This window comes from Paralichthys olivaceus, chromosome 1, assembly GCF_024713975.1.
Source record: "Paralichthys olivaceus isolate ysfri-2021 chromosome 1, ASM2471397v2, whole genome shotgun sequence".
Lineage (NCBI taxonomy): Eukaryota > Metazoa > Chordata > Actinopteri > Pleuronectiformes > Paralichthyidae > Paralichthys > Paralichthys olivaceus.
Genome location: NC_091093.1, coordinates 8,994,566 through 9,066,654, shown reverse-complemented (window position 1 = coordinate 9,066,654; position 72,089 = coordinate 8,994,566). Strand labels below are relative to the sequence as shown.

Here is a 72,089-nt window from a genome sequence, read left to right as displayed (position 1 = left end):
ACAAATAATATGTTTAATTTAAACAAGATAGTAGAAATAGGTCTTAGGTTGTTTTTTTAAAACTATCAACAGAACTAGCTGGTCTGATGTGTGGTGGGAGTTTGTTCAAAACCTTTGGTGAAAAGCCACAGAAAGCTGCTTCCCCAAACCCTTTGTAGTTCATTTGTTTGGGGATATTCAGCAAGTCCACGGTTGATGACCTTAGGGAACGGTTTGGAATATACTAATAACAATCAGAGATGTAGGATACAAAATCAGAATTACTGGTAACTCATAATTATTATGCATATATGTTGAAGAATCCATCAGCTAAACATTCACTCTATAAAATATCTGATCTTGCAGTATAACGTCCACCTGTAATGACATCAGCATCAAAGACTTCCTCTAAACCCCAGAGAGGACAAGAGAGAGAAAGGGAACCCTCTGATGAGGCAATCATACATTGTATTTCCACTAGCCACCCCCAACACCTCCTGGCATCTCTGCAGTGCTTAATCAATTAAAAAAATACATTTTATTGTGAAGATCCCTATACTCCAAAATAGATTATTGCAGACATGCACACAGGTCTGTTTATTCTATAGATGAATGCAAACGCTGACATGATAATAATAATTTTCAGTATTGTTTAATATTATGATGAATCATTTGGTCTATTAAATGTAGTTAAATATATTCTTTAATATATCCAAGATAACTTCAAACAGTCCAAAACCCAAAGATATTCCATTTTACATAAAACAGCTGAAAATGCTCAAGGCCTGAATGTGCTTCACTAATCCTTGCACCCCTGTTGCATTTTTCATGAGAGTTACATAATAAACTTCATTTGTACGACACTTTATTATAACTTCAAATGTACCACTTCAAGTTCCTCATTAATATCAGTGCAGTGTTCTGCTAAAAGCCCCTGCCTGGCTAGCCATGAATTATGATGCATGCTGACTCACGCCCTTCCCCCCAGGTGAGTAAGACTGCATGTCACTTACTGGAACACACTCTCTGGAAACACAATGGAGGCCTCACACAAAAACACACACACACACACATACCCATACCCATTTAAATCACACAGGCCCTCAGTAATGACTCAAAGAGTGTTTTTCCTCTCTACCTCCATATCGCCCTCTCTTGAAACCCAAAATAACCTCCTGTGTGCATGGGACCAGGTGCTCTTTAAACACAGTGAAAAGGATTAGAATAACACATGAACATTCATAGCCGAGTTTGTCATCGCCTTGATCAATGAGGTGGCTTTTGTGAACACAGACATAAGAGATGATGTCAGCTTTGCTACTATCCTTGGACACTGCAAAAAATATCACTCATTTCATCTTGATGGAATAAAGTCAGTCAAGACAAAAGAAACCACATCCTCACACCATCAGTTTCTTAAAGAGTTATAAACAAGTGAAACAGTATATATACAAGTGAAAAGTGAAAGAGTATATATATATATATATATATATATATATATATATATATATATATTATGACAATAAGATTAGATTTTATGCAAGCTCACTAAGACAAAAGTATGGAATCAAAATGCCCGGTGGCGATCCACTTACAAAAGCACACATTGTGCTTCGGAGAGAACAACATACAGTAAGGCCATTTCCTCTTATTGACGCTCTTGGCAAGTCTAATATTTACAGAAATGTTATGGCTTGACAACCCTCAATTAAACTTGTCATAACAGAGCCCATCCAAAAGAGAGACAGGAAGGAGGAGATGCTGGAATGATGTCAGCCTTGCGGAGGGGAGAGGACAGGGGGCACGGAGGCATGTAAACAGCTGTCCTCAGGTTGTCTGTGGTTCAGTGGGATATCAGAGCTAGCCGTGTGTGTGTCATGTTATCAGAATCACAGTGTTACTGAGCTCAGTGGGCACACAAGGAATCTGACCTAGTTTATTAGTGCCTCTCGTGTCAAAAAGACGATTACACAACAACTGGATTGACACACTGAAACATGCCCGCACTTAAAGAAGAGACATACTCTGTGATCGCAGACTAAACAAACACATTGTACACTCCTAGCGTAGTAGCATCAGGAGTTTTATCTTCCACCTCTTTGCTGCAAGCAACATGATGTCTAATGCTACATCCTCACTGCTTCATCAACTCTGCAAAGTATTTTGTGCTTTAGAGTCGCTAAAACTTAAAAGTCTTTAAAAGTTGCTGGCCTCATTTTAGTTTGAACACTCCGGGGCTGCATGTTAGTCTGAACGAGCAGAAACAGAGAAGTTTGAATACAATGATGTAGGCACTCACAACCAGGGATAGTATTTAAAATACATATTTGAAATAGGAAATAGTTTTTTATTATCTAATAGGTTTGATGAAAATTGATTAATTTTTTGTATCAGAATACTTTGGTGTTTTGTAGTTTAGAAATACTATAAAATACTTTCTGTGAGACGTCTATATGTTCACAGTTGCTGTTAGGTTCTGGTGCTCATTTTAGTATCCTAGGCTAAATAAATGTATGTATTGTTGTAGCAAACTATTAAACCTCAGAAATGTGAGCAGACCTCAAAGTTAATGTTCGCTTGTTCCTTAAGCCTATGTTTTGTCTGTTGTGCAGTGGTAAAACTATAAAGCGTTTCAGAGTAGTTCTATAACATTACTTTATAAGGCCACAAGATGGTTTAAGTTAGTAAATGTACACGCGTTTATGCGTTATTGTCATAAACAACGTTGTGCTGCAAAGCCATAAAACAGATTGTTATCTCATCCACCAATGGCATTTATTGTAGTCGTGCTGTTTTGTGTTTCGCAAGAATTGTTCTTGAATAACCCCGTGCCTTGAACAAGACTGCATTTGCAATTGAATGGTTGATTTATTAATACTTAGAAACTAGTTGCTTTGAATAATGTCATTGTCGTCAGTGTTGCCAGTGCAAGGTAGGCCCTTCATTACCAAACAGGTACTGTAGGTCAGACTATTTGAACTATCTGTTGACTGGTTGCATGTCAGATTTATTTATTGATTAGCTGTTACTCTGTAAAATGGTCCAGTTAATCAACTGAGTCGGTGAACTGCTGAAGGGATAGATCACAAAGGCTGGTTGATATATAACTTAAAGATTTACCTTTAACCTCAGTGTACCCTCAAGTTTGGCCTGTATCGTTGATTATGAGGCCAAAACACTTGATGACACTGAGGTGCACAACTGAAGATACGTCCCTATCCGCTGGTGGCAGCTAACACCTGCTAACATCTCTGGGAGATGATAACTTAAATTGTGCAGAGGACTTTCAAACATACAAGGGACATTCACATCATATTGTCCTGCATTCTACATACATTTGCAAATATATATATAAATATATAAATATATAAATACATATTTGTATATATGCATATAATAATACATATATGCAATACACATATACAGTATATGGTTTGCAATGTGATTTCATGCTCCCTTGGAAAAGTATTTTTTAGTATTTTTAAAGTACGATAGTTTATTTTGATACATGGCGTGGCTACTGTATTTTGTAGTTTATTTTGATACACTTAGAATTAGGGTATTCTGTATTTTATTTTGAAATACATATACATTTGGATGTATCTTTGCCCATCCCTGCTCACAACTGCTTGCTAATTAAGTATTTTTTATTACAACATAATTCATTTATCAGGCTTCTATCACATGATCCCCTTATGGAAAAAAGCAACCAGCCTTAGCCTTTGCCACCAGTGTCGAACCCAACATCAATAATAAGTCACAAATGTTGCTGACCCTGTTGTCTTTGCTAACAGCTGTTGTGTAATTAAATTTGCATTTTATAATGATAAAATTTCTTACATTCATAGAAGAAGAGCTATTATTCAAACAATTTGTGAACCGACACACGGTTGCCAAGTGTACGTGAGTGGCATGTTAGTATGGACAGGGATTCAAACTGATATGGAGCCAAAACGCTTGTGTGGACAGAGATTGTTTTAGTTGGAGAACTTAGTAGAATGTATGCAGCAAAAAAGAGTGGTTACGTGGCTTTATTATGTGTCATTGCAGCTTATAAAAAAAAAAGCATCTGAGTGAATGGATGAGAAATTCAATCTCTTATGAAATAACATTTGTCTTCAACTATCAATCTGTCCCCTTCACTGCTTTGAAGTTGATCCACTTTTGAAACAAAGCAGAGTTCACTGAAACAGAACGTGGGGGAGAGAGGGGCAGAGAGGGAAATCTCTTTGCAATACATGTCTGAATTATTACAGGGATCTAAGTATGTAACCTTAGCCAAAGATGTGGAGTGCTTTTGGAGTCTGTGTAAATGGATCTTGTCAGAGGTGAAGGGAAAACAAGTCTGACCCCGTGCACTGTGCACTGGGGAGGTCAGCCCGTCTGTTTGGTTTTCTGAGTCTGGACCATGTGCTCCATTTGAAAATGCTGATGTTGTAAATTACAAGGTAGGTATGGTTGGAGGAGTCTACCATATTGTGTGTGTGTGTGTGTGCGTGTGTGTGTGTGTGTGTGTGTGTGTGTGTGCGTTCACATATAAATCTACGTGGTGGCACATCTGATCCCTGTGACCTGGATCTGGACCTGGACCCACTGACTTCATCTTGTCCCTGACTACTGCTCTGACCTCCACGCCGTCCTCCCACACTCAGGCAAACAGAACAAGGTCCAACTCCAGCGCTGTCTGATTCACAAATATGATTCAACATGGAGATGACGGGGCCCCTTAAATGCCATTTACCGGGCCCTGGCATGGTGATAATTGAAAATGTCAGTAAAAGTGCTTAGGAGAAATTCCAGCAGGATTATCGCCCCAGTAACATCGACAGACAGAGGGCTTGTCTCTGGAGAGCACAAAAGAACTTGTCTCCATATCATAAAACCTGCACTGTTCCCCTGCTTTTTTTAAATGGAACTGCTGCTATGCCAATCCTGCAGGGAGGGGAATTAAAGTAACATCTTGTTTTTTTGATGGGAGTTGGTGATGGTGTGTGTATGTGAGTTGGAGGTGGTGGGAGGGGGGAATAGTTAGGGCAGTTCCCCTCCCCTCTCTTTTTCAAAAGCCAGTGTTGTCGGTGCATCATATAAAAGAAGATATACAAGCAATTCACATGCAAATGTTGAGGGTGATTTAGAAAAGAGGGGGAGAAAGGGGAAATGTGCTATTGAAAGCCAGTGGAGGGATGGGGGGAGAGAGAGAGGGGGGACATTAAGCGTTGGCGAGGGAGGTGTGAGGTGGCGGCGCTGTGAAACAGAGAGACATTTGTGTAATCTGGCTTTATGTATCACCACTTCTGAATAATAACATGAAAAAAGAGACTTACCTCATCTGCCTGGTTGAGCCAAGGCATAAATAAAAGGGCAGAACAATGGAATTACTATCAGCCCAGCCTTTGCGCCGAAGCTACATCACCAGTATTCTTTGGAGCCACTGGCAAGAAGATTAATGTTTTGTTAAATATCAGTGTGGGAGCATGTGAAGAGGGGAGAGGGGGGGTTCTTCTTACTGGGTCTTCTAAACTTAGTCAGCCCTGGCTCTCTTTGTAATTATGGTGTGTTGCTAAGGATGTGTCCCACACTCTCCCTTCCCAAGTGCTGGCCGAGCGTTGTTATGGTATCAGATGCATGTGTTTGTCGAGAGGATTATGGGTAATGTTCCGTGGCATCTGATTGGACATGTGCAGCTTGCTGCACTCTGTTTTCATGATGCATTCCTCGGCTCGCTGCCCTCGTGGCAAAGTGTTCAGTGTTGCTGACTGAACTCACTGAGACTGGCTCCTCTCGCTCAGTTGTCTCTTCTCATCATTGGCCTCATGATTTCAAATATGCCTGGTGAGATCCTATTGGGGAAATTGATGAATAAGGGACTGTAATATCATTTTCGTGTATGGGGGAGCGGGGCTAATGTTAGTTTCAGTTTAAAACTGCAAGACCCGCCCGGGGATCATAATTAAATATTTCATAAGAAATTATTAATAATATTATTATTTATTTTGGACCCCACATTAATACATACAAAAACTGCAATACCTCCTGACATGTGAAAAACAGTACTAAGTTGGTACTACTTTGTCAGCCATTAGTAAAAAGTGTAAGACATTAACAAGTAAGTATGGTGTACCCTAATTTAAACCCTATTATAACTAAATCCTTTTTTAATTGGCATATAAAGTTGAAGTACTTGAAGAATCTGTGACAACAGGTTGAGCTTGACTTAAAGGCCAAATTCATGTGAGATACTTATCTTTATTTAATTTATTTTATATATTGCATAAGAAAGTGAAGGAGGAAATGACTTTTGAAACAGGAAACAGGATTGTTGCATATGACAGAGTGTAGCTGTGTGCACACTGTGCACACTAGCCCTCTTTTATGATTATTTCATACTGTTTTATTTATTCCTGCAGGGGAATGCTGATTTATAAATTAGAGATGTTAAAAATCAGTTTAATTTTCTCTGCTCCCCAAACAACTTATACATACCCTGCCCTTGGTTCCAACAAAATATAATGTACATATGTACAGTACCTTAGTGTAGAGTATTTTTGGCATAACATTACCTTCTACAAATCTTTTGGAAAACTGCATTCAAACAACATGATAATTCGGACATAGATTGCCCCAAACCATCAAATCTTTCTTCTGTTTTGGTTGATCCGCGATTTCAAAGTATCTGGAATGTAAAAATGGTTTCAAAACATTTTGCTTTCATCTTTTCATTCTTACTCTTATTCATACAATTGTACAATTACAAAATGTGAAACCTTTAACTACTGAATAGCACTGCAGTGGTTTGGTTCCTTGTCCAATACCATCATCTCGTTAGAATTTGAACGGGCATGTATCTAGTCATTTACAGTCTTCTCTAATCTGTTAGCTTCTGAGGTCCCCCATTCGTTAAATATCATAAGAATACAGATTTTACATTGACCACAAAAGCCAACAGTCAACAAGAGAGACGGTTTGCATAACTAGGCTGAGGTGACATTGACATATCCCAGATATCATGTTGAAGTTTTTCATGATTAATCTGTGGTCTTAATTTTTTTTTTCCACCCAAGTTGCCATCAGCACAAGCCACAGAGCCCACTTCGTTGTTCTGACGCAAATGTGAGTAACACTTAGTCATGTAATTACTTTCTCCTCTTGTTAAACATAAACAATATACATATTAAATCACAAATACACACACACGCACAATCACACACTCAGTTAAGCGACAATTCTTCCTTTCCGAGAAAGAGGCCTCTGTAATTTTAATTTTAATGGCATTTGCATGTGTGTGTGTGTGTGTGTGTGTGTGTGTGTGTGACCGAACCAGACACCCTACCCCTGTGTTAGAAACAGGACAAACGCGGGGGTAGTGCACCCACAATATTACACCGCCTCATAAATCTATGGCCCCTGTAACGTTTATGTCGCTGGCCTGTGATCTAAGGTGATAGGCATGTCCGGACATGACTGCCCTCCCTCCTGTGCCTCGGCTCTTTTCTCTGTGGCGTGTATGAAAGAAACAAGAGGTCAGGGGTGAATCTGGTCGCATGACAACAGGCTGACAGACTCAGTTGCTAAGGGGATAGGTGACAGGGTGGCACGGACGCCGGGTGACAAGGTGATGGCATGAGGTGACAGAAAAGTTACCAGGTGAGCACGGGGGTGAGTGACGGCATCTGACCGACTCACCCGAACCCCGCTTTCTCTTTCTTCTTCTTTGTCTGTCTTTCTTACTGTCATCCTCTCTCCATCTGTCCAACTCTCACGTCTTCGTCTCACCAGCAATCCCACTCTGTCACACCTTTGAACTCTCTCCCTGCCTTTGACAGGACAAGAGTGTGCGTGGGCTTTTTTTGTTAGAGACACTGTACTTGTGTGTGAGTGTGCGCTTTAGTGCATGAGCTTGTGTGCAAACATGAAAGAGCTTGTGTACTTACACGTGTCATGTGCTCAGTTCTATGTATTTGTGGCTGCTTTTGCTCCACTTAGACCTTTGTTGTTTGACTTTTTCCCCCCTTCTCCATGAACTCTTTAAGGCCTCTTTGGGCCAGGTTCTATATGTATGTGTGAACTTGTGTGTCACACAGCGATTAACATCCTTCCTGTTTGCTCTCTTAGTTCTGAGTCACAGCAGTGACGTGCTGAAACATCCAAGTAGGGAGGCAAACACACTCCTGTGGCAGTTGAGGAGAACCGGGGGAGGATATGAAAGGTACTCCCCTCATTTCATACACCAGCAACCTCACACACTGACTCAGCAAGCAACCGGGTGGTGTGTGCGTGTGTGTTTCTTTGAGTGTTTGTGTGTTCGTGTTAGTGGCGAGTGAGAGCTTACATGTGTATGAATGCATTGGTCCACATATTAAGCCTTCTAAGAATAACTTTGCACGGTTACACAAATTGTTTGAGATCAGCGGTCATATTTGCACAATCTGCAGTGGAGCGGCATGTTCTCAGAGTATCAGGGAGACATTATTCAGCCCGGTACGGGGAAGCATTTGACCTGTCTGGCCCTTCACACACCCAGTGTCTTGTTCAGTGGAGCTCCTCCTTGCTGGGGAGGTGAGGGGAGACACAAAAGCAGCACTCATTGACCGGGTTAATAAGTATTCTGTCTTGTTCCCAGTCAGATGCTCTTTACCTTCTAATACACTGTCTGTGTGTTTCAGTCTTCAAAGCGGCACAGTGACCTCATGTCTGCCTCACACAGCTTTTGTAAACTAATGAATGACAGGGGCCAGGGATTCTGCTGCCTGCTCGAAACAGGGCAGAGCTGTGTGTGTGTATGACTGTGTGAAGGTTTGGGTGTTTGTGGATTTGCACATGTATAACTTCGTCCCTCTCAAACACCCCCAACTCATCTACCTTGTTGGTTGGTTGCCTCTTTCCCTGTTACATGGACCATGTCACTCCACACTGTTGTGGATTCTTACAGGAGCTGTTTTGGCAGAAACAGACTTTTGGGGTTAAAGTGGGTTAAAGTAACCAATCAGCTTCTCTAAATTCATCAGTATGAATCAGTGTAAATGCTTTTAAACAAAGAATAAAGGACAAAGAAGTCAATTTAATTAATGTACCTGTTTGTTTTGAATAATTAGAGACTGAAGATACTACAAAATAATGTCCAAATATAATCAGTTGAGACCTGCACTGTGAGGTACCTGATTAGTTTATTATTGCTTTTGTAATATGGCTGTCCCGCTCCACTGCCTCTCTCAGCCTTTGATCCAGAGGAGGATCAAGAAGAAGCCAATCTTGCCATGGATGAACTCATTATCCAGATGTTCACTTCCAACTTCTTCGCTCTCCATTCACCACTGCATTTATTCAGTATGTAAACCTTGTTTCCTTAGGTCCTTAATGTGCGGTTTACTGTTGTTTGGGTGATGGGGCTAAAATTACTCAAGAGTAATGGAGCTTTAAAGCCAACTTAAAAAAGCAACATGGAAACAATATCACTGTTGCCAATATCTTATAAAATAACACTGTAGCTCCATCTCACAATAATTATAACACAATTAACAGCTGTCTATGATAATACAAATAAAAAATAAATAAATAATCATCCTACATTTTATATATTTCTTAACTTCTCTAGCACTTATCTAAACAAGGTTACAGTGTGCTTAACATAATACACAGGAATAAAACAACTCAGAGCATTGCAAGACTAAACTGAATAAAAATATCATAAAAGGAAATATTAAAATCCAACAGCATCAATTAAAACCAATCAGAAATCAGACATTAAAAGCCTCTCTGTTGAATATATTTAAACAATGTGCTGGCAACTCTAATTTCTTCAGGTAAGGAGTTCCAGAGCCTCAGTGCCCTGAAGCCTGGTCACCCTTAGTCACCAGCATTGACTTAGGAACTACTAGATTAGAAGAGCTTACATTACAACTTGCAGATACTATCTGGGAGATAGTAGCTCCTATATCTGGGGGCCAAAGTTACTAAAATAATCTTAAAATAAATCCTAAATTTAACTGGCACTGAAGATTGACTGGTGCATGTACTGTTAACCAATGATTGTTTATCATTATATATTTCATTATCCTCTAATATGAAAATACAATGTCAGCAGTTTATGTGTGTTGAACCTGAAGAGTTTGATGCATATATTAAAGATAGCTGGGTTAGCCAGAAGTAGATCACTTGGCTGCAGTAGCAAATCCAGGGACTCATGTCTGTATTTAACTTTGGGTCTCACAGCTATACAGAGATAACATTAATCTTTTCATGTCACATATTCACATTCGTAAAATAAGTGCTAGATCCCAACTTTGTCTTGACATTACACTGAAACCCTGCATTACAGAGTTCTGCACACAGTTGTTTTAGTATTACGACCCACTGTTGTATCTACTGTTTAACAGAAGAAAAAAAAGTTATAGCCTGTAGCCATTTTTTCCTGCACTGTGGTTGAAAGGTGTTCCTTCCTGGCAGTATTTGACCTGACAACCATCAGGTGTGCTGGCTTGCCCAGCTGGTTCTCTCTTCAGAGCCAGAGGAGAGCACTAATGCATGAGGGACATAAGCCCTGTTAGGGGAGGGAGAGAGGAGCCGCTGCCATGTCCTGCCGCTGCAGCGTGTTGTTTGTTTACAGGAACGTGCCACTTGGCTGTGTGTGTTCGTCTGTGCGTGTTGCTAAGAGCCATGGGTCTGGATGGAGAGATAGGGCCTCCTTCATCCCTAATGACTATTGAGTGTGTCTCACAAGATGACAGCCTGCTGAGAGCACCTGGCTGGCACCCCACACCAGTTCTTGTTGACGTTGTAGGAAGCCAAAAGGAACAGTTTTATGTATGTGCAAGCTCCCACTGCATATCCATGAATCAAGAGGTCATGTGATCTGCTCTTTAATTGTCATGTTTAAGTCTCTTCTAAAGGAGAGATGGAAAATTCCAAGCCCTGGAGGTCATGCACTCAGGCCAGCAGACCTTTTTGTTTGCTCATGCAAGACTGAAAAAGGTAACAGTCTATGTTTGTATAATTTTATAGCTTTTATGTCAGGCACGAAGAAGAAAAACAACATGTGTCTCAGAGTTAGTCAGAGATTTATGTCATGTTTGTACAAGTATGAACAATCCATCTTTACACGGGGGCCTAATTTCCTTAAAAAATATCAGTATTATTCCTCACAGAGGAATGTGTCTAAATCTGAAATTTAGTGCATTGATTTAGCACATGAAAATATAATACACGTCTTTCACAAAACAATATGTAATATACTTCAAACATATGATGACAGATGTTTTTTTATATATAGTTGGAGTACACTAGCCACTGTGAAGAAAGTCAAGAGCATGTAAAATGTCATTTGTTTTTTTTTTTTATTTCATACAGCACCCCCCACTGAGGTTTGTTCCAGGCTTATTCCAGTAATCATACTTGTCAGAGCCCCTCCACTCTGCCAAAGTAGGGGTGAGACACCTCGCAATTACTTATCTGCATTTTGTTGAGACGTTTATAATTCCCACAACCTAATACAGGAGCATCGACTCAAATTACAGGCTTTGAGTTACACGGTGAGAACTTATTTATTGTGGCACCTTCTCTTTCTTTGCTGGTGTCAGTCGACTACAAAACCTAATTAGTACTTTCAGCTCAACACCCATTAGCGGAAACCCGATCCTTGGCTCGGTTGAGAAAAATAATTATGACATTCCTCTTATAAATCATTGGTTATGTCCTGTGCCCCTTCAATGGAAATATGATTTCCCACTACAAATTGTCCGACCTGTTTTATGTTCCCCAACATATAATTAAAGCCGTGGCGTGTGAGAGGAAGTAATTTTGTTCAAAGGCTTTTGGCAACAGCGACGCTATGTCTTTTCTGCTTGTTTAGAGAGCAGCTACTGGCAAACCTGGACATGTGAGCTGTGTAATGGATTAGGAACAACGGCAGCAACATGTGTGAATAACCTGCGTTTGTCAGTCAGCCAAGAGACATGGGAAGTGAAATACATCACTGAGTGGCAGGGGTGATCTGCGGGTCATCAGGTATATGGCGGGGGGCCACTGGCAACCGCTTTCTGACTTGGAGAAAATGTGTCCGCACATGAGAGCTGCTGGGTTTATTCTCAAGGGAGGTTGGCTTCAGACCACAAGTAGCCATGCATGACCTACTGTACAGAGCCCAGCGTCTCTAAAATGATTACTATAGAAGACAAAATCTTCCAGGTTCAACTTATATAAGTTTGACATGAGCTATGACAGCTGAAAGCTTTTTGACCAACAGGTTGTATGTTCCATTATTGTAATAGGTGGTGTGGGGGATTGCCTCTGTGGAAACTTTGTACAGACATAGAGGGTTTTGTTCCTCTAATAACTGGTCTACTTGCTTACCATATGTGATAATATTAAAAATACAAAATCTTGCGAACTAATCATCGAGTTGACTTCACAGTGGAGCATAAAATGTTTTCATCTCATGAAAAACATTGATGATAAAACACAGATCACTCAAGATAAACCAGGTAGGATGAAGGCAAAGATTTCTAACATCATAGACTGTTAACAAAAAGCTCTGCACACAACATCCAGTACATAAACAAAAAACAAGTGACAGTAAATTGTGTAGCTGTTTGATGAGGACAAACTAGTAAGGAATAATTCTGGAGTAGTTCCGGAGCATTAACACAGGACAAGAGAACAGTCCATTCAGGCTGGTGTAGAACTAGCTCTGGACTAGTATGGATAATCTTTGATTGAACAATTTGATTGAAAAGAGAATTAGAAAGAAAACAGAGTCGCAGCATCAATAACAAAACTGAACAAATAAACCATCCTGACATGTTTTTTTTATTAGATTTATTCAAATGAAACAACCATTCCACTCTGTCATCGTCATTGCACCAGAAGGTTTCTGGATTTTCTACAGACATTCCATGTAATTACATATTTGTAACTAACCGTAAAAGGGGAAATACAGAAGAAAGAAAATTCATTCTTAATCTCTCCTAATTCAAACAATGCACACAACCTGGTTTTACTCATTTTCTAGACCTCACACTTCCTGGCATTTGTGCTTCAATTCAAAAGCGGCTAGTAAATTCAAACCTCAAGAGTCATGTAAAAATCAAGATTTTTAAATAAATTATGTGATGGTGGTTGTTACACCAATATCTCCAGTCCTATGATCTTCAGCTAAGTCTCAGTATGGCCTATACCTCCAGTTTAATACTGGCGCATTAGGGTTGGCACTTGAGAATACTTGGGTTTAACCCAGCTTATTGTTGTAGTGGATGGGCTAATCACCTTCATACTTGTAATCCTCCCGAAGCAGGAACATTAAGTTATTGTGTCCTGTTTATCTATGTCCTTCCAGGCAGGGAAAGGTTACACCATTACAATGCCTGCGTGTGTGTGTGTCTGTCTGTCTGTTTTTGTGTTTGTGTGTGGACTTGTACAGATATCTTTGTGAGGACCATTTTGAGCCTGCAATCTACAGAGTGAAGACATTTCTGATCCACTTTTTAAAGAGCTGTTTTATGTCAAGACTTGGTTTTAGGGTTAGAATTAGGTTTAGGTTAGGGTAATGGTTAGGGTTAGGCATGTAGTTTTTAAGGTTAGATAGATAGATGGATAGATGGATTTTATTGTCTGTCCCAAGTGACAAAAATTCTCCTTTTGACAGGTTAACAAATAATTGACAATAGAGTAAGGGGCTAGGGAATGCTTTATTCCTATGGGTGTCCTCATTAAAATAGATGTACAAGTATGTGTGTAAACTCTGTGGGAGGAAGCGACAGCCTGTACCAACGTCAGCCAAATACATGGCTGTCTGAGTGCCTTCCAGAGGTCATAGGGCAAATCTTGTGGTAATCTGCTAATCCAATTGGCCTGCCGTATTCACATGATCTACTAGGCTGCAGGACAGCCATCTTCTGTTCAGACACACATGCACACATATATCTGTGCAAACACACACGCACACGCCCGACATCCGCAGCCTTCTCTCGCGACTTGACTGTATGACACCGGCCTGTTTGATTCCACTTAGGCTTGAAGCAGATTAGTGAAGGTGACTCCTCGAGGGGAATTCCGCTGCATAATTGGCAGAATTTATAAACCAATTAAAAGCACATTCTAAAGAGCAGTATTCTACAGCTATTATTAACTCTCTGTGATGGGATAAGCAGGGCCGCGCTGATGCATGCATGCACACTTGCTATCATACAAGTAACTGTACAAGTGCACCTCTGTGATATTTAAAGTTAATGTGATCTAAATCCAGTGGTTATCCAGTTCCTGTGTAGGAAAACTGACCCTGTTAATTCCTAAGTCACACATGTTGACAGAACCTGCATGTTGGACCATGAGAGAAAGTTACCTGCTTTTCATATCTTCCCATCAAGAAAGAATTGACCACATCATAGCAAGGAGACATTTTACTTTTCAGAAATAAACACACACATATAACTTGCTCAGGGAAACTTTATCATTACTCTTAGCCGAACGTAATCATTACAGGACAGTCTGTCTAATCCTTAGCCTGCGCTGCCACCCTGTCTGTGCTAACTAACCTGCCACATATGAAAGGAAAGCACTGGCTACATGTGGTTCCCATGCAAACATGAGATAACAACCACATCATGGCTGGCAGGCTGCACTGTGAGTGTGTCGTGCTCTGCAGCACCAAAGCCGAGGCTTAGGAGGGGACTGGATCCCATTTCCCAGGCTGGAGCAGGACCCGGGGGCAGAGTGTGGAAACTGAACTAATTGCAGGATATTGGTCCTCGGATGATTAGAGGAGGACATGGAATGCCTGGTCTGTGATGCAAGCAGACCAAGGTGAGACTAATGACGGATGCATTTTTGAATGTCTTCAGATAAGTCTATATCCTACAGTAGAGGCTTGCACCTCCTGTGGGCCTCCTATCTCTATTAAGAGGACAGTTGTGGTGCCTGGATTCTCATAACATGTACATTCCTACTAGAACACATCAACATTTCCTCTTAAACATACATTTCAAGTATGTTGTTGTGGGAGGGACCTCCATTGCATCGTAGCCTGACCATTTCAGATTTTTTTCCACATATATGCGTAAGTGATTTAAGTTTCCAGCTGCAATGAGGCTTGACACTGGCCTTTTTCATAAAGGCAAGCTTACACGCACCATCGTGCATTTGTCAAATTATTTAGGCAAACACTATATCCTCCATCTACTATTCTTTACTTGAAAGTCACCATGATGCATGTTGACAATGACCCATAATATTTACAAGTAAATTTGGGTTTACCTTGACTGTGACCTGACAGGCCTCGCAGAGAAAATGAAATGATTTGGTGAGATTTTTTTGTTCAGGCCAGAACATACTCGTATGGGCTACATATGTGCCAGACGCTAACCACCCCTCTCTTAAAAGACATTAACTATACCAGCTGCAATGATAAACAAAAAAGTCAGGAGAGCTCACTGCACTAAAACCTCCTTGAGCTTATCTAGTGAAATACTTTGAATATTCCAGATTGATATCAGAGTATCATCGCTCAAACCTCCTTTTTATGTCTTAAATTGTGACAGTGGTCTATATAAAGTTGATTTTGTTTAATAATCTTTTTTTTTTCTTCTTAAGTCCATAAGTCGATTTTTATAAAGTGTCTTGTGAAATTGTGTAATTTTAACTATCAGTGTTTTCTGAAGGTTACATGCTGTGGATATTTATTTTCATTTAGTGCTCATCTGAAACCTGTTCAGTGAAATCATAATTTAACAGTGGAACACCATGTGTAGCTGCAGTCTGAAACAGAACAGCAGCAGTTTTGTGTAATTCAGATAATAATACAGAAAACATCTTGGCTTTTATTACAGACGTCTCAAGTGGCATGCAACAAGTGGTTATTATTTTCCTTTTGTATGATACAGCTGGCCCACCTCTTCAGCTATGCTTTACTAAATTGTTTGTGTCCTGAAATGTTGGCCTCACTGTGCAGGAGGCAGTTTGGAACCAGTGAAGTGTTGCGGTGGCTCTGTGCAGACACCAACCCTTTGATTCTGTGTCTGCGTTTAGTAGCCCCCCTTTGTTTGCAGTGTTTGTTTGATGTTACTTTAGCCGAAAGAGACAGACACCATTGAGTAGTGGGAGTGCTGTTCTGCTGCGTGCCATTCACGCCTGCTGTAGAGCGCACAGAGTCAAACACAACAAGGGTAGGCCATTGTTTACCAGTGGAACTAATCGCCCTGATGGCACCTCCATAAATCCCCCTCCCTGTCGACAGTGATTGGAGTGTACCTATGTGTGACCATGGACAATACAAATGCGCCAAAGGCAAATAGAATGGGGGTGCATTGAGGCAATATTTAGCTTGGCCAGATGGCCGGTTGCATGGAGCAGGCTTCTTGGCCCTCCACATCTGCTCCTTGTGATGTGCCAGCAACCGGGCGAGTGTCTCAGCTCTACTTGTTAGAGCTTCCCTTTGCACCCAGGTTTGTCCCACTGCAGTGTGATTTCTCCCCACCTTCACCTGTCTGCTGCTCTACCTTTCCACTCCCTTCCCTCCTCAGTCTCCTGTTTTTATTATCTCTGTGACAGGATCCAAGTATTCTGAGGGAGACATCAGTGCTGGTCGCAGTCGCAACTTCTTCTCTCCTGATTTCTTTATTCCTTCGTCCTGGGAGATGATCAGATTCAGACTTGTGGTGTGGTCCTGTTGCGTCACCCCCTCTGCACACAGAAGCTTGCTTTTGCAGCTGTTTAATATAAATTCCCTTCAAATATCTTTGTCCAGATGGTTTATTTTTACAAACAATACACAGAGCAGCATTCCTACTGAGCCCCCGCCCCGTTACTGTCTAACTAGGCAGCTTCACTTCAGAGAAGCAGAAAGACAGGCGCTGTCACGTTGAGTATGCACAGATGGTCCAGTGACACTGCTGTCATACAAACAGGCCTCAATAAAAAAGATATATACACATGTATCAGTATGGATACATATGCCATTCATTTTTAAAGGAGGGGATGTGGATCCTTCATACACAGGGAGACAGATGTGCAGAGAAGTAGGGAAGAGGAAAAAAAGCACATTTATGGATTTTGGATTCCAATGTGTTTATTTTAATGGGGTACATACACATTTGTCATAGATCACTAGGTTTCTAAATGATTTCCAGATGACAAACCAGTGTTGTGTTCGTGTCACTGATATTCAGTGGTTAGGCGTGTCTGCCCTCGCTGCACACAAACGCACCACATAAGAGCCTACCGTGATTTATAAGCTTCATTTCTGGACACTAACCGCTGTGTAGGCACCAGCGTGCCACCTGTTGAAAAACAGCAAGACCCTGAATTCACATCCAAAAGAAAAATTAAATTAAATGTGTTTTTCTACATTTTATATCTTTAAAAAAATAAATAAAAAAGTATTTAAATTTTTTGGGGATGCTTTTCTTTTGGTTTTGGACTCTCTGTTGGACAATTAAAGGTTTTTGACAATTTATAAGCTAAGCTATTTATTTTTTTTATCAAATGGAGGGTCAATTATTAGTTAATACTGATTATTTGCAGCCACATTTCTGTCATAAGCAACAGGTGCCTGTAATAATTTTTTTTTAAAAATCAGAAGGAGTGGTCTCGGCTATTTTACATTATATAACACACTTAAAATCCAAGAAATCCACAAATTTGAGTATTTAACATCACAAATATTGAAAGACATAATTACATGTAAGTTTAATAATCATATTATGGTTAAGACTTTTTCTCTGGAGTATAGAAACTATATTACGAATCCCATTGCTGGAATTAACAGTTACACACTTCTTAGGGTGGGCATTTTTTGCAGTGTAGGTTCAAACCCTGACCCCCACCCTTACCTCTCCCCGGGCCTTACTGCCACATCTACTGCACATCCTCCGCTCCTTTCCGGGCCCCAAGCTCTGGAGCCTTACAAAGGAGCCCTAACAAGAGAGAAGAAAGAGCCAGTGCCACTTGGACGGGATTACATCCTAGTAAGATTCTTCAGTCCTCTTGGCCAGCCGCCCCTTAACCCTCCCTTCCCCTGATTAGAAAGTGAGCAGGGAAAGGCTGCCTGGACACAGAAAGGGTCCAATGAAGTGTTGCACTGTTGTATGGAGTAGACTTACAGAGAGACATGTCAGTCTGGACTCATCAGAAAATCCTGCCATTGAAGAGCAAGACTTAATTCTCAGTGCATGTGCAATGTACATTTTCTTGTCCAAAAACAACAAATATTTGCATTATTAAAATCTCTGTTCAACGGGATAACACATTATTGACTTAATACTTCCAATTCAATAATAGTTTTTAAAGTAGTTTTAAGTGTTTTAGTTGATTTAAGTATAGCTCCTGGGCGTGTCAGAGCATCTCTAGTTCATGCTCTGACACGCCCAGAGTTTACATTACGTGCTTGGGATGACAAGGGCACTACAACTCTCGTCTTTTTTTTACTTTATCCTTTTGGAATCTAATATCTGACTCCTCCCTTCTGTCCTCAGACCCCTCACATTCCCTCGGGCCTGACCTATCAGTCTCCTCTCCTGCTTCCTTCACTGTCTACATTACACGCCACTATTTACGTGGTTGTCATATTTAAATCATGTTATACTGAGACTTAAACAAGCCATGCAACGCAGCCAGTACCTAAATGTCATGTAAAAATAACATACATATACAATGTGTGCATACACAGATATATATATATAAAAGAGGGATATTTTTTACAGTGTAGATGTCTGAGATGTACAACCACCAAGCATGAGTGATGGCCTCCATGTCCCCCCTTTGTTTTCGCCACCTGAGCCCCATGCCCCCTCCGACAGTGGTGGAAGGGGTCAGGTGACAGGTGGACAAAAACCAATAGCTTCAGAGTAAATGATGCATACCCCAGCAACAGTAAATAAGAGGCAAGGTGCCATTAAAGAATGGCAGCCTGCATAGCTGCCATTCCTGCTGCTATTGATGTCGGGGGGGGTCACCTGGCTCAGTGTCTCCAGTAGAATAGTGTGTACACCTTTGTGTGTCAGAACATATGTGAATGTGTTATTCTTGTTGAAGTAGGGGATTGGGGCAGGGTACTGATGTATGTTGTTGAAGTAGCGGTCAAGGGCCACAACACCCTCACCAAAAAAAAAAAAACCTAGACCCGAGATAAATGGAAATAGCTTTGGGGCTGATGGCGTAGACCTGATTATAGTTGTTTGTAGAGGACGGCAGTAATCGCCGTTATTCTTTTGTTGTGTTTCACTTATCTTCCAGAGAGATGTCTGACATAGTCATTTCAGCCGTGAGGAAGGTTAAGTAATTCAACAAAATCAAACTGATGGAGTAACCGTTGCATCCACCTTCAGGCTTTTGTTGCTGCCATTAGCCATTCCATTTTTTTTTTTTTTTACTTCAGCCAGTGCAAGAGATGAGCTGTTGTTACGGGGCAGTGGTTATTGTCTAAAGCACCTACGTCAGAGCAGCTAACCTCAGAGCTGAGAGAGACAAAATAAAACAGAGCTGGGTGGGGGGTGTTCTCGCTTCCCTCAAGAGCTGCATCGTCTCATCGAAGCCAAGGAGGCAGCTGCTTGCTCGCCGATCCAGGGCTCCCCTCAGCCAGGCCCCGCAGCACTTCCCTGCTCTCTCCTGGCTGGGGACTGCAGAGGCCTGGAACTCTTCCCTGTTGCACATCGCAGCCAGGACAGCAGCCGCCAAGCCAGCCAGCCAGCCAGGCAGGCAAGCCCCCTCCCCAGCCCCAGTTCCCAGCCAGGCCCCTTTGTGGTGCTCCACTGCCCAGTAATTGATGCCTTGCACTGGGGATATATTTAATCACCATAACAAGGAGTTGGTAGGAATAAAATGATCTTGTAAAGGCACTACAAAGCTCTCTGAACAAGCTGGATCAGAGTTTGTGGGAAGAGGGTGAGATCTGAGTGCATGAGTGTATGAGCATGCATGACCCTTGGTTTTCTTGCACATGACTGTTTGGAATCTAAGACACTCACCTACGTCTTCCCCCGCCTCTCCCCCGACTACCTCCCAGCCCTGACTCCATCTCAAAAACACGACTGCAGGCCAACAAATTTCATTACAACAGCCCTAAACTGCACAGTTTTAGAGCCTTCTAATTATTCCTCTCTCAGATGTGGTCGTGTTGAGAAAGGCTGTAAATCAACAGAAGCAGGAGTGCCAGGCCTGGAGCTGTGAGAAAACTGGAAACAAATGACCTGCCCCTTCCCCTACCCTTTCCTTCTCTCACCATTCCTCTCTCCAACACCTTATCTCACTGTTGGACTCCGCCTTTGACTTCCAGGGACAATGAAAGATGAAACTGTTGGGTTAAAGTGGGAGGACGTCCCTAGCATGGGGTCTGGAGGCCCAAGAGACTGGGGCTACATCCACAATACTAAAATCATTTGAAAATACATCACCTCTACTCCAGGTGCACCTGGCCTCCACACTGCTCTGGAGTTTTAGAGATGCCAAAACAGAGAAGTTTGGAAACGCTGCTGACCCCGTTTTAGCTTGGGGCTGGGTTTGAGTTTAGACAGGCAGAAACTGAGATGATTGGAAATGATGACATAGGCAATCACAACTGCTTGCTGATTGGGTCTTTCGGTCACAGCTCCAATCACATTTCCGGAGGAAAAGAATCGGCATTAGCTTAGGCTACCAGTATAGAGCACAACATGGATAATCAATTACCACCATTGCTAGCCATAGCTTTTTATGCAACTAATAACAAAGTGCTTCCTTGCACACCTTCTTGTTTACAACAGTACGTGCATGCCCAGTGTATGTGAGTGGTCTCATGATTTGTGTAGGTATGGAAATGGATTAAAACGATATGGAGCCAAAATGCCCTTGTGGACAAAGATTGTTTTATTTTGAAAACGTAGTAATTGAGGAGCTCCTCCGCAGCAGTTGGGGCCTGGCGTTTCTATCTAAGGGCGCCACAACGGTAGCGGCTATGTGGTGCGTGGTGGTGAGATGGCCAGCTGACAGCTGAGTGATACCTGAGACCAGGTTTGTCTGTCTGCTCCACAGTCTGTGACCGCCTGTAATCAGCTGCTTTAAAAGTTCCAGCCAGTAATTGCTCAGTATAGCCCCAAGATAGTAATCAAAGAGATGCTGAACTCCATGCTCTCCCTCTCTCTTTCGTTTTTGTCTCTATCTTTTCTTCCTTCTTTTTCTCACCCACTCTTTGCTTATTTCTGCTGCTTTACATTTGGAGACGCTGTAGAGAAAAGCATCTTAGCATCTGTTTTTTAGTGTTGGAGAGAAGAAAATCTATTCCAATTGAACTAATGGCAAAATTGATATTGCTTTGAAGAATGCCCCAGCACCCCTCCACTCCCCCATGCTCCGCCCTGCCCCCCTGCTCTCCTGTCTCTGTCCTGGTTGCATTTTTCCCAGTTCTCTGTTCTCTTATCTTTCAACAATTACAAGAACAGTCTAATGGCCCTTTTAAGTTGCCTGCCAGCTGTATTTTAAAAATAATGTCTTCTTCATCTGTGGGTGAATGTAGCAGTGTAGAGGTTCATTCTCATGTGAGGATTGCTGATGCCTTTCCTCTGAAGTCATGATGAGGGCATTAAAGCTGTTTGTCTGGGCATGAGATGTGAGTCTATGCCAGAACGCGTCCCATGATGTTGTGTCAAATCTGTCAACCATCATAAGGTACCAGGCAACGTTTGATGTGGTATGTACTCCTGATTTAACAAAGCTGTAAATTCAGCGCAGAATGGTGAGCCATAACTGATTGATCAATGAGATGATTGTTTTAAAAAAAATAGTGCTTCATGTATAAATAAACATGTTCTGGTTAAATTCCATGGTGTTCTTGTTGCACATCAACTTCAAACAAAACTGTGTATAGACTGACATATTAATCAAGCAAGAAAACTAACTGTAATGTTCTGTTGTCGTTGGATTTGTTTGAGCACTCATGGGCCTAGGGTTATGTATTTGTGAGATGTCACTCAAATTTAATTTATGCTTGTTCTGTACTGTTGCTATAAACAGCATGGTGTCACTGGGTGAAGTCATCCGTTAACTCCCACGAGACGAGTGAAGTAACGGACACCTGCAGATCAGCAGATGTCCCGTCAATTATCACTGGCTGTTCTTCACCAGCCTCACCCAGCACCCACCCCCGGTTCCTGGAAGATGGCCCCAGCCTAAATGCACCTGTTTATCCTTTTCAACAGGGATCTGATGTCTTCATCATCTCATCCCATTGTTCACAATTTACAGTCTGATTTTCAGCCTTTCAGTTTTTATAATCAGACGACACACTCACTTTGATAAAAGTTACATTCTGTGCAGAAACACAACATGATCCCAGTCTAGTGGCGCGCTGTCACATAGTACTTAGTTTGATGGGCTCATTGCTCATCTTTAATGCCAGCTTAGCCTATGTTGCACTGAATTCAAGAGGGGAAAAATGAAGCAGAGTGTCCTTTCCTCTTAAGACTTAGAAGTTAACCTGCTTAAGAATCTGCCTGACGTGGGATATCAGGTGAGGATCATCCAGCATGGGGGATCAGATCTCATCATCACCAAGCACGCGAGGGTTCAGAGATGTTAATACATAGAGGAAGCAGAGTGAGCCAGGGAAGGTGACAGTGAGGATGAACCCAAAGTGAGTGAGTGTAGAAACCAAAGCAGAGAGAAAGAGAGAAAGAAAACAGCTTACAGATACTGGAGAGAGGAATGAAGGAGTCAAGGAGAAGAGGGTATCAGTGGTGCAGCTCAGCTGAGGCTCAGAAAGATAGAGAGCGAGAGAGAGAGCAGCACAAGCCAAGTGTTTGAAGTGGATCACTGTAGGCCAAACATCTGAAGAGGACAAGACTGCAAACATGTCACACTGCAGCCTGCTTGCATTTAATAACAGATGTTTGGTCTCTCCGTCTCCGGCAGTGGTTCCCCATCCAGGTTGGTCTGACCTAGTGAATGAATAATATATACAATTTATTTTTATTTTCAAACTCTATAAAAATGATGTTCACTGTCATTTTAGCAGCCCCGAATATTCCCAACTCCTCCTTCTCCACTGTCTTCTGTCCACTAGTGGGGGTACAGTCCCTTGCCTGAGGCCATGTCAACACTACCTGTTACGGGAAAGGAGACACACATTACTCATTCACTTATCCCCACCCAGTTTTTCCCAGAAAGCCTAAGATGTCAAAGTGGTAATCTTCAGTCCCCAGCCCCATCCTCCTAAATACAGACAACCGGAACTGTAATAACCAAACTACAAATCTTTGCCTGCTTTTTTTCTCAATTTGTTCTGTCCAATCTCTTCATGGCAAAATGCTCAGCCACGCTTCCTCTTTAAGTGTGTAATTACTCCATAGCTAAGGCAGCCCATATATTGTCCCTGTGTAGTGGCATCGTCTGTGATTAGCTCCTAATTTATAGGTGCACAGACGTTTAAAGTTTTAATAATATTTGCCCAATCTCATGGCAGGCCCTGCCTCGCTACATGTGATGGATGAAGACTGGACAGAGCCATTGCAATTCTGAGCATGACAAAATATTGGCACCAAACAGCTTTATACCTCTGCACTCCTTTATGGAGGCTGGCAGTGGCATGAGAGCGGAGCAAGAGGACTCTCATGAATTATAGATATGAGAGTGAATGATCGGGGCCGAGGCCATGAGAGCGATGGACACACGGGACGGGATGTGGCTTGGCTGATGCACTGCTGTTCCTGTTGTCCTGCTGGATGCTGATGCTCACATAGATTAATGATGGTATGCTGAATAAAGCAGGTCCTGTGTTGCAGCAGATCATCGGCAGTAAAAGGCGAATCTGTCATGAGACGCTGTTGACTGCTGATGGTGAGTCAGATTTGTTTTTTAAAGTGTTTTTGACAAATACATCCATTACAGGGGGCTTTAAAGACTTGAGAACACCAAAAGAGAAACCCACAGTCCTTCTTTTAAAAGTCAGACTTCCTGTCAAAAGTGTGATGGAACAATACTGCAGCAGCAGGTAGTGGCTGATGTCATTTTAGGCCTAAAAATGCACCAATATTATTTAAAAATGCAGGTCTCACCTCAGCATGAAGGGTGGTCATTGAAGGGTATAAGTTATACTTTTTTCATTGACAAGGTTGTTGCGGTCATTTTTTGTCAGTAAAATGGGGTCTGGACTTTCTCCAGCATTCACAAATGAAGAACACAGCAGGAGATTCTTTGGTCAGACACTTTCACAACAAGAAATCCTCAGAGGGTTCAAGCAAGGGGTGGCACAGCATGAGCAGTATAAATTCCGCTGAAGAGATCACAGGTTGTTTTTTTTGTCATCACCAAAATCTCTTGAATTTCATTGTCTTCCCATGTTGACATCATTGTCAGTGTCTTTTTTACGTATATGACGCCTCTTTCTAATCTCGAGATATTTGTATTTGTCAGGGTTTTTTTAATTTTGTTTGCATCTGTCATGTGTTAGAAACGTCATCAACACATCCTCTGCCTCGCTGTAAATCCTAAGTATTTCCTGCTCTATTCTCACATGGGCTCATTTTACTATCTCTCTTGGCTTGTAAGTAATTATTTGAATTATCTATCAATCTGCAGCAGATTTTCTTTATCTATACTACTACTACTACTACTACTACTATAATACTATTTAGTCTACAAGATGTTAAAAAATGTGTAAGAAACAAATGCTCATGACCTTAGAGCCCAAGGTAACTTCTTTACATTAACTGCTTAGGCTAAATGTTTTTGCTAACAGCAGCAGATCTTAATTAAATAATCTGTTAAAACCGATAAATGTTTTTTTGATGAAAAAAATACTGAAACAATTAATCATTTATTAACATAGTAGCATTTTATTTTGTTGCATTTCAATTTTGTAGACTAATTGAGTAACTAATAATCTCAGCTTTAATTCTGTCTCTTAATTTTACTGTGTTTGATTTCCTGCTGCCAACTTAAAAATGTCTTCATCATTATAGATATCATTCTGATTCAGATACTGTATTTCCATCTGTGAATTTACTCATGACAGTAATGTGTATTCATCTCCCACTCTGCGCTTTCATTCCTCTCTCGTCAGTTTTTGTGCCAGCTCACATTTGCAATACATGGAATTAAACATTGCCATTCTGTTTTAATGAACCACTTGTTGAGAAGCATTGATTGTGCCGACATTAAGCCCATGCTCAGATAAGATAACACAGAACATTCTCTAATCTAGCACTGTCCTACTTCACACTTGACCAGATGGAGATTTTTTTTTCTATATCGCTGAAAGAAGAAGAGAGAGAAAAAAAATCTCTTTAAAAATTAATACATTATTTACACCCATCAACGGCTTACCAGCCAGTGTAAATCAAGTCCACAGCAGGCTCTACTCAGTCGCTCTTAATGACTTCTAAAACATATGCTTTTTTAATCTTTCTCTCTTTTTTTCATTGCCTTATTGCAGCCCTGGGCTTTTTGCCCTTTATTAAACCATGCTGACACAAATACACACAGACACACACACAAATACACTGAATTACAGTGGTCCTCAACTTTCCTGATAAAAACCAAAGAAGGCTATACAAACCTCTTCTGCACGGGTCAAAAAACCCACCAACATGTGTTTTTGTCCACAGTGAGAATGGATACAAATAGCATACACTCCCAGGTCAAATGACTCTGCAGTGAACACACGTTTTATTGGCTATTGCTCCAATTGGCAGTGATGGAAACATGACACCTGGGTGAATGTGCTAATACCCTTTCTTCGTCTTTAATTGGGCAGCGTAGACCCTGACACTGCACTTTTTCTGTTCGACGTTATGATGTGCTCTTTCCTCTTCTCTTCTTCCACCTTCCTCATACCCCCCCCCCTGGAAGGAGGAAAAGGAGGGGCACAGAATGTTAAGCTTGACCTCGTCACCAGTGGGGCAGCTGCCTCCTTTGTCAACACTCGTCAGATAAAGTCAGCCATTGTTGTGGCAGGTAGCTGTTTTACATGCGTCTTACAGTGTCAGGTGGGCGGTACTGGGAGATTACCACCTGAGATTTATGAAAATGGTCAGTGATAAAAAGAACAATGAGACTTAACCGGGCTGGGTAAGTGCTCCTAATTCACCACAGGAAGAGGGGCCTCCACGGCTCCACACCTACAAACAGAGGGCGTCTGAGCATGAATGCCCTGCAACCATTTTGCCATCAATTAGCAAACAGGCCCAGTGGTTGGATTGTCTCAGAGACAAAAAGAGAAGAAAGGTATACGTGTTTGATTATGAAACAGTGAGGAGCTAGATACGTTTCCAGACTGGTATCCAGGTGACATCAGGGAGGAGAGGAAATGGCTTGTTTTCTGACAATTTCACCCAACCGAATGTTCCAAATAAAGCTGTAACATAACTACTCCATCCCTTGTGTCATACAAGCTGAGGAGGAATTAAGTTCAACTGAAGAGATTTCAAGGAAAAATGTGTTTTGTTTGTTCTATTTAACAGCAGCCACTGTGAACTGAATGTATTTATGTATGTGGCTCTCTGCTCATGCTGAGCTCTTCCTTTGCTTAATAAATATTTTGAGATTAAAAGCAGTGATCCTACAGATGTTCGGGCAGACATGCACGGCAAGCGTATGCTTTTCGTGTTAAGAGGATACGTTTTAATTTAACTAGAGAATAATTATTGAAAATACTAGGCTGCAATCCTAATCTGGGGTCCAATCAAAGCATGAGCCTTAGTCAGATTAAATCTAACCCTACATTTCCATCTGCTTCAAGACATCTCCAATGAAATACACATTTTCTTTGGAGGAGAAAACAACAGAATTAGATGTTAGCCTGCAGTGGTCTTAACGTCAGTGTTTACCAAATCAGTTTGGATTAAAGGAGGGCCCTCGTCCTGGCACAAGAGCAAGTCTGTACAAAAGGACAGCGCAGCATTCCTAAAGTTCCTTGACCCAGACTCACACATGCACACGTACACATACAGTACATGCACTCCACCATGACCAAATCTATGACTTTATTTGCAATCAGCTTGTATATTGCTTGGGTGCATTTTTAAATCCGCAGCAGCAAGGTTGGGCTGCGAATTGACAGAAGGATTAATCAACAGAATGTTAAAATGGATGAGATCATCATACAGATTCAGGTTCAGCTGGGATGTTTTGTTAGAGACATTGAATGCAGCTACCATCACCTGTTTCTTTTCACCTCCTCCTCCCTGTTGTTGTTTTTTATGAGGAAGACATTCTATCTGTGAAACACTGTTTGAAACCAGTCTGCAGAGAGTCGTTGTCTTAAATCCTGTTTGTCAGGCTCCTGTCCAGCAAGTTACCACTTAACCTTTTGACTGTGGGTTTGTTACCTACTGTAAACACAGGGATTGTATCAGGAGGATGGATGAGACCAGGGCTGTGGTCAAACAGTCAAAATAATCTCCTTTAGCCACTATTCTTTAACCCAGGTGGAGAACGTTACTAGGTCAAGGAAAAATGTGAAGGAGAAACATAAAGAAGGAAAACCACAGTGTGAAGAAAATCTGACTCTTTAAAAAAACGGTATTATACAGAAGACACTAAATGTAAAGTACTGTGTTATGCAAAGATGTGCTGATATTTGTGTCTTATACCTCTGTCTTTTTATGTGATGTGAACCCTTTAGGCAGCAGCAACAAAATCAAATTTGAACAAATTCAACATAAAGCCATTGGTGAAATGCACTTTTCCTAATAAAGAACTAGAATGGCACTCAGTAGAGCACATATTTTTATCAACAGTCCCCTGAAATCCAATCAAACTGCACCTATTTCACACTGTCATAAATACCAGTCCTCTTTTATATATCATTCATGTCATCATAGATCTTTGGCATATTCCCTTGGAAAAATGTCAAAGTGACAAGAAATCCTGCCCTATATCGCAGTGTCAAGGAAGTGATAAGATATTTGTGGATCTGCCGGATCTGCACCAGATTGTTTTTTTTTCTTGGCCCTTACATCCTTACATCGTTCCAAGTTTGGTGGAAATTGTTTCAGTAGACACCAGAAAAGGACATGAACATGTGGAACATATTGTATGAGATTGGCACCTTACATCACAGCTGTTATGGAGGTGTCACACAGATGCAAACAGATGTAAATGCTCATTCTTCTCTCACATCACAACGTACATGACAGTTAAACCCTGTCACATCTCAACTGCTGTTGTTTTTCAGTGTATTTACCCAAAAGACAGTGTAATGTGTCATCTCAGCAGAAAGTGTCTTCTCTGTCAGTTCACTCTGTGAGAGTGACAGGAGATGAGGCTACTATTACCTCCTCCTCTCAGACATGATCTCGGCTGCAGACATGTCAGCCTTTGGCATTCTGGCTATTTGATAATATAATTACACATGTTCACATATGTCTGCGGGAATTAAGACATATATGTCGCTCGGCTGTCTTTCTTTGGCCGATGTCATACTCTCCCTGTTGGAAATGACGGCGCTGTCTGTCCACAGCTTACTGCATTTCACACTGTGGAACATTACTTTGCGCACTTTGCGGTTCACACTGAGACGTCTTAATATATCATCCACTGACTCGTCTGCTGTCTCCCCGCTCAAATAACTCACTTTCAGTGCAGCTTGTTTTAGTCCCTCTTTTTTAATGACCATGACCAATTGGATATGTTCGGTTGGCAACTGTCTTGCTTCTCTCATACACTGCTCCATTGTGAATAAGAAGCGAAAAAAAACTAAGAGGGCCCTCTGGATTTTGAACTTGTGCGTGACACTCTGTAACTATGTCTCATGTGACTTCCCATCTACAGACTGTGTAGTGGCACACACTTCATGTGTGTGTAATTACCAGTGTCTGTCATGTCCATGATTTTCAACAGCATTAATTAAAGCCAAATTCTTCATGAAATGTGAAAAAAAACATTTGATTTAAAAAAAAAAAAAAGGTTATCATATCAAGTAACTCTCTTGCAAGCGTCAGTGTGTGCAACTCACCATGCTCTGGTTAGCTCGCTGCGTTCTCTAATCACATACCTTCCTTTCAGAAATTACTCATTCCCACACTGAAAGACATGTCATACTGAAATCCTTTCTGTGTGTCTGTGTGTGCACCGACAACCAACATGAAGAAGTTCAGGCAGGAAAAGTAATGCTAGTATTAGCATGATGCTGCATCCACTGAATACTGTCACTTAAATATGCCATTAGATTTTATTAGGACTTCTTTTTGGGAGGGTTGAATAGTTTCTACCAGGAAAGTTTGTTTTCAAGTATTTGACTGGTCAATGCTGAGGTATTACAGATGGTGAGGTCAGGCAAAAGTTTAGCCACAACTTTATTCTGCATTTATGTACTGGAGCCCTTTGTGTTAGCACCTTTTCTCAGTGGACGGACTGAGGGTGTTAATGTGGCAGGTGACATTTTGAAATTAGAAATGGAGTACTGATTAGTATTTTATAGTTAATATTTTGCTAAAAGAGTGACAATATAAAATCCTAATCAGAGCTGAACTGAATCATAGCAAATCTGCCCCAAATGATAATATCATTACAAATGTTTATTTCAAATTGTATTTGATTGTGGACTGTGTGTCCACTGATTGAAGAATATAGTTTATATTTATTCATCAGGTTGTATCTCTAGAATGGTCAATTCTGATTTCTGTAAAAAAAGTACCAATTACTCACAGTTGTAAGCACGGGGAAGGTCCCTATTGCTAATATCAAAATTCACTACACCATTAATGGAATTACTTATATTTTATATTAATAATATTACAATATCTTGCATGTGGGAAGAGCCCAAACATAAAATACTGGAAATGATTGGTTGACAAAATCTCACTATGATTAGATAAAATATAAAATCAGCACAGAAAATGAAATATTAGACTGCCTTCATTAATCATTGTTCACAAATAAACCTGCATGCGATCAGACTGACCATGAATTTAAGGACAATACTGGACGTATATTAGTTTAACCTGATTCGTGGGAGTGTGTTGACATGACGCTTGAGGTACAGATAATAAAAGAGGGAGGAAGTATCATAATCTCTCATTACATCATTCATGGAGGTTATTGCAACGACATAAACCACTGCTGCAGGAAATGACTTAACAACTGTCATAAAAGTCGGTTAAATACTAAATACCAAAGTCAGTTAATACCCCCCCTTCTCTGTTTCCGATCAATATATGTTGAAACGAGACATATCCTTTTTCCCTTCATGCAGCATTGAGCATTCTTTGTTGACAGAATGTATCTGAAGACCTTCGTTTGAAGTATCATTGAAGTGCTAGTTCTTTCATGAGTATAAACACATTCAAAATCATTCAATACACAATTCCTCTCAACTCTTTATTTAAATGGCAGATTTTCAAGAACATTTTGCTCCATTTTGATGTGAGCGCATCCTACTCGGCTTCAGATGGATCCTCTTTGAAGATAAATCACCTGTAAAGCTGTGGACAATGGCGCAATGGATCAAGTGCAATATGTGTGGTACAGAATATCAGTAGCTCTCATGGGTAAGCCTTTTATCCACATCTCCAGGAACTGCTCCAATAATTGTCCACCAACGGCCAGTTTTTAAACTTGAAATGCCCAATTTCTTTTCCCCCTTCAGTGCTGACCCACTCAGTGCTCTTCAGAGGTCATGTTTTCGGTGATGTGCTTTACTCAGAGAGCTAGCTAAAGCCATTTTATCAACTAAAACAGACTTGGTGGACCTCCTTCTCAGTTGTGTCCCAATTATCCCAGTGAATCTTGCAGCAGGTATCCAAATGTCAAGCGTCTTCCATGTAATTTCTCCCACAACTCCTCAGCGGGTTAGATTCAGTAATTAGTACCTGTGGGATGTGTCAGTGTGATCAGAGGGCTAAGCATGGCTCCTTGCTCAAGCGGTCCTTCATAACAGCTCTGTGGTTGCATTGTGCAGACAGGGATTTTTGTTCGATAGAGCCCCTAAATCAGACGTCACAGCGGTGTCAGCAGTGTGCGGGTATGGAGGCCAGGGCAGCTGGTGTATCGAGGGGGGTCTTAGTGTTCTCACAGTCTTGAGAGTTGCATTCCCACAATTGCCAAGACAGAAAAAGGGATGAGCTTTTAAAAGTTTGAAAGTAGTTCTGCAGAGGAGACAGGCGAAATATCAGTCAGTGAAGCATTAATGGGGAGGACAAGTGAAGTTGATGATGTCTTGATTTGCCCAAGATGTCAAATCAGTGTTTTTTTATTTGCCACAGTGTTTTTTTTGTCTAGCCTGTCCTGTATTCTGCAAATAACTCTTCTCAAGCAATTTGACAAATTAGGTTACTTTAATGTTTTACGTTTTGGATGTCAGTTTAGAGTGTATTTGTTCCAACAATTTTTGTAACTGTGTGTATTTGAGAAAGTAAGCAGAGTTTTAAATTTCCCTCACACTCTTTTTTAAGTCACATCTATCTCTGTGACATTTTGGTGTACAAACCAAGGCTTATCAGAGAAGGCCATCTGAAAGTGTGTCCATATTTACTCTGCATCCACATATAAATGAAAAACACATGTTACCCTCTATGACCTGAAGATTTTCACCTGGTTGTTTTCTATGGGATCAATTCCTCCTTACTATGTGGTCAGATGACCTTCCTCTTTTCAAGTATTGCCCAGCCTTATGTTAAAGCCCTTTCAGATACAACGGCCCTGCTGCACTCTGAAACCCATTCTTTTTGATGGCCCCTGCCTCACAAAGAAGTGTTTTCACTGGTCTAAGCTGTTTTTAGGAAAAACTGATATAGTTGGTGTTTGTGTTCCTCACAATACATGACATGAGTTTACGTGTATATCGAGACCTCTGGAGGAAAGCTATATCATGGAAACACATTCCGAGTCAAGTAGGCGACACGCCTACTTGACACAGGTATGTTTTTACAGGTCGGGAAAATGTGTAAACATAGCTTAGGTCCACCTCCCTCAAAATCTCTACAGACCTATCAACATTTTCTAATTTAGGAAATGAGGTATAGTTTTCAAACTCAATATTTTCTGATTATATAACGTGACATAGTTCTTACTAAAATTCTGCTATTTCGCTTTGAGCCCAGATGCCAGCATGGCACATTGGGGTGGTGGAGGACCATACAATAAACCCAGAAGCCAGTGCAGTGCAAATCATTTTTTATCTGAAAGGGTATTTTCAGATGAATAGGGCCCTGGGCTCAAAGGCCTAAGAGGTCAATACAGCCTTGTTAGCTAGCTACTGTATTATGCAACAAGTTGACCTAAACCAGGTAAGCTGTACTCACTCATTAATAATCCTTACTGTTTTTTACAGCTGTTTGATTTCTAAAATAATTATAACCCATTGTTTGAGTGGTTCAAATTAGCTGCAACACAATGAGGAACAAGTGAGATCAGTGACCCGTTCCTCAGTTACTAAGACTTGGAGTTAATCCAGATCACATTTTGATGAAACATCAATAGAGGAGCTTGGATTCATCTTAAAGGAAAATTAGGACAAAACAAATAAAATTAAATGTATTTATGTGCCTCTATATTTAACCAAACACTCCTGCTTTTGTTCTACTATGTTTCAAGCTCCCCTGAAAAAGGGCAGAGGCGTTGAGGCTACACGGGGAAGCTGTGGGAAATCGACTGATGGGGCCGCTCAGCTCAGTGTCTCTGTTTGATATAAGAGCTATTCTATGCAAACGCACTCCCCGCTCGTTTTTCCCCCTCTCCTCCCCCTTTGTCACTTAAAGAATGCTTGGCGCCTGTGGATTAATTAAAGTCTAAACATTAAATATTGATTGATGCATTATCAGTGGCTCACAGTCGCCTCCTCTCAGATTGATTTCCACTGTGATTTATTGTCATATTTGCAGAGTCATTTCACTTGATAACAAAGAGAAATTGCTCGCAACCTTGGTACCCCCACCATTAGCCCCCCACATTGACATGCTCCCTGGTACTTAGCTCTCCTCTCATCCTCCCCCTCTTTTTCTCCCTTGTTTTCCACTGTCTCTTTTTATTCTTTTCCCTCTTTTTTACTGACTTCTCCTCCTTCATCTTCGCTGTCATGCCCATGCCGTTTCACAATAAGTCTGCACTGCATTTCCTTCACAGTTGGTTGTAATGTGATGCGGATGCACAGACGTGTCGCTGCTCTGTCCCAAGCCTAACACAAAATAATAATAAATACAATTCTAGAAATAATAAATTAAGTATCAAGAGGACACGAGGTCCAGTTTTTGGTGTTTTTAATTTTGTTTAAATATATGTATGCCCATGTCTATGCAACTATAATACTACCACAAGGCATTTATTTGTGTTAATGGTAAGAATGTCATGTTAAGGATAGCAGAACTCAAAAACGGGCAGGGGACTCTTCTGTGACAGGTCTTCTCTCTAGTTGTTGTGCCGTTTGAATGTGCCAGATATAATTTACTTATTTTTTTCTCCTCAGCCTTCAACTGTCAACAACTCTATTAATTTGTAGGGGGGAAGTCTGATTTATAGGCTTATGAGCCCATGTTTCACATCATCATTTGTTAGCCAGATATTTGCTGCCAACACCCTAGATGATGCCATCATCCTATTTCTGCAAAGCAAACACACTCGCTGTGGACAAATGCACAGAAGCACACACGAAAAAACATATAAACAACTATGATATATAAAGTACACATACAAAGGGGGAAAAAAATCCAAATATGTCTTTCGGCACAAACTCTAGTTGGATTTCTTTCTGTGATCAGCATCATGACAGTTTCACACAGTGCAACTCTTCACCTCTCTGTTACCATTGAATTAAGCCACCTCTCTGCTATAATTTAGATCCTATTCTTACACTGGCATTAGGGACAGACATCACCACGCTTCCTCAATTACACCAGGTTAAAACAGAAAAATGCTTTGTTTACCAACACTTAATATTTTTAGAACTTCTACTCAAATCAACTCATTATTTCAAGGGCTCGGGACAAATTGAGTTTTCCTTATTGCAATTGGATTTGGTGACATTGAATTATGAGATATGTCTTAATTTGTTTTTGTGGCATCTGCCTGTGTGTGTGTGCATGTGCGTGTGTGTGCATCCTTTGTAACAATGAAGATCTTGTGGGTCTTAATGTCTAAGCTAGTGTTGAAACGAGGGATTCATGTCATCCAGGTCTCACACGGTACTGTGTTGTGTGCTAAACTGCATTATCACTCATGAGGAGACGGTGTGGGAAAACAGCATGTTCTCAAATCAGGTCCTGAGTGAAGAACTGAACACATGTGACCTGAGTATGGTTCAAACCAGGCAAACTTAACAGTACATAATTGTTTGGACTTGTACTGCATCTCTTTGAAAACATTCGATTCCTTGCAGAATGAAATAACTATTTTAGATTTATCTGCAATATGTTGAATTATTGTTTTTCTTTAAAAGTACATTTGCTCCCTATATTTTTGAGGATCAGTAGTAATTCTCTGTCTCTATTCACACATTTTTACCTTTTTAAAAGATACATTTAGATTTCCATTCACTCTGTATGGGAATTTCAGCATAGCTTCACATTTCTTCATTAGCCATACATCTTCTATCCAGAGCGTTCTGCTTAATCAAATAGCCTCTCTGTGTTTGACATGCATAATCAGTACGCAGCGAGGGAAATTATGCAATTAACCCTAATTAACATTTTAATATTCTACAAACTACATGAAGATTAGCCGTGTGCTTTGACTCTTTCAGGGCATGTTCACACACGCTCTACAAGCTCATCTATTGTCTGCGAGCACTTAATTAAGGCTAAATTTGCTAATTGTTCATTTGTATTTTTCCTATTGGCCTATCATGATGAATCACTGCGCAGTAATTCATCTGGCCGGATGTACTTCATCTCTGTCGCATAGGAGCTGGCAGCGTGACTGAAGATGAAATGTTCATTGTTAGCATCATCTGTCACACTGTGGGAGGAGAGCGATGAAACAGCTGGGATTTGCTTGAGCTTTACAGTACCAGGCCTCTTTCCTGACAGACGCTGCTCCAACTGCACTACGTCTGGATTAATAATCACAATTAATTTCTAATTTTATAACTGCACACACATACGCCCAGCGTAAGAAAAACAGGCCTTTAGCTGCATATTCAATGGTTGAGATCAGTGGCTCCTAATCTTTTCTTGTCTGACATACATCCTCAGATCGGTCATATGACCAGTCATGTGTAAAATGTTCATGCAGTGTACAAACTGGATGTTTAAAACTATATTTTACTATAATTTGTTGATTGAATTGTCAGTAGTAGTAGCTCACATTTGTGCTACTAGTGGCTAGATGTTTCACCCATTTATTAATTATCCCCATCTTATTATTCAAACTGTTTTTCATCAGATCATTCATCAAATTAAGCTTACTAATTCAACTGTTTGATTATGTAGCTAAAACTAATAGACCCTTTATTAGCTGACTAATGATTGCAAATGTGTATGCATTACTTTTTCATAACTTTTAGAAAACTGCTTTTGCTATTTCCTATATACCCAACAACTCCAAATTGTGTATAACTATAACAATTATAATAATACAATTGTTTACCCATTATTGTTAAGTTGATGAACTATCAACTATGCATTCATTACTTTGTTTAATTCCACTGAGGAGTTTATTTTTCATTTGTTTGTTTGTGTGGTTGTTGTGTGTTTACAGGAAACTTGTGGAAGAATGTGGTATGAGTCAGGAATGAACCCATTAAATTCTGGTGCAGATGTAGGGGGTCACTTTCTCTAACATTGCAAGCATTTTTTGACATGTTCCCCAATTTTCCAGGAAATAATTCATGAATCAAGCTGAAACAAATTAAGCATACTTACTCATGGAACAATTGCAATTTGGTGCAGCTTAATTAAATTTAAGGGGACAGTTGGGCCTTGGCAGAACATGCACTCTACTGAGTACTGTTTTTATGTGTTACCATTAACTTGTAGAACTATTTCAACTATATATTTTCATTTCATTCACCCATTTCTTTAAGCTAACTAATTCTGTTTTTTCTGATTAACTAATTTTACAACACGTGGTGTTTATGTTTTACAACTCACTGATGTTGTAACAGGCAGGCAGAGATCACTGGTGACTACATATATAGAAAAGATAATCAACACACCAGTTTACAATCCTGTTAGTTTTCCTCCTTAAAGATATGTTAATACATTCAAACTAAATCTTTACCTCCATGTCAGTTTGAGTTGAGCTTCGTGTTTGAGATGAGTGGCTCTGGTTCAGAATCATATAGATTAACTGCAACCTGCTATTAAACTAATACTCAAAATAATCAGACATCCTTTGTATGTTGTATGCTGTATAAAACCCTGGAGTTTTATCATTTCCTGCATGTAGTTACAGTTTTCTCCAAGGCCTTCTGTTAAAAAATCCCAGCCCTATTCGACAGAACAGTTCAATACTCTCTCTCTCTCCTCTGCAGTCTCTCCCTGCTGCTGCATGTATTGGCTTTAGGCTCCACCAATCGTCTTATTGATCCCAAATGAAACACTGAACTCATCAATACGGTCTTAATGCGAGTTTGTTGTTCAATCACTTGCCATTTAAATCACCAGACTCAACTCCCGCAAGCCATCCGTTTTCTGTCATGTGCTGCACATCTCAACAATTTGCTTTGTCATTTTGGGAGGAGCGTGCAATTATCATAAATATCTCCCTGCACTCACTTTGTCAACCCCACAGTTTGCTGTGATCAGACCTGCTAGAAGTCAGGAGTCTGCCCTCTTTTTAATCTCCTTTGTTACCTTTTATCCCGTGTTGAAAATAGGTGCTTTTCTCTCTGCACCAATACTTACGATGGCCTATTCTTACGTCTTAAATGAGCTTTCATGAATGTCACAAATGAAGTCAAAGTGCAAGCCCATTGATTAGGCTGGTAATTAAGATGTAAATGTGGCTGTGGGCTGGTGAGCGATCACACCTGTGATAATAGCAGAGTGCTGTTAACATCACCAGGGGTCTGACTGCCATGCGGTGCGCTGCCTTATCAATGTTTGGAGTGTATCTTCTGTGTAAGTATAGGCTCCACTCCTAATTCATGCTGTTTGCTAGCGCTGTGCTGCCACTGGCGGATCACTGGGCTACAACGTAATGACAAGTTTCTCCAGTGGGTGCAAGTCTTTCCATATATCTGCACAGTGATGGGTGTTAGCCACCTGGTTAAACAAAGGGCCACTGTAAAATGTTACAGTCCAAATGAGAATCATCTTATCTGCCAAGTGTGATGAATGTAAAGGATTCACAGCTCATGTCTACAGAACACACTGACACACAAGGCGACCAAGACCTCGTTACTTCCAACAGGGGACAATAGAAGACTCACATGTGCTTATAGTGGATTCAACTTACAGTGCATTGCATATAGCTGAGGTGAATGTTGTGTGCCCAAATTCTTTAAAGCTAGGGTTGGTAATCTTGGAAAAGCTAGCATGAGCAGGCTACACCTTAAAAATACAACCGAGTCTCTCTGCCCCCTTTAACGCTAGCTTTCTGTCCTATCAAAATAAAGGCCAAAAACCCCGTAATTTTTACTTTTGCTTCTTTTAAAATTTTAATTGATACGCCCCACTCCCACCAGACCTTTTGACCAATCTATGCCCCCAAAACACATGATCGTACATTGCCTGACAACTACTAGAAGCTGACTTTTCTGTGACTCACTCGCTAACATCTGCTGTCGTCTCTGCGTCAGTGGTGTATGTCTCTCCTGCTGAAGACAAATCATGTACAGTGAGGGAACGGGCAAGGTCTTTGCAGTTAGGCAGGTCAGTTAGTGACAGACAGGTATGCCATTTGGTCTGAATGAAATGATTAGTCGTATTTATAACAGAGTTGTGAGACCCACAGAAAACTAACCCTAACCCAGGCAACTTTACTTATTGATGGATATCATAAAGATATAATATAATAATTAGTATTATTAGTAATTAGTAAGTATTTCAGAACCCTATCTTTAAAACTGCAAAGTAAAAGGAAATTAACATGGCAAGTCTCTGAATCCTACCAAAATCCATTTAATAAGAAACTCATATACTGCCCCCTGTTTTTTATGGAGATCATATGTGTGTGTGGATTTTCGGTGGACCAGGCTAGTGCAGTCGCAGGCAGTCTTTTAGCATTCGGGCACTCACACCTCGGTGTTAACAGTTTAGCTGTGGTGCCAGGTAGAGAATGAATGACACGGGGCCGGGTGGCACATCCTCTGAGATGTTTGTCAGGAGATGTCCCTCCCTCCTGCGTGTTTACACTCACGTGGGCCACACTTGGCTGCAAGCAGGGGAGAAAACTGGGAAAACAGCCGTCTTGTGAGAGCCAAGACTGTTACTCTGAATATTAAAGAGAGACAAGAGAAGGGGAGGTGGGGGAGAGAGAGAAAACCAGCTATCTGGACAAAACAAAGCTGGGTTGGGAGAACACGGAGCACATAATAAGCACAGCTCTTTCACTGCACACCCAGGGCACTCTGGAAAAGTGGGGAGGCTTCTGAATGGGAAAGGAAGTAATAAAAAAAGCAAACTTCTTTGAAAAGAGTCCTGTGAGTGTGTGTGTTGGTGTGTGTGAGAGAGAGAGAGAGACCATATGCATGTTTGTGGGTGTGCAGCTGTTTGCCTTTGTACGTTTAGCCTGTATACCTGCAGCAGAGGTTTTTGACATGAGGTAACCCCACTTTTGTTTTTTGACACTTGGATGGGTGACCTACAGAAAAGATTAAACACAGTGACATCATCACAGACGGTGGGTGGATCTCTCTCAGGGGCCTTGTTGTGAAAAGGTAAGGAAATCTGTGCCGTGTCCCCCTCGCCAGACATTTTGATGGGAGTTTACAAAGCAGCAAATTGCCAGACGAGACGAGCCAAGAGGTAGGAGGGGATGTAAAAAAAGGGCAGTGGAGTTCGATGAGAGAGTCTGATTGCCGTTCTGTCTGACGTGCAGCCTAAATGAGCTACGAGAGAGAGAGGGAGGGCGAGGGAGAGAGTGAGGAGATAGTTGGTTGCTTTGACCACGCACACAAACACAAGAGCGGGTACCGAAGTGTCCGCTGATTTGCATAAATTTATGCAAAAAAATATATTTCTTATGCAAAAGTGGCAATAGAAAAGGTTGAATTTGGCTGAAAGTTGAGAAGAGAAGTAGACGACAGGAAGAAAGAGTGACTTGTGAAGACAAAAGGATACGAGTGAAGGAGAGAAAGAATCTGAAGTGGTGGCAGCGCTGGAACTTCACTGAGTTTACCCCACACCCCCCTCAGGGTAGTCTTTTCGCCAATCATCAGGGACCTGACTTCTCTGACGTCTCGTATCTGACTCGACTTCCACAAGTGGGGTAAATAAAGAATGACAAGCCCCCACCTCAGCACCCCCCACCCCTCCACTTTAACCTCCTGGCAGGTTTCAGCCCTCTCCCCTCTCCAGTGCAGACGTGGTGTGTGTGTGTGTGTGTGCAACAATGCTGCTTTAACCAAATAACGTCTCATTTCCCACCCCCTCATCTCTGTTTGGCTTGTTGAGGGATGTGCCAGATTTATACAGAAAATTTTTATCCCTCGTGTTTTATCGTGTGGTCACCGCTTAGCTAAATAATACACTTTACAAAAACAGACACGCACACAGAGAAACTTCCCTGTGACACGCACACATACGCAAACATACATTTAGAGCCCCTCTCTTGTGTGGTCACAAGGAGCTGAGGAGCACACACATGCAAACACATGAGGACCTCACATTAAGCTCTTTCCAACAGATTGCTGATTTTTTTTTACCACCGAAACCTCAGTGCAGTCTATTCTGTGTTTGTGCTTGTTTTAAAGAGCAATTAAGTATAGAAAGGCGTCATATTTTCTTTATTGGGAATATGGAAGGAAGCACAGGGCAAACTGAAGCAGTTGTTTGATGAACTGTGTGCTACATGCCGCACACGAAAATGCTACTCTGAAAATCAAAATACATGCAAGTGAAATCAGTCTATTCCAGACGAAAAAGAGGAAAGAATAGGAGGAATTCTGTGGAAAGGTAAAACACTATTGGACTTAACCTAAAATTGTAGAGCCTGACCAATAGGAATTTCCGGGGCCCAATGCCAAAAACAATATTAAGGAGTAGAAAAATTATATATATCAACATATATATATATTATATATATGTCACTCAGTGATTCTAAGGATGTCATTTAAAAACCATAGAGATGTCATGTAGCTGAATATTTTACAGTTTAACCATAAAACTATTAAAAATAACTATAAATGGATAAATTAATATAATACTATAACACAACCAAATTGTAGACCTTCAATTGAGAAAATAAAAATGTTCATGTGTAAAATGTTAACATAAATACACATCTTTAGCGTGGTGTTTATTATTATGCAGGACAAACATTAACACAGACACCAATATGAAATGATATAGATGTTCTTATTTTTGTTTTGCAGACACTGCAGACAACAATCACCATCTCTTGAGAAGTAGTTCTATATGTTACTATAATATCTGGTAGCAGCTAAATCGGCCTGGGCTCTATAAGATTACTTGTTAATGTAAGAACCAGTAAGAAATGTGTGGCTTCCTATGCTCCAAATGTGACATGATTCATATAAACTGACTGATTTAATCATTTTTGTTGCTATTTATGATTACAAATGATCAACTTGACTGTACAGCAACAACTGAAAAGAGCCGTAACTTTCTGAACACAGCCCTAGTATCTCTTCCAGGTGGCAGACAGTGAGTTTATGGGAGCGTCTTGGAGGCTCCGTCCGGCTCCAACTCCTTCCCCCTAGCTCCAGGCTGGTCAGGGGACAAGCTGGAGATCAATAGCTTTGCGTTTGCCCATAGCAGAACCATTTCTCAGCCCGGACACTGATGCTAACTATCAATAGCAATAAGGGGCTGTCTGAGACACAGTTAACCACTGGCCAACCAACACAGCTGTCTGGCGGCAGTTGATAAACATCTTGTGCCCAGAGTTGCAGCGAATAAACCACTTTATGTTTCTACTTTGTGGCTGTATTTACTGTAAGAATGTGTGTGCGTGTGTGTGTGTGCTTTACGTGGCGTGTCTGAACACTCGGTGGTTACCTGCACGCTGCTTTGTTGTGTGCTCATACACTTCTCTCTCTCTTGCTCTGCTGCTGTGACGCAGACATCACATGTGCATGCTCTTTACATTCTGTGTTTACGAGCACGCAAAGTAATGTAGGGATAATTCAATGTGTAATTTTTAGTTTTGCTTCCAGGTTCTTAAAAATACATAAACACTCAGCTTTCAGAGGGGTGATGTAATTTCTTCAAGATGTCTGGTGTGTTTGGTTCCTCAGTAACCTCCAGTTCTTAGTGATGTGTGTCAGTGTAATCCGGCTCCGTTCTGCGAAACATCTAACGGTCTCAGCATCTCCCTTCATCCAAATATCATTCGTCAATGTCATATGAAAGTAGAATGTGTTTTTTTTTTTTCTTCGAGAATGCGGAGGAGCCAAAATGGGAGTCTTGGTGGTCGTCCAGTGCTGTGGTGTTTCTCGTTAATGCAACTCAAGCGAGAATGTTTAATCAAATACAATCAAGTGATTTGTATCATAACAGTCGGAGGATTTAATGATTGCATCTCTGTGAATGTAAGTAGTATCTACTCAGAAAAAAAACATGTTGGGTGCTGGATAATGAGAAACAGATTATGTCTTGTAACTGTAACTTACACAATTAATATTATAGATATTTTACTTTAGAATTGTGTGTTTGAGCATGTTTTGATTTTCCTTATTGTATATTATACAATTTGAAATAACAGATGTATATTTAAGAAAAGAAAAATTATGAATACCTTTCTAGGTTCAGACTTAAATAATATTATGTATTGTGCCATTATTTGAATGATTTATTCTTTAACTATGTGAATTATTATAACTAATTACATCATCTGTTCATTATCATTATAATCTATGAATTTGTTTTTATTCCAGGAAGTGTGCCACTGCACTGTGCAAACTGTGCAAAAAGATGTGACTGTGGATTTATTTTCGAAAGCACACGCCGCCTGTGGTGTCTGCTCTCCAGTGACACCAGTGAGGATGAGACACTGGTGCAGCCTCTCTCACTAATGACTAGGAGGACGACACTAGTCAGGGATCCTCAGGTATATATTTCCTGACACTTGTACACTTGCTCCTGGCCAGTTACAGCTAATACACACAAACACACACACACACACACACACACAAACACCCACCAACACACACTCACCCAGAGTGGGCAGTGTGTGTACGTCTCAGTTGACTGTATCCGTGACACATGCAGAGTTACATTCACACACGCACACTAGCAGGGTGTTTGTGTGTGTGTGTGTGTGTGTGTGCTTGTGTGTCTGTGTGTGTGTGTGATGGACCACTGACCTCCAGCACCTCTGTGACACCCTTGAATGTTTGCTTGTTTTCCCTCAAACAAGACGGGACTGAAAGGGGATGTCTGTAACTGCAGCTGAGATAATGTAAAAACAAACACGGCCCATTGATATCGGGTGATGCTGCAGGAAGTTGTCAGGGGCCACAATGGGGGGAGACAATCTGCGGGACAAGTGGTGGCAGGGCTGCTGGAGGACAATAGAGAGGGTTTGATCTCTTAATTAATGGAGGCTATTCTCTGCTGCTGCAGGTACTGAATTTTAATGCAGGCCATTTTTCAATGGGGTTTCTTTAGTGGCAACACGGAGCTCTAACTGCTGCATTCTGATCATGTGATAGACACACTCATTTCATTTCTTACTAGAACAAGTGATCGTTTCTGCAGCAATTGATAATTTACATAATAAACTTTGATCCTTTAAGAGGCACTCCTCTGTATGTCTATGTTGTAAATATGAAGAAATTGAAAAAAATGATTAAGTGATTTAGAAATGTCTACATTTTAAATGGGGTAATATTATTTTCCATGACAGTTTCTTGCAGCTGGGCACCTTTAAACAAAGCTACATGGCACTAGTAAGAGTCACACAGTGACAGTATGTGTGTGTGTGACGATACAAGGAAAATGTGGGCCTATCGCTTTATTTCTTTGAGCATGAGGCCAGCTTACAACAATCCCTTTAATCAAGCCCCTAATCCTGCAAGACGTCAGCATGCCATGAATAAGGCCGTGCACTTCTTCATATGTGTTGGAAGCATGAGGGTCAAAGTCTCCGGTATTTAGTTAATCAAAAATAAGGCTCGAGCCCGAGTATAGAATGATACACTTTTATACTTCCAAAGAAATTATTTTATATTTATTTAGTAAATGATGTGTGGGTCATTTTCTGCTGTCTATGTGAGTTGAAATATTTTTATTTATTAAAATGTAAGGCCTCTCATATTTCTCTGGCCATAACTTTTTTTTTATTAAAAGGGCTTTAAATATTGTCTTTAAGTGATGGCATGTTAATCAAACCCATTAAATAATAATGGAGTGTAATAATGGCACAAGTAGCAGCAGTCATGTGAATTAATGAATCACTCCTCCACTTGTGTTAACACACAATCCTTATAAAGCCTAAACCTACACGTTTTCCTCTTTTCTCCTCTTGCCACTTGGGCTCCCATTATCACACACACACACACACACATCACGCAGACGTCACACACACACGCACGCACAGACACACGCACGTGCAGCTGACCCAGATGAAGGCCCTACTCCAGCTCGTTGTCATTCTTTACGCGTCGCGTGGATCAGGGAGCAGAAACCCACCACGTGTTGAATCCGCTGTGACACGGAGGAGTGGGCTCTCTGGTTCACAGACACGCTGAGTGAGGGAGGGTCGCTAACTGCTCGGGTTTGGGAAGAGTCGTCGCTGTCGCTATTATGTGGCCAAACGCGCACTTTCCCTGCGCTGTATGATCCATCACTGGATGTCGATGGTGGTAATGAATGGAAGTAAGGCCGGACCTGGTGTGATATGCAAGGATTGCGCGTAACAGGCAAAATGCGCGCTCTTTATGCGCAAAAGCCTCCTCTCACCAACATTTGATTAAAAGACGCTTTTTTATACAGCCAAAAAACAACTAGTAAAATGTGATTGATTAGATGGATCCATAGGCAACCGCTTTTTAAATTAACTCATATAATTATATTAATAAAAAAATACATATTTTATTCCTTTTTTTAAATTGTTGTTAATATTAAATGTCGTACTCTTAATGTATATTGTTTGCTGTTATTTACATCATAAATACCTGGGTAAACCACAAGTAATTCACATATTATTATGAGCTGGATATTATAAATAAGATTTAATCAATAATATTACATCCTGCCAAATACAATGCTTCCTACAAATACTAACAATCTTCTCAGTCAAAGCTGAAACTTTATTTTTCCTCCAGCTGGGTGTGACTTATGTGAGCTGGGGTCTCCAAACTGTGTCCGTCTCCGCAGTGTCATTCAGCCCATGATTGTTAACACTGTATCCTCACCGTCCCGAGTGAATCCCATTTAAAATGTCTCCCGCTCGGCTGGGCTGCAAATCACCCTGTTTACAATCTCACACCAACACTCACATCAATTAACTGCCCATTGATTTTCCCGCCCGGGACATTACAATATTGCAGACCCCTTTTTTTCCTCTCCCAGCAGTTTCAAGTTTGGTGCACGTAATTGCAGGAGGGGGAGGGGGGGCGCACACACACGTTTTCCTCTATTAATGATCACTTGCTGTTAGATTTTTTTTTTTTAGACCAAGCACACGTTTCGATCCATCACATTTTTAAACTGTCCTGACAACAATTGTGACCATATATATATATATATAAATCTACTCGACTATATATATATATATATACATGTGGTCTTAAATGATTTTGTCAGAACGCATTGATAAAGCAGATCACTCAGAGCCATCAGAAGTATTTGATTTTCCTCCTCTTGCTCTTTCCCTTTTTTCATGAATAAGTAAATAGTGAGGCTCGTCGAAACTAAAAGATAGCTGACACAAGAGAGGACCAGATCCATCTAGCCCGCAGCTGCTCTTTAAATATTCAGTGAAAAATAATGGCATCCGTGGCATCACCTATAGTAACGTTATTATCTTCATTTCTCAAAATCAAGCCGACTGAGAGCTTCGTTTATCTTTTTCACGTAATAAATCTACTCGACTCACAGGGAGCCGGGCTCCTGTGGGACATGTTGCCCTCTTCAAACATCCAAACCCACTGAAGGAAGGCGCACTACTGTAAGTGTGCATTATTTAGACAGGTGACATTAATAACAACAACAATAATAATATTTTGTATTATAATAACTATAATAATAATAGTGTGTCGTGGAGAACTGGTCCATAACTATTTACAGGTTTGATTAACATATTGTTTTATTGGCTGTACAGTCACCAGGAGCATTTCATTGCTTACTTATCACTGTCTTTAAAAATAAGGCATCTATAGGCCTACAACACATCTAACTTATTAGAATACAATTTATTAATTCAAACTCGTTTTACTGTACAAACACCCCTACTTGATGGCGAAGACATTAAGGCGTTTTAAAGTTTTTTCCCAATAGTTAAATAGGTGGTGTAAAGCTTTGACATGGTGTGAGTGTGAGGCCTCCATTTGCTGGGAAAAATAAATGTTAAAGGAAGAAATGTGAAAGCTTTATTTATCCCTATTCAGACGAACAGACCTCTCTCCGCTGTCTTTACCACTGCTCATCCTGCTGCGCACAAAGCGTTTGGATCTGCTGTGCGTAATCAGAGAGAGAGGGAGGGAGGGGAGAGAGGGAGGGAGGAGGTGGAGGTGAATGGCAGCATGACTGAATAGCCCGGTGACCAATCAGACCCTCGATGGGCCGGGCTCCACATTTGTCCCAGCGCTGCACGGGCCCCGCAAAGTTTGTTTATTCGCGGAATGCTGTGCGCGATGAAAACGTGTTAGTAAGTGACCCCCCACCTCTTTTTTTTCTTACTAATAATGATCAAATGAAACTGATTGGGACGTCGGAACGCACCGTGGACTTTTTTCTGGAGGAAGGGGACGTGAACCGGTGCCATTTTACGCACGGGAACATGCTGGCGCGAGGCTGCGTTTCGGCGCACCGAGACCTCCGCTCGAAACTCTTCTGAGAGTAGGTGTCCGCGCACCGCGCACAGCGAGTTCAGCGGAGGACGGACTACACCGAGTTGGAGAAGAGGAGAAAGTTGGCTGGAGCGCACGGAGCGTCCGGTCAGTCCACATCTTCAGGAGGAGAAGAAAGAGAGAAGAAAAAAGTGTGATCGCTGCTTGATGAATGTGAGAGATTGAAAGATACTGTCGCAGGCATGGACTCGAGATGCTGACATTCCCCTGTAGTAGTCGAGATAAGCGTTGACTCGGGCTAACACAAGGGGTTAAACCGTATCCAAAGGGAGTTTGGAAGAGCCAGCCTTTCTTCCCCGTACGGATCAACTCATTGGGTGGGAGCTGAGAGAGAGACAAGAGTCCCCAGCAAATCAGGAGCTAATTGATTAAAGAGACTTCATTTGAATAGGAGGGGGGCTGGCGAGGTGCCAATCGCCTTTCAAAGAAGCCCCCTCCTGTATGATTAATCGCAGAGCATTATTGATAATCATAACGGGGCACATGCGCGGTGGATGGGCTCGATTTTACGTAATTTTTTGAGCAGGGTTTTTGTAGTCATTTTTTTATTCTGCGCTCGCTGATGTGCCAGCCAGCATGTCGCGGAGGAAACAAGCGAAGCCGCAACACTTCCAATCCGACCCTCATCAGCCTTTATCGGAACACAATGGTGAGTCCAAACAGCCTCTTGCTCCTCTTATACCACCACTGTGCATTTTACCCACTTTTAAAAACAGTTTGCTCTTATTTGAGGTGAAGCATGAGGGTAAAAGTTCCTGCTTTAAGTTTTGAGCTTTATACTTTTCTGTATTTGTTTATTTCTTTCCAAATTTCATCGTGTGTCTGATTAAAGTCTGGGCCACTTTTCACAAAACTTCCGGATGTCCCATACATTTACAGTATCACAGTTAAAAATATGATTTAAAGCATTTTTTTAAAAATTTCCCCCTCATTTAAAGCTGGATGATCGCTTTTATTCTAAACTTTACTATAAAATACACATTTGTTAAAGATAATAAATAACGTACCGGGCGCGTTTCTCTGCAGTGTGAGTAAAAAAGTTTGAAAACTTGAAAAATATGCGGTTCAGTTTTAAATAGTGTTTTTAAGGTTATATAGAAACTCAGTTATGACCAGCAGCCGCTTCAGCCCTCGGTCCTCTCCGAGGTTTTCCCTGCGCTCGGTGCTCGCTCTCGGTGCGTCCACACGGACCACCCTGTCTCTCCTGTCGGGACTGCCCAACTTTTCCTGGGTCCCGGACACACAAATAACCCATCCTCATTTTGAACGTAGAACATCCGACTATATCTCCCCCTCATTTTATCAAAGAAGTCGGCCCCATGAGTAATTTGCTGTTTACACACTGCTGAGCTGTTTTGCTGTAAATTGGATGAAAGGAGGTCAAAGTTCTGCGAAGAGCGCAAATAAACACACGACCTCTCCACATCCTGAAAATATCCCCTCGGTTTACTCATCGTTTACACGTTTTTTTGCTCAACTTTGTTATAGCAGCTTAGAGAAGTCACGTCTTACTCATTCACACACACACACTCACACACACTCTCACACACACCATTTCTGTTTCATTACAAAATAATGTGTGGTTTCCTCCACCAAAATTAAAATAGACGTGTTCGTTCTTTACTTTAAAGAAACTTTAGAGGAGTTTACGCCTATGGACGAGCCATCGCCTGATGTAAATTTAAACACTGTGCGATGTTTTTTGTTGGTAAAGTGAACAATACTCTCTTTTACTGGTGCTGTTGTGCCTAAAATGTGAAATCAGTTTGTACAAAGTGCCATTCAGAGCTGGAAATCCATGCAGGAGCTCTCACAAAGGCCAGCGAAAACAGGCGAGGTTCAGAGAGATGGTAAATTACCACATCCATTTTAAAAGTAGAAAATAAAACGTCAAAATAACCTCAACAAAACTACGGTGTGAATAGATTGTAGGTTAACATTAATAACCCTTTAATTTCGTAACAGGACGTTGCGTTGTTACGTATTACTTTACTTGACCGACTTTCATACTCATTACTGAGAAAATAATACATGTTTAAATTGTCTGTAATTTAAACAACTATTCTTTAACTGAATGAAGGCCTCTCTGTGGTCTGTCATGCAATGTGATCAAATTGTATTCCAAATATTTTAATTCTCACCAGAAAAAATATTTCCACACATAGAATAATCCAAATATTAAGACATGCAATACATTAAAAATCCAGCTTAAGTTAGAAATTGTTTTTGGTTGATACACTTATTGGATAAGGCCTGTAAATGTAATACATCTGATGTAAATATCTGTAAAAGTCACAGTGTATTCAGCCTGAAAAGCATGTGCTGGTGTGTTTCAGGGGACAGCCTTGCATAGAAAGGTATTTTCAGACCATTTCACATGATTTATTTTTGTAACTCGATAAGTGCAAAATCTATTTTTTTCCCTGGGACTTGTTTTTGTCTGCATTTTCCTTAAAATCTGGTAAACTTAATCAAACGTTTCTTTTGTCACAAACCCTGGTACATTGCAGATTGCAAAATTATAAATTGTGTCCGAAATGAAGCCAAGTGTTCAATGTCTCTTATGTCTGAAATTATAAAGTTAGGGACGTGTTGTCCTCAGATTGGTGGTGTTTTAGCAGAGACAGTGCTGTATGGCTTCTGGAGGGTTGTGGTCGCCCGGAAATGAAAAACAGAAAGTCATTGTATTAGTAGGTGAATGTCAGTGATGCTTAGGGCTGTAGTTACTATAGGAAGTCGGAGTGCGAGCCACAGAGGGTGGGATGTTGAGCTGTTTTAACCTTTGCCAGTGTCCCTCTATGCAGAGGTGATGAGAGTTCAGGGCCCAGTGTGTTCCTCTCCACCACGCCATTGACCCTGCTGATCAGAGCTGCAGGCGGCCCAGCAAGGCCCCGGCTTTTTATTCAAGTGTGTGTGTGAAAGTGTGAGGCCTTATCAATGTTGTGGCCATCCCCTTTCACCCTATCAGAGCGGCCCCCCTAGAGGGGAGATTGGCAGGGCAGCCCCCTTTGCACCGATGTTCTCAACAAACAGAGTGCGCCCTGCTCGTCATGACGCCAGTGTTTATGTGGTGTGAGTCCAGGTGTAGCCTGAGGGACTCGTCGTGCCTTTTTTCCCTCCCCTTAAGCTTTAAGCGTGTCACCGGGCAGAGCTTCTGAGATTGGAGTCTTGTCCTGGACCACGGCAGCTTAGTGGATCCCCATCTAGTGTTCATTGGGATGAGTCCTGAGGGCTGGAGACGGTGTGAGCAGAAATCCTGCTGAAGTTACAAGTGTCAAGAGGCTCACAGAGGCCCCCCGCGAAAAAATAATGTAGGAACTCTCACTGCTCTCCGTCAACTTTTTTTTTGACTAATCCTCGCTTTCTCACCTCTCGTATTCAAACTTTGGTCAATCTCTTCCAGGCTCTGTCCTCTGCTCTTTGTCTCTCCTGGAGCCCTGTGCACTGCTTACATTGTGCTTTTGATAGAGATTCTATGGAAGTTTTACAGACTCCATCTTCATAGCAGCTTGACTTTAACTTAATTTTAATTCAAAGTTAATCCTTGCTATTTTTGGAATTAAGCTTATTGCCAGCCTCTGCGCTGTTTGCTATAGTTGTCTTATGTGGACAGTGGATTTTCAGACATGCATGCATTTCATTTTGATCCTTATTTGTGGTCAGATAAAGCAAAACACCGTATCGCACAGTTAGATTAGCTGTGTAAAGATTTAGGTTATTTGGTGAGATGTTCTTCCAGAGATTCTCAGCTATCGTTTTACAGTTACAAGAGCTTTATTATTACTTTCTTCTCTCACATTTCAAACATAATATAGAGTGGCTGAGGAGGAGACTGTGCACAGCTGCATTATAATACTTTGATGAAAATGTTTTGCTCCAGTTCCAGTTAATTATTAAAACAGATATGCACAAAATATCTTAGTAATACATTTGTTCTGTTTCCTCTTTAATTTTTCCCCTGTAATTATATATTTTGTCGATAGTTTTAATTTTGGAATTTTTGGCACTTTCGGGTCAATAATAGCACGATTGAAAGTCTTTGATTGATTTTAAGGGTTTTGAAATTTGTGCGCTACATAAAAAAAAAAGTTTTTTTAAGAAACTGTTTAAACTAAAGCAACACATGTAGGCCCCGCAGTGTAGAAATGAAATTAATTTAATATCAGTGTTCACCATTGTTTCTGAAATAGAATATTCCTCATGTTTATCGAAAATTTTTTGTAATGCTCTGTGTAGACTGAAGCGTGCACACACACTCAGAAACACGCATATTTTTTCTTTTATCAATGTTGCATCTTCTAAAAGTTTGTTAGACAAAAGTTTTTCTGTGTCTCCTATTTTCACCCACTCACTGTCCATTTTCTTTTACAGTCAGTCTTGAGAAAAGAGGAAAAAAAAATTTAATCCTCAGATTTCTCACACTAGGAATCAAACACATTTTTTCAAAATTAGTGCTGGGTGTAGGTAGGTGGGTGGGTGGCAGGGGGGATTTAACATAAAAAGTTATCATTAAAGTGGAGTCTTCCCTGTTTGCATGGTTTGGTGGTGTGAGGGCCAGGGTTTACTGTCATGGCAACTTTGCGTTATCTGATGTCTCTGAGTAGAGAAACATTGAGGGAGATAATCCCTGAATTAAACAGGATCTGCTTTGAGTCGACTGAGATGAGCAGGGCCAGGCTGTGCCGACGATCCCCGCCGCTCCCATGCTGCGCGAACAATGGGAAGGCATCCTGTCTCTCTGTGGGGCAGGGCTGCACTTCTCTGGGTTTCATTTGCAAATGAATTCTTGGCTCTGATGAAAGTGTTGAGGGGCCAGAGCCACAATGAAAGGGATTCATAGAGAAATACAATTTGTAAATCAACTTGTATGTTAAACAGCAAGATTTTAGTGTGACAAAGAGGGGAAAGAATAAGGAAACTCTGGAGCACAGCAGTGGCTCTGGGGGCCGGGTGTCGTTTTGCCTTTTCACTCCCTGACTCATCTTGTGTATAAAAATGTGCATTTGAAACCCGGTAACCACTTTCAAATCTTAATCTCTGCGACCACAGAAGTTGCTGTGTCTGTATTGCGTGTTCTGTTTATCAGTTTGTGATGCGCGCATTCTGATGAAACACCCTACTCTTTACTTTTGATCAAGCCATTATTTAAAACTTTTTCCATTGCTGTTTATCTCGAAGAATTTACTGATCAGTGCTTTTTTGAAGTTGATAAGGTTTGGGGGTCAAAGTTTACTCACAATTTTTTTTTAAATAATGTTGTTTATAAATTATATTGCAGATATTTTAATTCGTAAAAATTATCATATATCATACATACTAAATAAGTCACTATTTATTATGTAAGTCTTTTCTTTTATTCTTTTGTTTTGCTTGTGTTTAGTATTTGAGTTAAAAGTCTGGATGCCACAGGCTCTGTTGTTCATGTCTCACTTTGATTGCAGCCTGAGTGGATACAAATTAGTTTAGTGACATAGATAACCTGTCCAAGATGCCCATAGTTGGCTGAAAATGAGCAAAGTTGACAGCAAATTGAAAGTCTAATAAGTCCTTCAAATGCTTGATTTGCGCCGAGTGGACAAGTCGACTTTGAAGGGCATGGGATATAGGAAATCAATGCCTTTCTATGAAATTTCATTAAGACCAATGTCCTCACTTCACTCTATTCTATATTTTGATGGATTATCTGGAGAAAATGATTACCTTTGGTTGGACTGATGAGACCCAGATGTGCACCTTCAAAGATCACTTTTAAGCAATATTTGAGTAGTTCCCATTGATTTTGTATCCCTTCTTATCATGTTCAACAGGCCACTGGATTGAATAAGGCTTTTACACATTTCTTTTGGCTTATTGTTGCCTTTCGATCATTGTTTTTGTGAGCGCATCAAGGGGATAAGTGTAAAACTGATTAACTTAAGATTAACAACAATGGAATTTGAGGAGATAAAGCTGCTTTTTCAGCTGCAAAACATTTCTAATCACTAATCCTCTGTTTCCTCTTTTTCAGGGGACACAGAACTTTGCTCAGAGGACCCCCCCTGCAAGGAGTCAGACGCCCACGTCTGTAGCAGATGTTGTGCTGAGTTCTTTGAACTATCGGATCTTGAAGAACACCAGAAGAATTGCACTAAGAATCAGTTAGTTCTGATAGTGAATGAAAATCCTGCCTCCCCCACCGGAACTTTCTCGCCTGGGTCTCCTCCCCATAATCCCGATGACCAGATGAATGACACAGTTAATAACACTGATGAAACAGAGTGCAGCGACCTTTTGGAGCGTAACCCTCTAGAAAAAGACGAATCCATGGATGTGGACATTTCCGGAATGAGCAGTGGTCATGAAGAGGAAGGCAGTCATACAGAGAGTGGGAGTCCCATCAACACAGTCAGCAATGGTGGCAGGGCCACCTCTGGCCCCGCAGTAGGTACTTCAGCTATCTCTGCCCCTCTACCTCAGCTCAGTAACCTGACTGAACTGGGAAACTTCTCCATGATCAACAGCAATGTCATAATTGAAAATCTTCAGAGCACCAAAGTGGCTGTGGCCCAATTCTCCCAAGAGGCCCGTTCCACTGGAGGCCCCAGGGTAGCAGTGCCAGCACTGATGGAGCAACTCCTGGCCCTACAACAGCAACAGATTCACCAGCTGCAGCTTATTGAGCAGATTCGCCATCAGATACTGCTACTGGCCTCCCAGTCCCCAGAACTGCAGGTGCCCCCAACTTCTGCTCCAGGCACAATGGGGCCTGCTGCCAGCCCACTGACCACACTCAGCTCACATCTCTCCCAACAGCTGGCTGCAGCCGCAGGCCTAGCGCAGAACCTGGCGAGTCAGTCAGCAAGTATAAGCAGCTTAAAGCAACTGGCTGCAGCGGCACAGCTACCTCAGCCCAACCCAAGCACCAGTGAGACATCTCAAAGCATTAGCACACTGGGGCCATCAACAATCAATGTCCAGTCCTCTGACAAGAGGCCGAGTCATATGAGTAGCCTCCACTCTCAGCTCAGCAACTCCTCACTAGTTAAGTCATCCAAGCCAGCATTTGGAATAGGTAGCTTGTTAAGCTCTGCAGTCAATCCCCTTCTACCTCAGCCCCCTCCTGGAAACCCCATGTTCTCCAGCTCTCTGTCTAGTGTGGGCAGCACTGTGGAGGACCTCAACTCTTTAGCAGCTTTGGCCCAGCAGAGGAAAGGCAAGCCACCAAATGTCACCTCATTTGAACACAAGAGCAGCTCTGAGGAATCGTTTTTCAAGCATAAGTGCAGGTTTTGTGGCAAGGTGTTTGGGAGTGACAGTGCCTTGCAAATCCACCTGCGCTCCCACACTGGCGAGAGACCATACAAGTGTAATATCTGTGGCAACCGCTTCTCCACCCGTGGTAACCTGAAGGTACATTTCCAGCGTCATAAAGAAAAATACCCACACATCCAGATGAACCCCTACCCTGTTCCTGAGCATTTAGACAACATACCGACCAGCACTGGCATTCCATATGGCATGTCTATGCCCCCTGAGAAGCCTGTCACCAGCTGGCTGGACAGCAAACCAGTTTTGCCCACTCTGACTTCCTCAGTCGGCATGCTGCTGCCACCAACCATGCCGAGCCTTCCACATTTCATCAAAAAGGAAGATCATTCAATAGCCATAACTAGCCCTTCTGTTACTGCAAAGAGTGACTCAGGTTCTGCTGAGCCTTCAGCTAAAAGTAATGATGGAGTGTCTGAAGAGGGTGAAGGTGCAACTCTGCCTACCTCAAATGAGAAAACCGAAGAAGGCAGCCACTCCTCATGCTTCATGACAAATGTAAGCTCTGCTTCAGAAAGTACAGCTGAGTACACAACGTCTAACAGCCCGCCCATGATGACCAACCCACTTATGCCCCTTATGTCTGATCAGTTCAAGGCTAAGTTCCCCTTTGGAGGCATTCTGGAGCCTCTCCATGGGTCAGAGACCTCCAAGCTTCAGCAGCTTGTGGAAAACATTGACAGGAAGGTGACAGATCCAAACGAATGTGTCATCTGTCACCGGGTGCTGAGCTGCCAGAGTGCTCTGAAAATGCACTATCGCACTCATACTGGGGAAAGACCCTTTAAGTGTAAAGTCTGTGGCAGGGCATTTACCACCAAGGGGAATCTTAAGACCCACTACAGTGTCCATAGGGCCATGCCTCCTCTCAGAGTCCAACACTCCTGCCCTATCTGCCAGAAGAAGTTCACAAATGCTGTGGTTCTACAGCAGCATATTCGCATGCACATGGGTGGACACATCCCCAACACCCCTCTGCCAGAGAGCTACCCAGAGTCCATGGTCTCTGACACTGGCTCATTTGAGGAGAGAAACTTTGATGATCTGGACAACTTCTCTGATGACAACATGGAAGGAATGGAGGAGGGCCCAGATAGCAGTGTGCCAGACACACCCAGGTCAGCTGATGCCTCCCATGACAGTCTGTGTAACTCCCCAGCTCCCCCTGAGATGGTTGGCCAGGAGGGGGAAGCAAAAAATGGTAATGGTCATAGTAATGAAACAGAGGAGCTGCATGCCAGCCACATAAAGGCAATGGCAAATGGCTTAGTCGAGGGGGATTGCCTCACCAATGATTCCTCGTCACTGGGAGGGGATGTTGAAAGTCAAAGCGCCGGGAGTCCAGCTGTGTCAGAATCTACCTCCTCCATGCAGGCGCCATCCCCCACTAACATGCAGCCACAACTACGAAAATCCCCCAGCCTTGAAGAAAGGCAGCAGAGGGCCTTGTCCTTTGAGCACACTAGTGCAAACCTCTTGCACTGTCACCCCTCCAACATTGGAGCCTTGGACCTGACATCTGTCAATCCCTCAAAAGACCCCATGGGTATGTTATTCCCCTTTCGTGAGCGTAGCATCATCAAGAACACATCCTGTGACATCTGTGGGAAGACTTTTGCTTGTCAGAGTGCCTTGGACATTCACTATCGAAGCCATACCAAAGAACGACCATTTATTTGCACGGCCTGTAACAGGGGTTTCTCCACAAAGGGCAACCTCAAGCAGCACATGCTGACCCATCAAATGAGAGACCTGCCCTCACAGCTGTTTGAGCCGTCAAACACCAGCCTGTCCTCCAGTCCAACCCCCTCCCTCCTCTCTGTTGTCTCTATTAACAAACCTGAGGTCAATGGCTTCCTTCATGGCCTCCACCCTGACAAGGACATGCCCCCAGGTCTGGTCACATCATCTGCCTCCTCTTCCCCAGTGCTTTCTGCTGCTCCACCACGCAGGACACCCAAACAACACTTCTGCAACACCTGCGGGAAGTGTTTCTCCTCCTCCAGTGCTCTGCAGATCCACGAGAGAACTCACACAGGGGAGAAACCCTTTGCTTGCAGTATCTGTGGTCGGGCTTTCACCACCAAAGGAAACCTCAAGGTAAATGTCGAAACACTCTACAAAATTGTTGGTCTCCTTAAAGTTTGTGCGTGAGAATGTTTGGGGAAAAATGAGTCTCCAAGCTGCTATTTAGTTTCATATGTTGTGTCAGTGCACTAGGCTTGAAGAGGTGGTAATGTTGTATAATTAATTAAAGGAACAGCCTTGTGAGAAAGACTGCCTTAGTGGAAAGGCTGAATCACGCAACTAATATGATTATTGGATAGAAACTCCAGAGTGTGGTTGGCTGGTAATGACTCAGCGCTCAGAATTAAGTATCAGATGCAATCAGTGTAAGCGAAGTGAATCTGTATTTTAGCCATATCAGATTTTAAGAATAAAATGCCACAGGTCTAAATCTTTAAGGAACTGATCTGTGATCAGTGATCTCTTCTAAACCTTGTGAAAATAATAATAAATTTTTTTCTGATTGGGTCAATACGTAACTTTAGTGAGCAATTTGGGATACATGTTAGTTTTTGATTTTTCAAATTTTGTTGTATATCCAGCTGTTAGTCGATACTAGACTTTTGTGAGTCTGTAAATGGACTTTACATGTTTTTTGTAAAGGAATGGATGTTGGCAGAGGTGCAATATCAGATGCAACACTGGCCAGAGCTTGTTTACCCCAGGCCCCCTGGTCCCTTTGTGAGATGAGCAAATTAAGGCTCAGATTAAACTGTTTGTATCAGTCTTGCCAAAATAAGATGTTTACATCATGCTGGTACCGCTCTAGTCTGCTGCACACAGGGTGTGAAGCTGTTAATTCAGACTCAAGCATTATTATTATTTTTTCCATTGCATCATCTCATGTGCAGCTCTTCAGGCCAAGTTTGCAAACATCACTAATTTTCATCCCTCTCATTGCTCTGTCTCTCTCCTCCCTCCCTTTTATTCTCCCTCTCTCTGTCTCACTCTGGTTAGGTTCACATGGGCACACACATGTGGAACAGCGCTCCTGCCAGACGAGGCCGCAGGCTCTCCGTGGATGGGCCAATGGCCTTCCTGGGTACCAACCCAGTTAAGTTTCCAGAGATCTTCCAGAAGGACATGGCATCAAGGGCAAGCAACGGGGACCCGGCCAGTTTCTGGAACCAGTACGCTGCAGCCTTCTCCAACGGCCTTGCCATGAAGACAAATGAAATCTCTGTCATCCAGAATGGAGGCCTCCCACCGATGTCAGGTGGATTGGGAAATGGGGGTAGCTCTCCCATCGGCGGCCTGACAGGCAGCCTGGACAAGCTACACAGCATGGAGCCCAACGCTGCTCTTGCTGGTCTTGAGAAAATGGCCAACACAGAGAACGGGGCCCACTTCCGTTTCACTAGGTTCATGGAGGACAATAAAGAAATCGTCACCAGTTAGAGTGTTTGTCCCGCGCTGCACACAGACACATGAAGTTGCCTGAGGGCATACTGTACACACATGTAGACACAGAGAAGAAGAAAAGAAAGAGAACAAGACAGGGACAAAATCAAACGAACTGCTTCGCTGACCATTGAATCTTTACGAACACAAGTGTGAAGACAAGTTGCTTTTTTGTACAATGTACATGTTATAGTTTTAAGGAGCTTATTTATTAGTGAGTATAACCTTGCTTGAAACCAAGTGGCAGCATTAACAGTTAGGTTTTTGTTTGTTTTAAAGCCAGAATGGGTATGTATGGGGGATTAAAAATGTGCTTTTGAAACTTAGAATATCTGGGTAGATAACCTTACCTTGGCATTAAGTTATTTTCTGTCTGTAGTAGCTATAACCGAACTGTTGATGTTCATGTGATGCATTAGCCCTGTAATAAGCAAACCGTTTTGCTGTAAATAATGTACACTGATCTTCTGTAGATGGTCTAACATCTGTGTGTTCATGCTCCCCCATCCTTCATCAAAACAAAACAATGAAAATCAGGCAAGGGACTAAATGATGCTGTAGTTCCTTTCTTTCCAAATCTTATTTACTTGTATTTTATTTAAGGAAGACAAAACATTGAAGTTTGCTATATTTCAAGGGTTTCTTTAGTGTTAACTTGTTTTGTTGTTACTGTTTCTGTGTATTGTACTTTCTACTTTTTTTGTTTACTTCCATATTTTTCCCTCGATCTCTTCTCTTTCTTTCGTGGCTCGTATTTTGGTGTTGTTGAAAAGCAAGACAGTTGCTAAAAGGGGAACATTCGGTCTGGCCTATTACCTGTTTTTTTGGAACTGAGACAGCCAATCAAATGAGCAGGATTCTCCTTTAGTTTTTTTTTTCTTAGCTGGATTTCCACATTGCTGCTAAGTCCCAGCATCCTCAATGACATCAAGTGCAAAGTTATTGTGTCGAAGCTTCTGGTAAATCCATTCAGATGTGGAAATGCAAACTCCCTTGCAAGAAAAATGTACATATAACTCACGCAAGAGAAGTCCATCACGGCCTGGGGACAAAATGATAGTGTTTTTATAAATATAAATATATATTGGGTTTGAAAACCTTCGGACTGTTACATGCACTTTCTTGGAAAGTTGGAAGATCTTTATGGGTCCAGTTTCTCTACACTTTAATACCTACTAACAACTAAGATACTGTAATTCTTTACTCTAATAATCAAATACATCAGTTTTCCAAAAGAGTCACGGTTGTGTCTGTGTGCTTTTATTCCCATTTTTTTTGTCTTATCATTGAAATATATGTAAATATATATTTTCACTCATCAAGCATTTTAAAGAAAATTGAAAGTGAAATAAAGTTTTTCCTGGTGAATGACTCGTGCTGGTGGCCGCTGTGCAGCTATGTGAGCACCGACACTCAGCAGCAGCAGAGACGGAGGATTCAGCCTGCTTCATTTCAAATCATCGCACTCGAACCGCATCATTTCCCTGAAATCACCAATTAATCGCTGATCATGTGAATCCGGTTGATTTAAGGTGGAGAGACGAAGCTTCCCTCTCCTCATCATTCGTTTAATAGATTTTTTTTTAAGTCTCAACGGGGAAAAAAATACAAATATTTTCTTAAGCTGACACAATTCAGTGTGATGGCACTGGTGTGTGTGATGGGTGTTTCTGAGTAATTACTTTTCATGAAGAAAGCGACGATCTGGTTAACATCTCCACAAAGCTCGAAAAGAAGTTGTCACAACGATCACACGCTTACAGCGGATCAAACCTTTGAAGGCATCCGCTTCTTATGCTTTATTCAAACTGAAGAAATCTCGTCTTTTGTATTTCAACAGCTGCATTTCATTTAACACATCGTTGCACATCCTGCAACACAGGATCTGTTCATGTCTGTCCGGCCGCTCTCCTCCTCCCTCTCCCCCTCCTCCTTTCCCTCCTCCTCCTCCTCCTCCTCCTCTTCCTCTTCTCCTCCTCTTCCTTCGCATGCAGCCAAATTGACCAATATTTACGTTTTATATTTCAAGACATCGGAGGTAAATGATCTTTACCCACAGAGCCTGTTTTCTTTCTAACACTCACATCTGCTCTGCTGCTGCTTTGTGCTGCGCATCTGCTTCTCCCTCACACGTTCCTGCAGAGGAGTGAAACACAACTGCTGCACTTCTACACATTATTACTGTTATCATTATCAACGTCTTAATGAATTCAATATTGATATATTTAGCAAATATTAATTCAAATATTAAAACGTTGATATGTATGCAGTTTTTTTCAATTATGGATGCTACACTATGTATTATTGCGATTATTGTTATTAATGATAATACTGTTTAAATTCGTTACGATATAAACATGTTTATTAAATATGAATTCATAATTTAAATCTGCCTATTTATATTAGTTTTTTTTTAATTGTGGATACTACCATTTATATTTTTAGTATTTATTATTTTAATATTAGTTAACATGTATGAAGAAAAGAAAATACACAAAAAATTATATTAATTATATATGCGTTATAGAAACAGATATATAATTAATTTAACTGTCTGTGTATTTTCTTGTATTATACATATTACTATTACACATATATTAGGCTACTAATATTTATTATATTAACATATTATTTTCTTGAATCATTTCTTCTCATATATAAAAATGAATGAATAAACATACAAACATACATATGTGTGTGTGTGTGTGTGTGTGTGTGTGTGTGTGTATATATATATATGTATATACAGGAGTGTAAACACAAGCTTTATCTTTGTGTGAGTGGTCCCAGCACTAAGCATCTTTGGTGTGGGCTCTTCCCAGTCAGCTCCTCGCTCCAGTATCGATTGAGCTGTGCAGTATTACAGAAACACTTGAATCTCAGGTGGCAGGAATGTGTACAATTGATCTCTTCCACTGTGGCTCCCAGCAGTGGCTTTTTGCTCCACAACACAGAACACCACAGGAAGAGCCGGGTTGAACACGCTGAAACACAATCGCCACAGACCGAGAGGGGCTGTCCCCAGTCTGTCCTGCTCACTGTCACAATTTATTGTAGCTCTGCAACTCTCCTCCATGGCTCTGAGAGTGTATTCTCAGGGAACAGAGATTCTTCACACTATACACATTATTACACTCATACGTACGATTCACATGGGGCTACACACACACACACACACACACATAGTTCACTACTTTACACACTTGCATATTTGGATTCGCTCTTGATTTTTTATCGAATGTGTTTTTATCTTGGTGTTCAAGTTATTTTGACTCTTGTCTGGGTTAAATGGCTTCCCTGGCTCTTGCTGCAGTGTCTGGGCAGGATGGGAATCATCAGCAAAGAAACATTACGCTCTTTAGCTGTAAGCCACTCTTGTCCACTTACTGCACACTTGAAAGTTCATTACAGGCCTGGCCTTCAGTAAGGGCTGTATGCACAGCTGCCACACTGCAAAAATATGACCATTTTGTTTCCAGTGTGAGATCACAATATATTAGAACTTGAGGGGACAAGCTTATTTGTCACATTATTGTATTATGTATGTATTTTTAAATTATAGTGCATATCATGAAAGATAGAAAAACAATTTGTTCCTTAAAAAATAAGTAAGCTGACAGTTTGTGTGTGTGTGTGTGTGTGTGTGTGTGTGTGTGTGTGTGTGTGTGTGTGTAAAAGTAGAAATAAAACAAACGTCTCCTCTTCAGCAGCATCAGCCGTAGGAGTTTTAATCAAGAGTAAAATCTATTTATTTTCTCTCTCTTCCCTCCGCAGTTCTTCTGTGTGCAGGTCAAGTTGAGATGAAGCTGGGCTGCACGGAGGCGATCTTGGGAAGCCTGCGCCTCCTCCCACATGCTCGCTGTTTTGCTGTCAGCCCTCCTGAGTCGATACAAACTGTAGCCTGCGGGCCTGGCCTGGACTCCCCACTGAGGCTCTGGCCCACCGCTGGGAGATCAAAAGACCCGCCGAGAACAATGGTGAGCCTCATTTATGGCGGCCGGAGCTCACTCTCCCTGAAAGCCCCTCCACACCTGCCCACACTGTCAGTCATGCTCAGGTGATGGATGCGCTCAGAGGCCTACTCTCTGTGGGAACACACTTCTTTGGTGTTTACATATATTCTTATGGAAGAAACACGAAGAAAACATGTCCTAGTGTCATCTCCTCTTAACATGTCCAATGAAACACAGATTTCATTCTTCAGTGTGTTTTTATCTGTGAACGTTAACTGGCTTGTGCTGCCTTTAATTTGCTCTAATATGCCTTGAAATCGCAGTTTATTGAACAGAAAAGTGATTATTGGTTTTATTTTATGTTTCTGTAAGCATTGCTCTAATTTGCGTCGTCACTCTCCTCCAGCCATTTCATGCTGGTTTTATCTTCCTGTGGTTCTCCTTGTGCTTCCTGTGGAAAATGGAGCCTGTCTGCAGCGTGTACACAGCTGGGTGGAAGACAAGACCTCCAGATTGTAAGTACAAACATGGAAGTAGGATTTTATGGCCTGTACACTCTCACAGTTATCACACACCAGTAATCAAAGGAAATATCCATCCAGCCCAAAAAACCTGATACTTCTTTTTTTGACCTCACTTTGCTCCTGTTTGTTCTCCATTTAAGTTATGCTTTGGTCTTATGAGGGTTTGGAGATAGTCTTTGCATGGTTTATTTTTATGGAGCAGCAATGGAGACTGTCCAAATGTCAAGGTCATTTATCTTGCAGTTCATCCGCTCTCTGCCTTTTGTGTGGTGAGAAAGAGAGGCACAGGCCCATATTGCATTTCATGACCTATTGTGTCAAAGGAGTACCCAGACAAACAGGTGGGAGCCCTAATGTGAGCTCCTGGTGGAGCAGACTCACCAAACTCTTAAATAAGGCACTCATGCTTGCAGAGCGGCCACAGTGCTCTGTTTCCTTCATCGTCGAATGGGAACCTTCAGGGATGCTAATGAACATACAGTCAGGGCTTGTCTCACGCACAGTGCTCCCGCTATCAGCGTCCCCCAGTTTATCATCACCACTGAAATTGCAGGGCCGTTTCACTGGGCTTTTACAACAGGGGAGACATTTAGCCCATTGTGATGCTAATTCTTTAAAATTTGATGTCTGGGGTTTGTTCTTTCAGGTCAGAGTAGGTTTATGAGACTGGCTCTTTTGACAGAGTACAAGCACCTTTTTTGTTATCAAGGAAGAAAAAACCTGTAGTCACGGGGTTTGTACTCAGTGCCCCTAAAGGCAAATTTAATTTAATGTGCATTTCCATTTTAAGATGAATCACATGTTTCCTTGTTTTGTACAGTAGAATGGAGACAGATCGTCTTTCTTTTGGTTTTAAAGAACAGCTTTGAGATTAAGTAGGCTGATTGTAGCCCTTTCACCATCAGAATTACGGTTGGTAACCTTAGCCAGGCCTGTCTGCTCGGGGGCTTAAACACACACAGAGTTGGGGACACTCTCTGTTAATGTCATCTCACAGATACTGTTTCCTCATCACAGTCTTACCTCCAGTCCCACAACCTCTGACACTTATTCGTATTCTTTCTCACAGTGTCAAAGCATGCTAGTGAGATGGAAAGATATTCCGCTGCGAAGGCTGCGGACAGAGATATTGATATTGGGCATCAAGATGGGTTGTCAGAGTGACTCCAAAGAAGCCCTTCAGCCCCTTGTCAGGTGTGTGTGATTCCATAGGTGCTCCGTAGAGATGTGTCTTGAGTTTATTGAATTTGTCATTTTCGGCCTGGGAGTGAAAAGGGCACCTGTGTGCTGCCGTAAGCCCCCACACCAGGACCGCCACTCGCATCACGCAATGACAGATGATGTGCAGGGACAACCCTGAAGCTCTACATTTTTTTTTTTTTGGGTGAAAGCAGTCCTTCAGCTTCAGCGTACATTATTCATCAGGCATCAGTGAAACAGCTGAAAAGGAAATTTACTTTGTCAATTTTCACATTAAAAGCACAAAAAAAGTCACCCAGGGTTACGGCAAGAAGAACGCAGCTATTTAAGAGGCAGGATCTGTGCTCTGTCAGACTCAAATTGAAGACTGTTGTAGCTGTGGATACTGGCCACCCACATCAGTGATAGATCAAAGCAATGGCCTGCTACAGAAGCTGCATATTCAGTGATGTTATTGGAGTGCGATAGCTTCTCCTACCCAGTCACTGACTGTGGGAAAATAAAGACGGGCCGATAGAGATTTTGCTCCATTCTACTGTCTTCATGGGATTTTGTGCCGCTGTACAGTGTACGGTATCTGACGGCTCAGGATCACAGATCTGCCACCCACTCCTCTAAAGACTCCTCGCTCCTTTGGTCAAGGTTGGTTTTCTCATAGGACGTCATGTTGCACAGGCGAGAGGAAAACGGTTTCCTCAGTGAAACCTGCAATCAAATGCAAGATAAGCAAAGCATTAGGTCATGGCAATTCCCACAATGTGCTGTTTGATATGGAGATGTGTGTGCACGTGTGTGTGTATAACTCAATTGCACCACCAGACTTACATGTCTGACTCCCACAGCGCTTAAACGGCATCGCATTAGAGCATCCACTAAATGGCTTATGTTATGATTACACAATGTCATGCACATGTAAAAGGGCGTGTGTGTGTGTGTGTGTGTGTGTTTGTGTGTGTGTGTGTGTGTGGCCCTCCTCCCTCATGCTCAGTTAAGTCAGTGCCACCTGTGATTAATAAGAAATATCCCATATCCTGCAGGTTAATGTTTAATCAATCAACTGGCAGAGAGTCTAAATGGCCAAGTTGATTTTTAACCATTGCATCCCATTAATGCACAGAGGGTTTATGCATCCAGAACTCATTATTTTTGCTCTCAGCTAATGTTTATCAGTATGAGGTGCTTGTTTTGCTGTCTGTAAAAAATCAGAAAGGAACGTGAACAGGAACATAATGTTCTGAAATGAAAGGACATGATGGTGTAGAAGTGATTTCATATATCTCTGAACAAGGTCGACAGGAACAGTAGATGACAGGTCATTTTCGGCTCATATCAAAACTGTTATTCTCTGGAGACTTCTGTGTTGTTGTGAACGTGTCTGAGCAGAGAATCTTCTCATGCGTTGTTCATGTGTCAAAGGCAAACTCTTCACAAAGTCCAGATCCAATTCTCTGGACTTCCTCCGGAGGTCCTGTCTGAAAACAGATAAGGACGACAATTGTCACCAGTTGACAAACAGTTGTCTTGTTTGTTCTGTGTGACTGTATAAATGTTGAAAATATCAATCAAATCTAAAGTATAAAAAGAGTAATATCTGTATAGCTCCTACTGCCACTTTGTTACTTGGCTAAAGCACATACTCTATGAAATCAACACCCCACTCAGCAATAATGCTCTCGGAGGCCCGGCCAGTTTACTAAATAATCGATCCAAATAAAAGCAGCAGATAAAATTGACTGACCCTCATATACTTAATTATTGCAGCTATTTGACCAAATAGCATTTTTCAGGATGCTGTGTGTCACAGGCCATCAATATTCCTTTAATCGCTGTTAGTTATTGCCCCACTTTGTTACTGCTGCGGATGGCTCGTCTCCAGTGGTCAGTTTGGCCCAGGGCAGCAGGGGAATGAGATGCTAAATGGTTGCGCAAACAATTTGATTATGCTGTTTAATTCCCGTCATATAGATCTGCCGGGCCCTGCTGATGCACTCGTTTCAGTGAGGTTGTACAGCAGAGTGCTGACCTGCGTGCCTCACACCAGCCGCACTGAAAGAGCTGCTTTTTACCTCCGTGGCCTCTGGATCAATAGTGGCTGCTCTGTGGGTATGCAGCAGTGTTTTACATATATCACCTCTTAGCCCTGACCTTTCAGCTCCTACATGTTAGTGATGATGGAGCCAATCTTCAACTTCCAGGATCAGTTATAAATGTTGAAAACATTTGTGGCTCGGTCCACAGTAGAGTGTGGATACCCGACCCAACCAAGTCAGGTCAGAACAGATCCAGATCAGATAGAAGGGTTAGGACAAAAAATTTGGAAATGAAATTCGGGTTTGACAGGCTCAGTCACGTTCTCTTGACTGGTTATATAATCTACACATGTCTGTAATTGGTAAATCAAGAAATAAACATCTGTGTCAGGTGCAGGCTCAGACAGTTTCGAACTTAAAAAATGTGGCCCAAGCTGCACTTAAGGACGCCACAGGCCCCTGGTTCTCTGAGCCAAGGTGTTGCAGTCCAGGCAAGTTGAGGGTTAACTCTCCCCCATCGAAACAGACCACCTCAGCCAAGTGAAAAATGAGAAATGAGGGCAAGCTCTCAGGCCCACTTGCCCAGTTCCCAAAATTAACATTTCAATTCAAAACCAATAATAACGCATTGTGTCTGGCATGAATGAGTGCTGCTGCAAAGGGAAGGCGATACCTCCTGTTCCTGTGTCACTGAAAAAGCTCCTTCATCTTCTGCTTAAGGGCCCACACAGTCTGAGGTCAGCCAGTCAGCCTTGGTTACACTGCACAGGCATGCCTGGGTGCACGGCTCAAACTTCCCGGTGCCTTTACAAAAGCCAGGAACTACAAACACACACGCATAGACATACACACACACACACACACACACACACACACACACAGACATGCATAGAAACGCTCATATCATGCATGAAGTTGATGGCTCTTTAGTTTTGTCAAGGACTACTTAGCCCGTTCAAACAAAAGTTCATTTTTTTGTGCTTTGAACTGAGTTGCAGTAACTAACCGCAATATCACATGACCACTTCATCCTCAGCAGCATATTATGATTTGAAATATAATCGTTGCATAAAGGTAAATAATCTCGGCATGTGCATTCCTCCTGCTTCTCGTCCTACTGGTCTGTTAGAGCTGCCTTCAGAGAGTCGTGACACCTTATCTGCCAGATACTCAGTGTGAAACATGTCATATCTGGAGTGTACTCACTGTATGTATCTGTTCATGTCAAACTCTCTGATATGCTCATTGACACAAGATCCCAGGCACTCAGCAGGGGCCGCGAAGCAAAACGCTGTGTCGAGAGGTTTTCGGGCATCTTGGCTTTTGACAATGGGATTGGGAGCCAGGCTGTGCGGCTCTGCCAAGAAGGTGTCAGAGCCAACCTCCGCTACATGCTCACCGCCATCAGAGAGCAGATTACCCGTCTGGGAGGTGAGAGAGAGAGGGACACGGGGCAATTTCAAGCGAGCACTGTGGCTTTTTCTACTGAAAGTGAAGGGGTGTGAGAGTCTATCTGCTGCCTGTCTGCCCCAAGTGATACGAGCCGTGTTAGTCTGATTGAGTCCTTACATGCACCGCGCTGTGTACAGGCAGGAGGCTTGTCTGACTGGGTTAATCTTCAGTCGCTGATGTTTCACTGTAAATGCCATTTATGCTGTTTTCCCACTTTTGCACGTTAGTCAACACATAATACTACACATAATATATGATATTAAACAAAATAACTATATTAGACTCACATGCTCACCTGAATGAAGAGTTTGGGAAAAACCACACAGGACAGGACTCATCTCGCTGGTAAGGATGATAAGGCTGAATCCTCAGTCTAATACAGGAATATACAAAACTTAGTTACTTCAGGTCTCTGCACAACAAATCAGTATGTTTTATCTGAAATTGTCACACATAAGACACAAATTAAGTAACCACATATTGTGTCAATAACATTTACTCAATGACTTCGAAACCTTTGCCCCTCATTAAAGTTTTCAGAACAGGTTTTTCGCATCCATCAAAGGTGTTCCAGAGAGTTGTATGAGCTGTTCAGGATCAATGTGATCACAAAAATGTGTTTTCGTTTTTCTAAAATGCAGCCTCAGTGCTGGCAGCATATCAAACTGGAGCAATCACATCCTGAAATAGACTTGGAAGCGATCTGGATAATTTTGCTGCTCCTTTATCAGAAGATGAAACTCTCCTTGTTCCTGGCGGTTCTCAGGATTGGATGGACCCAATGTTCCTTTTTGTTATTCAAGAAATGAGAGGATCACAAAATCATGCTCACTACACAACGACATTTTATCTTGTACTGCGAATGTTCAGAGCAGACATCGGACTCAGTGTGCAAGGTTTTTTATGGATGAAGGATTAAAAAAACATTACTGACATAGTGTATAAAAACCTTAAGTATTAAAGAGACATTTGTGTTTTTCAGTACTTTTCAACTCTGTAACTGAAGCAGCTGATAAAACAGGCACAGCACAAAAAACAACCTCAACTGTGATTAAGATGATCTTCTTTTATTGCGAAAGGTACCATTCCAGTAAATGCCCCAAGAAAAAAAGAAACATTCTCCAAAGAGATGTCAGAGGTGGAATGTGCGTAGCTTGATTTAGTAAACAACACAGGGCTTTCTACAGTGTGATCGCACCAGACTGAGCCCTGCCATGTAATGAACTCATTCTGGGTTTAATCTGTTGCTGTAATTGCAGAGTTTGTACTTTTTATATATACCTCCAATTAAACTATACTGAGAGAGGGATAATGGACAATAACACATGAAGTCAAAGACCAAAAACTCATGATTTTCTTGTGCAGGAACTGGTTCAAAAGTATGTAAAGATGGACAAAAAGTTTGAAATAATATTTGGGTTCGAGTCAGGTTTGTTCATGCCTGTAAACGGGAGAACATCGGACTCAGGTCTTGTTCAGACATGATAAACAGAATGACTGTTGAGTTCGGAACAGGCTCTGGACACAAAATTGTGACCTGACTCGAACTTGTGTGAGTTGCACAGAGCATCTAAAAACAAACCATAAAGTTGGAAAACAGCCCAAATGACAAATCTAACATCGTTCAGACTTTCTATGAAACCCCCCCCCCCGGCCAAGAAAGCATCTTTTGGCGGTCAGGGCTGACATCAGTGCTCCCAGCGAAGAGGCCAGCTCCACTAATAAGGCGCTGTTGGGATTGCTGCCTGCTTAGGTTGTCAATGAGTCTGTCTTGATCTGAGGATTAGGCCAGTCGTTCCAATTACAGCCTGGTGCCTTGAGGTTTGTCAGGCATTGACACAGACGCCTGTCGATGGCCCCGGTGCATATTCCAGGACCCCGCTGAGTGACAGGCGCCAGCACGGTGAGAGACAATGATGAACAGTGTGTGCGCGTGTGTGTGTGTATGTCAGTATAGTGTGACACTGACTCTCGATGACAGTCTATCCTACACAGATGAAGTGTGTGAGCATGGATACTAGCATAAGATTGGTGATACATCAGTTATCTATTAACTGCTTATGTGAGGGGGCATTGCATATGTACTGGTGTGTTACAAAGTATAGTGGCAATGTGAAAGGTGAACGGCACATGCTTGAATCAGTCTTTGGCGAACCAACCAATGTGCTGCCACCTTTCTCATGGCAGCGAGAAATGAATGGAGACTGTCACTTTCACCTTTAGATACTATTCAATTGTTATCATCAGTCTACGATGTATTCCAGGAATTATTTTGCCATCAAATACTGTTATTACTTTTTTTGTTTCCTTGAATTTTTTTTGTCTTGTCTGCATTCACTTGGGTCTGTAATCTGCTACATGTAATGTGTGGTATACAGCCTGCGTTTTAGATTTGATCAAAAATATGAGAAGAAAATCCACGAGTGAAGAAAAGTGGGCGAGCAGCTCGGAGACGTCCGTGGAAAATAAGGAGGGTATTTGTATCTGTTTCTCTCTATGATGGGCTCAACCTGGATGATTGCAAAACATCAGTGCAAATGGCAGCTTGCAGCGATCATATCAACACCAAGACCTGATATTTACTCTTGATGTTTCCACTCTATAGCTGCAACAATGGTGTCACATAAGTTTCACTGTGTCTAGATAGGAATATGAAAACATTCAACCAACAGCAGCAGGATTTTGACTGTTTTCATGTTTTTCAAAAAAATAAAAAAAAGTAAAAAATTAAGCTCCGGATACCAAAATTATGGACCATATCAATATTGAGAATTTGTCATAATATTATTTAAACATAGTTGTGATATAAACAGAATCAAATCATAATTTAAAGCAAAAAAGTCACAATAGAATAAGGAAAGATAAAAAATAATTTAGCAAAGAACCCAAGCTTGTTCTGGATCCAAAATCTTTAACCGATCTCAATGTTTCTTGAGAATCCCTGAAACCTCTTTGAATGTTGTTAACTAACTACCACTTGCACAACCTTTTCAAAGTCCTGATACTTATGATAATGTGGTGCTGATGTGTCAATGGATTATGCATTTTGTTATTTGACTTTTACTAAAGTGTAACTTAGTAGTATATCCATAGCCCCAAGAGGCAGATCTTCTGACACAGCCAAAACATACAACCATTTTTTATTTATATTATTTTGTAATATTATTCCTTATTCTTGTATATTATGACTTTATTGACGTAAATTTACTAAAATGAATTTAAATAATATTACATCTTTAACCTCATAATTACTTTATTTTCATAAATATACAACTTTTTCTTGTATATATTACGACTTTATTCTCAAACTCTCACATTTTTTCCCTTAAAGTGGCCCTAATACATACAAAATACATACGGTGAGACTGCTGCTGGCAGGTCCTCTAAGCACAGACATGGCTGCTGATGTGTGTCTACAGCTCAGCCTCAGAGCAGCACCCAGTAACTTGACATGGCTTGGCTGGACTCAGCCACCTCTCATCTGGTCATCTCCTGCTAACTCAACCCCCCTCCCTCCCTGCACACACACACACACACACACACACACACACACACACGCTTGTCGCCTGGGAGGCCAGCAGTGACTTTACACCCACAGAGGAGGGTCATGTGACTGCTGTGTCCCATGTTTGATACTTAATATTCACCACCTGGTATTATTTACATGCCATTAAATGAGAGACGGATGCTGCCCTCATTGACTCTGTTTATCTGATGCTGGATAAAATAATCAGAAATCCTCTTTGTGCATTTTAATTTAAAATCAAAACTGCATCAAGTCAACCTCCAGTTTGTATTTTGTTAATTTTATAGTTGTCCTTCCCTCCATCTTTTGCCAGGTGTAATGTTATCCACGAGCAACGTTAGCAGGCTGTAATTAAATATGAATGGGGCCCTGTTGGTAGCTCAGCCAGTTTGTTTGCCTGGAGAGGAAAGCTCATCAAATCAGTTGTGTTGGTGTCATTCTACACCCCCATAACACTCCATGACAGGGAATCTCGGTGGTCCTGTGTTCAAAAGGGGCTCAGAATCACCTATATTTAGAGTTAATGAATTCGAAATAACTTGCAAGCTTGCACTTTAATGAGCGATGGACTGATGAAAAAAGGGGCTCCCTGCTCCCCCTTATCCCTGAATCGCACAAAAAACATTTTCAAATTGCACACTGGCACTGATAATTCATTTATTCTCTGTAATTAGATGCTGACCAGGGTTAATATGTAGGGTGTCATTAAATGGAAATGTAGAGTTGTAAAGGGGGACTGTATGATACAGGGAGTCTTTTCTATAGAGCCGCCCAGATTGTGAGCTCCTTCTTCTAGCTGGGAGGGACCTCCTTTATTTGAGGCAACTCAAGCATGAATTCTGCGAGGGAAAGATTGGGGACAGTTATATTCACTTGTGTTTGTTGCCCGGTTGAATGAAATGACCTTTAAGATAAAGCAAATCTCTTGAGCAAGTCAGGTGAAGAAAAGGCCACACGAATAGGGCAGATGTGGTGAAAGGAACTTTTTAAATTCGACATTGAAGGACGGCTGCTAGACCATGGATAGTTAAAAGACTGCTGTTTGCTGGTAACCCTGCTCTGCCTCCATGACAATGCCACATGGTAGGAGGCGCTCACTGTGGACGCTCCTTGTTGTTGTCAGACAAGACTGAACACCAGGGAATTGCTTTTTTTATTTTCAGTGTAACTGCTGAGGAAAAGTCTTGTGATGATTTTGGTTGGGAGAAGGCAGCAGTGGAATAATGCAAGTTAATCTACAGTCTGGTCAATTAAGTTGCTCCTTCAGCCTCCATTCATGAGAAAGGCCTGTAATTAGTTTCCCAAAAGCAAAGGTATTTTCTTTGGACTGGTCCATCTGGGTTCCTCCTGACTCCAACGGAGAGTCTGTGGCTTCAGGAGAGGCCTGTAAGCTGCGTTCACCCAGTGAACAGCTAAACACGTCCTAGAGAAGAGCCATTAAAAGAGGAAGAATGTGGACGTACAGTCAGTGATAAAAACAACAAAATGAGCCCTTTCAGTCACAGCCCACTTTTTGTTTTTCTTGGTCGTCTGGTGTCAGCTGGGCTGTGCCACGACTCACCAGCTTTGCCACCTACAGTGAGGGCAGACTCCGGGCTGCCCGGGTACTTTTAGCAAGGAAGTTAATCATATACCTCAGAGCAGCACACACAAGAAAAGCGGTGTTTGTAAACCTGCCCCCACGGCTCTGCCCATAATTGGCTCTACAAGTGACTGCCTCGGCTTCCTGTCAGCATTATATCTGTGTTCACACCAGCCCAGCTGGTAAGACATTTGTTCCTTGGAAACATGGCTGCTGTTTTGATCTTTGGACTGTGAAAGCAAAGTAGCTCTCACAATGGTCGTAATGTGTGGAGGATTTTCCAGGCTGTGGAGGAAGCCAGGCAAAAATGTCCTGCTGCCTCGGTCTCAGGGTGATGAACAGAACGCTGGTGACGTTGCTGGTGCTTGTTTCCCTCTTTTGTTACATCTGTTTTAGCAGGTTAAAGCTGTGGTTCATCAAGTCTCATGAACCTGTATGTCAGACGTACTTGGTTCTTAACTTTTCATCCATTCTGGGAAAAAAACAACTCACAACTTGTACTTTTATTTTAGTAAAAGTAGAAATCCCACAATATTTAAAAAAAAAAAATCAATAAAGTAGAAATGATTATAGTTTTTACTTAGTTTGTAACAAGGAATAACACCTGAAAGTGCCTAAAAACTCCAGTAAAATGCATCACCGTATAAATATTTCACCACTGCAAAGTTTCAGTTACTATTATATAAAGCATATTTCATTGCTCCTTCATAGTAAACATGTGATCAAAACATTTACAAAGCCACATGTTTCAAATCCTGTTTTAAATCATGAGGAATATATTATTTTGAAACATGCATTTCTTTTTCAATTCAGAACACTGAGCAGAACAAAAAAAGTGAACTGGGCGCGGTATCTTTTTTTGGCATCTCCAGCAGCAAACAGATTGTTATTAGGAGGCAGCAGGGAACTTTTTTTTAAGTTGACACATGGCAGGAATCTGCAGATTAAAATTGGAAATGTTAGAATACTGCTGGTGACACCTCGACGTGTGGAGGGATGTAACTTCCTGTGCAGCTGTCAAGAAACACTTCCCAGCACCTCTCAGG

At 41.6% G+C, this 72,089-nt stretch overlaps 1 protein-coding gene across 3 annotated transcripts; it reads left to right on the top strand.

The window, feature by feature from the left end:
- The first annotated feature begins 41,885 nt into the window (after positions 1-41,885).
- sall1a (spalt-like transcription factor 1a) lies at positions 41,886-58,017 on the top strand. 3 transcript variants are annotated; one of them, XM_020080142.2, is made up of 3 exons: positions 41,886-42,039; positions 52,011-55,408; positions 56,333-58,017. In XM_020080142.2, exons 2-3 carry the CDS (start codon positions 52,226-52,228, stop codon positions 56,771-56,773), a joined length of 3,624 nt encoding a protein of 1,207 aa, XP_019935701.1. In that variant the 5' UTR covers positions 41,886-42,039; positions 52,011-52,225; the 3' UTR covers positions 56,774-58,017. The 3 variants fall into 3 exon arrangements, with proteins under 3 accessions (XP_019935701.1, XP_019935698.1, XP_019935700.1); XM_020080139.2 differs by lacking the exon at positions 41,886-42,039 and adding an exon at positions 45,750-46,652; XM_020080141.2 differs by lacking the exon at positions 41,886-42,039 and adding an exon at positions 49,067-49,314.
- The last annotated feature ends 14,072 nt before the right edge of the window (positions 58,018-72,089 follow it).

Bases quoted from the DNA above. Each gene is read 5' to 3' on its own strand.
- sall1a (XM_020080139.2), top strand. From the start codon at position 46,580: ATGTCGCGGAGGAAACAAGCGAAGCCGCAACACTTCCAATCCGACCCT. The intron at 46,653-52,010 runs GTGAGTCCAAAC...CCTCTTTTTCAG, and splicing joins GCCTTTATCGGAACACAATG to GGGACACAGAACTTTGCTCA. The intron at 55,409-56,332 runs GTAAATGTCGAA...CACTCTGGTTAG, and splicing joins CCACCAAAGGAAACCTCAAG to GTTCACATGGGCACACACAT.